The 60,948-nt window shown below is 32.4% G+C and overlaps 1 protein-coding gene across 2 annotated transcripts; it reads left to right on the top strand.

Annotated features, from left to right (window-relative positions):
• The first annotated feature begins 8,237 nt into the window (after positions 1-8,237).
• Positions 8,238-31,801, top strand: LOC106638966 (putative sodium/potassium/calcium exchanger CG1090). Of its 2 annotated transcripts, none has more exons than XM_014352378.2 (7): positions 8,238-8,681; positions 25,773-26,096; positions 28,713-28,947; positions 29,024-29,312; positions 29,391-30,136; positions 30,225-30,458; positions 30,940-31,801. In XM_014352378.2, the coding sequence occupies exons 1-7, from the start codon at positions 8,655-8,657 to the stop codon at positions 31,137-31,139; spliced, it is 2,055 nt and encodes a 684-aa protein (XP_014207864.2). In that variant the 5' UTR covers positions 8,238-8,654; the 3' UTR covers positions 31,140-31,801. The 2 variants fall into 2 exon arrangements, with proteins under 2 accessions (XP_014207864.2, XP_014207865.2); XM_014352379.2 differs by having other exon boundaries at positions 8,238-8,889.
• The last annotated feature ends 29,147 nt before the right edge of the window (positions 31,802-60,948 follow it).

Here is a 60,948-nt window from a genome sequence, read left to right as displayed (position 1 = left end):
AATAAAATAATAATAATAAATAAATAAAAAAAAAAATTAAAAGTTCATCAGTTCATCCCACTTAAATAAAACTGGATGCAGTATTGTAAAAAATTGTCCCAATTTTAGGGATCTATTTTCTTCTGCATCTAGCTCTGGATTTACTAAATTAAATCCAAAACCATAATTTATTCATAGACAGGAAAATTCGTGCATCTCCAAGTATTTAGCAGTCCCTGTCACTCCGATGAAATTCATCCTCCAAAACAACTAGATTCAGACTTTTAGTATAAAGTAAAAGTTAATAACGACATTGAAAGCCTACGTAAAGAAAAAAACATGAGAATTTGCAGCTGCCATGGCAGAGATTCATCAGTTAATAGTTAAAAATAATAATACTAAATTTAACTGAAGATGAGTTTAGAAGTTTTCATAATTCTTCGCCAGGTACTAATCAGTCACTCCGATGAAACTGATCCTCCAAATGAACTTCATCCAGACTGTTAGTATAAACTTGAAGTCATCAACCCGTATTTGAAGCCTACGTAACCAAAAAAACCATGAGCATTTTTAGTTGTTGTAGCAGAGATGAATCGGGCGATTATTGAAAAAACTGTCTAAAATTAAAAAAGGCCTAAAGATTGATCCAGACTGCCTGCTTATTCATGAAATCTTTAAAATTAATACTTAATGTTTAGAGTTCATTGCCAATCAATGTAAAAGTAAGTGCAATAAATGAAACAGTTTATTATTCATTGCACTTTTGCTAAAAAACCAAGTACAAGTAGCACTCCAGGAGTGCAGGCAGAAGTGAAAACTTGAACTTATGGCGCGTTGGGCACTTTTTTGGGTGAGCACTTTTAGGTGCGCTTGCGACACGAGAAATTGTACATAAAAAATCAAGTTTACCAAAGCAATGTGGGCACTTTTTTAATAGACATGGAGTATAATAACATAGAAACTATGTTCGAAGGGAGTGGTTTTATTTAAATGAGTAAACATTAGTAAATAGTAAATACAAAATTTATCAATTTTTTTAACACAATACCATAGCAGCAACACAAGTCAAATGAAATATTTTAATGAATAAATAAATTTTCCGTTTAATATTCATTTATAAAAAAAATTTAAAAAACTCTCAATCTCGTCTGTCGCGAGGGCACGAACGAATGCCCATGCAAAGACTGCGTATCAGCGTTGGTCTGAGCATCATTCTACGCTCACAATTCATGCTTGATCGCACATAGCGCCGCTGACTGGATCCCACCAAGAACTACTTCGGGTGAGAATTGGAATTCAAAATCGTATGATATTTTCAACAGACAGTAGGCGCGGAAATTCAAATTCGAAAGAATTCTTGGTATACTATTTATGTATGTAATCATATGGCGTCTCACATCTCTCGCGCTTCAGGCTCTACTCGCCAGGTGGCCAAGCCCCTGATATTCGCTCCCGTCAAGCGGCGAAATTCTCGCACGATTCATATATAAGCGCGATCGAGTCACTCAAAGCCCACACCTCTTCTGTGTCTAAGGCAGGGAGCACGTCATCAGCCTTACTGATGAGTCCTGGCGTGCTCTCGGCGCGAAACACCTTTTTTCTCTCTTATAGACGACCTCTTGATTTCTATAATCATACAACATTATCCAATATTTTTAGGCATTAATTAGCCAATACATACAAATATTTCTTTCGAATTTGAATTTCTGCGCACCTACTGTCTGCTGAAAAAATCATACGATTTTGAATTTGAATTCTCGCGCCAAGTAGTTCACGGTGAGATCCAGGCAGTGGCGCTATGTGCGATCAAGCATGAACTGTGATTGTGGAATAATGCTCAGACCAACGCTGCACTCGCTGCTGCTGCGTATGAGGCTCTTTTACCGTCAAGCTTGAATCAGATGGCGCCAGGGCACGTCGCGGCTGTCATACTTACACACCGTCAAATTTACAGTTGTGTATTGTGTCCGTGAGCCTATCTGTGTGATGAGCAAAGCAGAAGACATAACCTTTGTAAATGATTGCTGTTGTTTGCAGACAATTTTTGTTTGCATTTACGTTTAAAGATAGTAGGAAAAATAAAGTGCAGTGTAATATCCTGCGATAAGAAAGTGAAATTTAAATTTCCTTCTGATAGTGTAATAAAAAAAAATGGCTCGAAGCAATTGGGAGACCAATCATTAGTAAACAAGTACATAAATAGCTTTGTAAATATAACCTAAAATGTACACTTACCTGTCCACGAGTTCTGCTTTTCTTCCACTGACTCTTGCTCCTTTCCCTTTTAAAAGCTTCTTCAATTCTGAAACTTTAAAGCTTCCATAATATTCTTTCTTGTCTTCCTTATTCATTTCAAAATTTCAAATATTGCGCTTTACCACTACACTTTAATTCCCTGTATACATACAATACTGAAAAGTAATGTTGTGTGAGTGAGACGGCCATGACAGCCGCGACGTACCCTGGCGCCATCTGATTCAAGCTTGACTCTAAAAGAGCCTCATAGCATGCAGTGCTCTCGCATACCCTATACACTCTGAGTATACATATAGGTATGTAATCTCGTCTGTCGCGAGAGCACGAACAAATGCTCATGCAAAGAGCGCGTATAGTATACATATATTATAAGAATACACGCGGAGTATATCTGTGTAAAATCTCGTCTGTCGCGAGAACGGCTGAAAATGCTCACCCACAAAAGTGCCCAACGCGCCATAAGAAGTTTTCATTTCAAAAAAAAAAAAAAAATCAAAGTTTATCAGACTGAAAAATACTTTGATGCAAAATTGTGGAGAAAAAAGTGTCCCAAATTTATGGATAATGTTGTTTCTTCTCAATTCCTTCATAATCCATTAGGATGGCTCCGGAAGTTCTCATAGTTCTTCGCCAGGTGACATCTGGCATCTCGAGGTACTAATCAGTCACTCCGATGAAACTGATCCTCCAAATGAACTTAATCCAGGCTTTTAGTATTAACTAGAAGTCGTAAACCGTATTTGTAGCCTACATAAATGAATAAAAAGAGAATTTGTAGTGATAATAACAAAGATTCATCAGTCGTCAATTAAAAATAATAACACTGCAATTATAGATTGCTCAAAGGTGTGTCTAGCCTGTCTGGTTAAACATGAACCCTTTAAACTTTAAGCTTACTTTTAAACTTTAAAGCTTGTGTCATCTAAATATCTTATAATTCATTGCACTTTGGCTGAAAAAAAAAGATTCTCATAGTTTATCATATTAAAAAAAACTTGGTTACAGTGCTGTACAGAACAAAAATGTCACAATTTCATGGATGTTTCTTCTCCATTCAGCTTTTGATCGATTAAGACAAGTGTAGAAGCTGCAGTTGTTCTTTAACAGGTGACATTTCTCTCTTGCTTGCTTGAAATTGATCCATTGAATGAACTATTGCAAACTACATCTGAAATTTTTGTTTTCCACAAAGTAAATTAATCCTACCGCAAGGACATGATTGATCCCACAAGAGGATATTTGCTGCACAAATGAATATTTTTACTCATCTGACATTAGAGGTTAATTCATTTTAAACTTGACAAGCGTCGAGTATTCTGGGCACTAGATCTTCGACGACCGTAGGTAACTAATTAATTATATCATAAAAAGCGTAACTTCAAAGATTCGGTTTTAATACCGCAACACTTGCCGAAAAAATGTAAATAAACATAAAGCACGTTTTCCACTGCCCTACTTCAGCTGTCTGCTGGCTTGCAAGATGCTGCCAACTTTCGAGCAGCAAAATTGATGTATCATATATATAGATATATTCCAGTACTTGTTTTGTATGAGCAGGAAACCTTTAATTATAATATTAATTTATTAATAAATAAATCATACCATATACCACCATGATGATTAATAGTGATGTTATAAACTTATTACAACTCGGCAAGGTCCTAGCTTACTGAAATATTGAAAAAATATTCGTTTACCTGATGTAACATTAAATTGCCATTTATTGCTTTAATAATGTCTTAAAAATTATTTTATCACTGTAAGTATGCTTATTTGAGTTTATAACGTTTTTTTAATTGCCTTAATTAAATCTTTCTTTAATATTACTTTTTTTCACTTTTTTACCGGCTGACCATAAGGTGTGCATGTATGATGAGTGTGTGTGTGTACTTTTTACTTCTACTGTTCTGGTGTGTAACTGTGTACAAGTTTCCCTGTGCCCTGTGCGCATGTGTATAGAATATAGTAGTTAATGTTTATACTATATACACTACTTAATATTATTATATTAATAAAGTACTTTAACAAATAATTCTTGCATGTAAGGCAGGTTGATGCAGATAGCCAGAATTAATTAAACGGGTAGTTATAATGTGGTATAACCGCCAAATATTACAAAATACGTCATATCCTTAAAAGGAAGCGAGATTGAGCAAAAATAACGAGTTTTACGGCTTTTTAGAGGGAATCAAAGATCATGACGAACAAAAATAGAGGCGTTGAGTTATGAAATAGCATAACCTTAATTTTTTATGTTGAAATGAAGAGGGAAAATCATAGGAAAAGTTATATTACGTTTACTACAGAATAATAATAATAATGCAGAAATGATTTTTCATGGTCATTCATGCACATAACCTTCAACTATTAAAAGTATTTCATATTTTTAAAAGGAGGCCAGATAAAAAAAGTAACAAGTTTTATCGGTTTTCTAAAGAGGAAAAAAACATCATGGCACACAAAAAGAGAGGTGCTGAGTTATGTGAAGCCGTAATCTCAAATTTTCTTATTTTTAACATTTTTGTATAAAATTAAGGTGGAAAATTTGTGAAAAAATTATAACATATTTGCAAAATTATTAAAAATATGTTGCATTTATTTTTCATTTTTTTTCTAAACAATAACCTTAAAAATTATTTTAAACAGTTTCTGAGCCTTTCATACATGACAAATGTATAGGGAAGACATAAACATACTACCATAACCCGCAAAAAAATACATATTGAACTCACATGTATTTACGAGCCTTGCATTTTACAGTATACATGTGATTTCTACATACATGCGAGAATTTCGTTCTTACTGGGGGACTCCAAGTCCCACACTCTGGTTTTTTTTGTTCTCTATATCTATAAATTTATTTGTTGTTTTATATCAAGAATAAATAACCATTACTTCAAGTTCTTTATTTGACTGGAAACTAGAAAAATTGAATTTTGGCCAACCTTCTTGGAATCAGCCCCAGTGTGCGTTTGATGACTGATGGTTTGATGACTTCCCAAATAATCCTTCATGCTGGCTTTAAACTTTCAATTTTTTAAACTGACTCCTTTCATTACTTTCGATGCTGAAAAGAAAGAACAAGAGCTTATCTCATAACGTAGCAGATTTATAATAGAAAATCTATATGGAAATCGATAAGGGATCCTATCTTTAAAAAAAGATGGGTTACGTGATTAAGCCTGTTAATTCGTTGCGTGATTGGCTGAGACTGGTCAAGCATGGGTAGATTTAAAAATGAGATTTCAAAAAATCAGTGAAAAGTCATTTAGATGTGTAAGTTTATAATGATTATAATATTATGTGGAACAACAAAGATACAATTATTGTATTTTTCTTTAAAAATATAGAAAATAAATGTTTGATTTAATTTTGGGGATTTATGCGCAGAGCGCACAGGAGGCAGGCCCCCTAGCTTTACTCAAAAAGTAATACATCACTGACAGAGAACACACATCGTATGCATGGTATCGAACAATTTAGAAAACTAGTAAACATATTAAGATACATTTTTAGTTAGGGCCAAATCGTTGTGTTCAATTCTTTGACCTATCGCCATAAATAACGTAAAATGTATATTTCTGTATGAATCTCTTTTGATCAAATTTTGGTTAGTATCATATATATTGAAATACTATAACATACTTTAATTTTAGTCAAATTCGTCAACCTACTTTACAGGTTTTTTTAAAAGATATTAGAATTATCTATTCGTGTATTTAAATTATGTATATATCTAATAGTTGTATTTAAATTGAGAAGAAATGGTGTCACCTCTATTGAAACATGTTTTCATGTTTTTTCACTAATAGTATATGAAATTTTCAGGGAAGCAAGCCTCGTTGTAAGGGTGTATCTTTCAAAAAATTTTTATTGAAAAGTGAAGGACCAAACATAAAATTTTTTGTAAATTTAGTTATGTATAGGTCATCCTACCAAAAACGATTTATTTTATGTCCCCGTCGACTACAACATTGTGTGAGGAGATTTTGATCTGAACACTGTAAACACTGCCGCACACTATGTGGGAAAATTGATTTTTCCGTCCTCGGGTGGTTTTGGAAGGCTGGTACTTCCTCGGGCAAAAAAGCAGTTTTCCGATACTCGTTCGAAAAGTCTCCTTAACGAACCTCGTTACGGACCTCGCCTTCGGCTCGGGCCGCAAACCTCTCAGTTTGCAAACAAAGACTTTTTCAACTCGTAGGAAAACTACTATTCCACACTAATATCAGTGCGGAAAATACCTATTTTCCGCACACTATTGCGAAATAGTTATTTACGTAACAAGTGCGGAAAAGACGATTTCCCGCACAAGTCGTGATTGACTCGCACGAGTGGCTGGAGTTGACGGGAACAAGTACCAGTTGAGCACACGAGTGCGTAGCACGAGTCTATCGTAGTGCGAGTCTATCACACGAGAGCGGGAAATCGTACCGCACGAGTTGCGTACAAGTTTTTTCGCAATGTGTGAGGAAAATGAATTTCGATTACCAGTGTGTAGCAAAATTTTTTCCGGTGTGTGGCGAAACCTTTTCCGCATACTGTGCGGAAAAAACCTTTGCCGCACACTTTTTCCACACACTGTGCGACAAAAACCTTTGCCACACACCTTTGTCGCACACTATGTAGAAAAATCGATTATCCACACTAATACCAGTGCGAAAAACACCCATTTTCCGCACAATATTGCGAAATAGTAGTTTTCCTACGAGTTTGAAAAGTCTTTGTTTGCGAACTGAGAGGTTTGCGGCCCGAGCCAAAGGCGAGGTCCGTAACGAGGTTCGTAAAGAAGACTTTTCGAACGAGTATCAGAAAACTGCTTTTTTGCCCGAAGAAGTACCAGCCTTCCAAAACCACCCGAGGGTGGAAAAGTAAATTTTATTGTGTTTACTTTTATAAAACATTAGTTATTCCTTTAATTATAGATCTGCGAGAGAGAGTTATGCAAGTAGTTACTTATGTGTCGAGAAAAAAAGGTTACTTATCTCCCTTGAAATCTCCAATTTGTGTAGAAGACAAAGTTCGTGGTATAACGGTTCTGGGTATAAATACATATTAATATAGAAATAAGGTTAAGCAACTACTTATAAAATTTTTATTTTGGCTCTTAATGCCAACTTGACTAGGAAGTGATCCACACGTAATCACTTTTTAGTTGAAAAAAAATCTCCAAAAAAAATTATATTGATTTAAAACCACACGTTTCCGTCCTGTGATGTTTAAGGATAAGCTATTTATGAATTCGTAACGTCAAAAATGTCTTAACTAATAGAAAGCGTTTTGAAGTCCACGGGATGCAATTAAATTGTTTGCATCTTCAATAATTATTTTTTTAATGAAAATGGCATCAAAAAATTGTGGAATAAAAATTTAGAAAATCATTAATTTAGAATTTATGACAAATGCTGATTCAGTTCATAACAAAGTAGTGTTTTAATTTAACACGGAATCATGGGGCTCAATGCATGTTACGGGCTCGTGTTTCATTTAAAAATTTACAGTTCTGATGACGCCTGCAAGCAAAACATATTTTTCTAATTTTTCTAGCTCATAATCCTGGCACGTTTTCCATAATTTCACAAGCTCATGGTCCCATCATTCTCACCCTCTTGTAAACCACAGGTGCTTTAAGTCTCCAAGCCCTAATTAACTCCCCCAAAATAAAGAAGTTTTTAGTATACTATAGCCACAATTATTTTATACTTGTACAGCCATACACATAGAGCCACACATTCACACACATCTGAAATCCAAGCTTTGAACTTACTGTACGTTATTAGATAGAAAATGTAAGCTCGCCTCCTAACACTACTAACATTTGTCATGGACGTTGCTTGGCTCACTACTACTATAAAGCACAAAATATATATTCAAGGGAGACTTGACGCAACAGCGCAAGCTCCTCCACTGTCGTCAGCTTCAGGGGGTGGGAAGCTCGGCTCCCCTCTTACTCTCCCACGAGTAGGAGACCTTCAGTAGCTGGCCTAGCCGAGGACGGTACGTTCGCACCCTCGGCTACGGCACGCGCGATAGCCGCGTTCTCGTCCGAACGTCACTTCGTGCGTATGTGCATGGACGCGGCCTTGTGGGCGAGCAAGAAAGACCAACCGGCCACCATCTCAAGAAATACACTACCCTCTACATCTCATTGTTCTTTAATCGAAGAAATAAGAAAAGTGCACGAATGAACAATGTTCTGAGGTTTCCCGAGTCGTTTACAGGTGCATCTGGTGGACGGAAGTCGAGTTCAGCAACTCGCTTCTATTCTCCCTGTCCTCCCATCCCTCTCCATCCTTTGACCTCTTTTGTTCTTCCTGGGAAAGTCACAAAAATTTTCTGGGAACATATCCTAAAGCTCAAACCTGAAGCGTGACTCCAGTACGTCATCGGCCTATACCGTTATTCATACACATAGACGTATGACAGCATATAGTTTTTGGCACTCGGTATATATATAGTTACACACACGTGCGAATATATAGAAAAAGCGGTAGTAAGAAAGAAATAGAGAGAGTGACCAGCCAGATAGCCACGACGAACTCAAAAACGGAAGAGGAGTCAAGTAGTGCTAGTTGTAGCTGTAGTATTTGTAGCTGTAAAAAGGAGCCAGTATCAGAAGCCGAGGAGCCCTTGCCGAGTAGTAGTAGCCGCAAGGTGAGCTATTTTTGATTTTCATGTCAATGCTTTGAAGGGAGAGGGCGGGGGTGTTTGGTATTTTTTTCTTTCCTCGAGTCGATTTACGCCTGAGACGTACTCGCCTGGCGCCAACCATTATTGATTTTCTCGTCAATGAGAATTCACGTGTGCGTAGACGCATGTGCCCGGGCACGCATCCACGAGCATGTCGTAAGCTCTTTTTTTGCTCATGATGTGTTGAAGAGAATATTGACTACGGTTACGACAATGTTACTAAAAGTGCTGACAGAATCAATGAAAGCGCAATAGCTGCCTCTCGAGCGAACGTCCTCTTCTCATCGAAAGGGTAACGTGTTCCAAATGTTTAGGATAAACGTTATAATAAAAAATTAAACATTATATTAAAACATTATTATAACCAGTAACTGTTCCCTCATCGATCGAATTTTTTTGAAGTACTGTACTATCAAGTTAACGTATCTCTGCGCTGCGCAGAAATTGTTCACGATCCTCGCTATGACCAAAAATTCGTGGCCCACTCTGCAAGCAATCAAGGTGCAGTGATAGGGTCTTCACTCCTTTCCTCCCCAAAGGTCTTTTTCGCTTGTGCCCCCAAATTGTATACCTATACCGTGTGCGCACCTTCGCACTTGCGACCCCGATCTCTTCCGGACTTCCCCCTCGGTCTAAGACCCACATTCTCGTTTGCTCGATTTGATCGGGTGGAGGAGCGCACGCGCACGCGTTACTATTGCATTTTCCGTTGGTAGAGTTTGCTCCTAAATTCGTCCGTGGTGGATCGAGGTCCACGAATACACCTTTTTTCAAGTCAATATTCTTTGACGTTACGCGTTCTCAATCAACTGTTCATAACTCATTTTATCAACAAATTCCAAAATTTGGTTTGTTGGTGTAAAAAAAATTGTCTTTTTTTTATTTTTATTTCTTCGATCATTCATTACCAAACAGCAACATTGTTGTACTTTTTAATCTTCAGAAATTTTTCACGCCAAAACTAAATTTATACATCATAATTAGTTATTTGTTAAAAATGTGTCAAGAATATTATAAAAATTTTTTGAGCCAAAAAATAAGTTTTTGAATTTGCTGACAAAAATTGTTGCTAATAAATAATTGACAACGACTTACAAAAAACATTTTTATCCATTTTAATCTAGGGGTCAAAATATTTTCACTAAAAACGGACGCATACGAGCAAAACTGTACTATGCGAGCGTACCATACACCTCTTCCGTCCAGAAATTCAAGAACTAAGGCCGATTGCTAACGTTGAAGAGGGTCTTGGTTTACTTTCTTAAGTGCACTCATCTTTTTTATTTACTTGTCCTTGTATGATAAGTATACGAGATTAGATCACGACGAGAGATGCAATGTCCCGTGTGAAAAAAGTAGCAATGAAAAGTACAGTACCCAGGATAGTGAAGAAATAGGATTAGGAAAGTTAATGTAATGTGAAAAAGATCATGTATTTACTTTGATCATACCAAAGATGGGAAATATGGGTCAGGCTCGATTTTACATTGTAATTATATATACGTGGACGTTTTTTACCTCGTCTATTGGACGACATAAATGGTGAAAGATGAGAATCAATCTAATAGAAATATATGAAAGTTCAATCGTTATTGATAAAAACACACACGAGGATTGCTGACAGTATTATAGATATCTGTATATCGTTTCCGAAATTCTGTGTCTGACCAAACGCATCTTTTACTACTGACTTTCATTTGCACCTATGGCTACTACGGGGTTATTTACGGAAGTGAAGCAAAGAGCAGAAAGCTAAAGAATAGCGTTCGTCTGTATATCTGTATCACTGTAAACGTATGCTTAATCGATAAAACCAACTGCAAAGCACAAGACGCAAGCTCAAAATGACACGTCGAAAACCCACAATAAAAGGAACAATGAGTATAAGTTGCGTTCGCGTGTACAGACCTGACGGCCGAAACGAATATTTATCGTTCACCGACATTTCACGTAGTCATGCACACACATATACAAACACATACATACCCTTAACCACATACCCTCGCTAACACACCTCAACTCATTGTACGAATAAGTGTGTGAAGAGAGAAAAATAAGGTGAAGAGAGGAAAGACACCCTTCTTGTCTGGCTTACTTTCTCGCAGCCCTCATGCTACAACGGATATTTAGCACAGCAGCGTCAAGTGCAAGTCAGAGACCTACTATTAGCTGGAACGAACTTACCCCCCTTTTAGACTCTCCTTCTCAATCCCTCTTTCTCTCCATCTCTCACTTCTGTTTTCTTTCGCTGTGTGTATTGTACCTTGATGTCTCGCATTACACCATCAAGTATTTTTTGCGCACGTCAAGATAACGTGCAAGAGGAATTTTTTACAACTTAATAATCGATTGCAACCGTAAATTCTAGGAAAGTCTCGACTGCAACGAATATAATTGCCGTACCAACATGCGAGTCTGAATAGTTTAATATTCTGTGGATAGTTCATTGAAAAAGAAAATCAGTATGTTCAGTGTGTGTATGGCTGGTGTACGTGCTTAAAAAAATTCCACTGGAGCTCTGACTGTTATTACGTATATACGGAGAGTGATTGGAATTACAATAAATTTACACGCTTTCGTATAATAACTCAATTTTATCTTGTTACTATTACAAAGCTATTATTTTACGTTGGAATCAAAAAGTTGTACATTTTTTTGTATTGTCATCAATTTTCTATATACCACGTTCTTTTAAGTAAACTGACTTTTTTGTGATTTATTCACTAAATTTTTAAAAAATTTTGTTTTTTAATGAAATTATTTTCAACTTTAATAGATTGTATTCTAAATGTAGCTGAACGCAACAATAATGCTTAACTCATTGAGATAAAAAAAAGTGAGTATAGCAGAGTGACATTTTTTTAGGAAATCGTAAGTTATAGAATGAATGTTTAAAATACATGCTTTTATTTTGTAAAAAAAAAAAAGTATTTATTGTTTCATCGTCTATGGCTATAATTATGAAATAGTTTTATCAAGCATAACAAATTAATGATGAATGATAAATCCAGTGAGAAATAGGTATAGTTGTGTAAATAATACATCATAATTCTGCTTAAATTTCTTAAAAAACTTTATTTGAAGTTACAATAAATTGTTAATGAGTTTTTGAAACATTAGCGTTATCTTAATTTTCACCATTATTCACATCTAAACATCATAATAATCGTGAGCAAAGGACCAAAAATAAAAATTTCTCTTCAATTTTATGTGATGCGAGTTCAAAGCATCATGTTATGTGGGTATTTACAATTTTCAGCTCAAATTGTTCAATTAAGATTGTCCAGTGAATTATAATTCACTTTTATTGTGGAAGTAAATATGAACAAGAGCGATAAGACATTTAGAAACAAACGTGAAGTTAAAAAGTAATAAGTTTAGTGATAAGCTTAAGAATAAATAAAAAATTTTTCTTCATAGGTTGCGTGATGTTGATAGGTGTCACAAGTCGTGCAAATAATAGTATAAAGAAAAGAGTAAATTTGGTTTGTAACTGAAAATTTTTAATTGATACTTTTTTTTGCAAAAAATTTTTAGAAACAGAAACTAAATTCGGATAAGGACTTGTTTCCACTAGAGTATCTTTACTTTTAACAACGCAATTTTGATCTTTTTATTAATTGTAATTTCTATAGTACAAAAAGTGAAAATCACTAAACTTATATTGAAAGGTACTGTTTATATCAGAAATACAATTATACTTAAATTAAAAAATAATACAAAAACAGTCAAAAATCTCTCGATGACGAAAAAATCACAGGTTATCACTCTAGCACGATGATTTTTATAATTTTTTTCTGTTCGCGTGATAAGTATCCGTGAGTATTGTAAATGTTGTGTAAATGTTAAAAGAGTACGCCTACTTGCGTGTATTATGAATAAATAATATTTTCTTTCTTAACAATACTTGATAAAAAGTAAAATATCAGATAGTTTCGCCCATGCCAATGACGAATTATTAATGACATTCCATGCAAATGTATGCAGTGTAAGCACATGAGCGCGCGGTGGGTCAGTTGGCTAGGTCGTGGATTGGCACGCGGGAGACCGTGGTTCGATTCCCGGCCAGTGCGACTTTTCGGGCAAGTACCTTTGTGATTTTTCACATGTGCTTATCCACTACGCAATACACCTCGAGGAGGGTTTAGGCGACTTTCTCGCAGCAAAAATTGCCTAATTTCCCCCTATCCCACTCCTATAATAGGAGGGTCTCCCATCCCTTTCCTTGTCCCTTTCCCAAGTGCTAAGTGGTAGTCAATTCAGTGACGATCGATGCGATGTCACTAGACGAAAGCTTCCTTTTATATTATTAGTATGTTGGTAATGAAATTTGTTTAATTTTCAACTGAATCCACTTGCTATTATATATAGTTTACCATATATTCATACAGTCAGCTGTCGAATAATTTAATATTAATGATTGCCATAATTTACTGCGTTATTACCCAACAAATAAAAATTGAAAAATTATGAAAGTTTTCATGTTATTATACAAATTCAAATTTTTTTATTGCGCGCGCTCCCTAGACCAATATGGCTGGCAGTGTTTGTCACTGCACTCACCAAACGTAACTACAAACCAAAATAGTATTTTAGCTATATTATCAATTTTTTTATCGCCAACGCCTATAAAGTCATCCGGTTTTTTAAAGATAAGAGTGTCAGGGTTACGATAAGTATATTTTATTTGCTTGTACATTCCATTTTAGTAGTTTAATTGATAGTCAAAAGTTTGCCTCAGGCTTTCGGCCATAAAAGACTGTGTTAAGCGAGCTTGAAAAGTGCTGACTTTGAATTAAATTATCTCCAGACTTTGATCGCCAACCCATGAAAATAAAGATACCATTGGATTCAGCGTGATCTCAACTTCAATAATATATCTGTCAATGTTCTTGTACATTCCGTGACGGAGCCTCATTAAATACCTAGTTGTTGTGCTGTAGTTGTGTAGTTGTATGAAATGACCCTCCAAAATCACTATATAATATAGGAAGATACATAAACATCAATTAAAACATAGAGGCTCAGATTCGTTACTATGACTTTATTGCTGAGTGAACAATTATTGTAAGCTAAAAGGTAAAAAAATAATAAAATTAAACAAAGAAAATACGTATGTAGATGAATTTCAAATTTGATTCTTCAGGAAAATTACCTCGCTCTTACGTACATACACATATGATGATTAAACATGGACAGTTGTAGGATTATGTTAAAGCCTGGGGTTTTAAGAGATACATATAAATTCAGTATTTGATACTTCTATTTTATCGTAAGTCCCGTCCTTTAGCTCAACGCGATTATTTTATAACTTAACGATATTGTTTATAATTTTATTTGGAAAATACTGCATGCGATTTACTTTCAAACATACTTTCATAGGTACTATACATTTAACAAGAACAAAAATTATTGCAAATTTTCACAAAATATCTTACTATTGCTATTTGTATACCTTTACTATTAACATACTTAATACACGATGAATTTTTTTTTTTAATTTTAGTAAAATAAAGTTTTGTATAATATGTTTCTTTCATTAGTTTTTTAAAACTATTCAATTATTTTCTACTTAAACTTGAATCAAAAATCTGTCTAACTTTTTCTAAATTATTTTCTTTGCAGTACGCTCTAACTAAATAAAAAGTACCATAAGACTTTAAACATTTTTGTCTATACTTTTTACTCGCTCTTTATTATCGAAACAAAATGGAGCCTCTTTACTAATGTCTTCTTTTTGATACTTAAATAATTTTTTGGTCAAACAGCTCAAGTTAAGTAAAGTAAATGTTGTAAATGTTGCAGAAGAAATCTGTAGCTATGTCAGGATTTTTTAGAACCAAGCAACGTTTTTTAAAAATTTTATCAAAGTTTTCAAACGTATAGCAAGAAGAAGTAAACAAAGGTCCGTAATCTTTCGCAGCATTAGTTAAGTGCAATAGTAAATAAATATTACAAGTGATATGCCTGATTCCATACAAAGATTCAAATTGTTTAATGTATTCGTTAAAAGCCCACGAAGTGATGTTTATCGTTTTAGTTGAAACCAAGCTACTACTTAATAAACTAGTACCAAAAATTAATAAGAAATAGTAATTAAAATTTTTATCTAACAAACACTTTTTGAAAATTAGAATTCTGTTCAAGGAAAGAAAAACTTTCAATTCTGACACCTTTCTACAACTAAAATCATCAAGAATCTCTTGTTCAGGGAATCCTTGATACATCCTTAACAGCATGTACAGATTTCGTTAACATTGGGTAAGTATGCACACAATGAGAAATTGAAATGTGAATACTTAGCATCAAACCACAATTGAAGTAACTTTTTAAAATATTTATATGAACACAATCCATTGTATTTTTGAATATCATTTTTACATAATTTATAACAATTTTTTCAAAAAAAGTATGCCCTTGGACTCCGTAAAGGTCGTTCTTAGCTTCTTCGGCAGAGCTTAGTATACTCTATAGTCTCCTGAGTTGTTTTTACTGAGTTAGTATTTTCAACGCATGGATACACTTAAACGTTATCTATTCTTTTACCTTTAATCTTACATTTTTTACACCCATAATAACAGCTATATTTTCATGTTCAAAATAATGCATTTGCTTGTAAGTCTAGGATGCCGCATATTATAGTTGCTCCAAATTGAATTCGTGTTCCTAAATCTACAACAAAGTCCACTCCATTATACAATTTTTTTAATAAGTTTCTAAAAACGCTTAGAAACAGATCCAGATCAGATTTTTTTTTGAAACCATAAGCCAGCTAGTATATCATTTTCTTGTTTGATTCTTAATTGTATGGTTACTCGTTTATGATTAAGTAAAAAGGACAATAGATAATTTATGGGATTTAAATAACGAAATTAGTTGTTTATATGGAATTAATTATATACTTGAAAGTATTCATACTTCCGTATCATCGAAAAGTAAGTTAGTGATTCAAAATATAAAATTTTTATTCCTTTCTTGTAGTAAAAAAATAGATAAATAAATAAATACACAAAAAAATCAAGTGAATATATAGAGCAAATATTCATAGTAATATGACACATACTCATGTCTTTTACTAGCTGCTGAGTGGTATTTAAATAACTTAAGAAAATAAAAAGCAACTTAAATTATTAAATAATGAAATAAATCCTACGTATTAAATGTAAATTATTTTACATTCTCAAAATTTAATTTGCACTTATTTTTCAGATAAGATTGTACACTTGTTTTGATGTATTCATAAATATGTACAACTAAGGTAGTATATTAGAAATCAACAAAGAAAAGTTTGACGAACACAAAGGATCCATCGATGAAACTAAAAATAACCACAAAAATATAGAGCTGACACGTGATTGAATTTTACGTCTCATAAAGTTAAACAGTTTCTTAGTGTACTCTGTTAAGTTTTTTACTATTACATAGAAATGACAAATATTACATTGATAATTTTATTTTCATTTATTTATTGAGTCGACACAGAAATGTTGTGTTGAGATAAATTTCTTAACTGATAAAATATATTAAGCTGGTGATAAAAAACAGCTAATGTTAATAGTAATTGTCATATTGATTTATCAAACAACATGACTCTTAAGGACGTTCATTTAGAGGGGAAATGTAGAGAGGGCGGTGAGGGGAAGCGAGCGTGCGGCAGCATTGCCAACTGTTTTGCATGCATTTGTACACCTATATACAGGCGTCTGACACAATTTTTTTTTTTTTTTATTTAATTGCAAAAATAACTTGTCAATTTTTCTGAAAATTGAATATAATACAAATATTATGGTATCGTGCCATGCAAAATAAGTTGTACTAATTCGACCAACCATTTTTTCATGAATTCTGTTTTTATGTGACTCTTCTATGAGTGTTAAATTGAAGGTTTTCCAACATTTAGAATCTAAAAAACGGTGTTGTAAAATGGTCTTAAATTTTACATATGACTTTCTAACATCATTACAAATACCCTAATAAAAATTCAGGAAGATTCTACCCAAAATGCTATGAGTAATGAACGTCCCTAAATATAGTCCTCCAAACTTGTGATAATTTTTGTATTAGTTGCAATATTTCAGTTTTTTTTTTTTTTTTTTTTTTTGTTTTAACATAGTACTAATTTATACAAATAGACTGTTAACACACAAAATATTATAAAATACAGATCTTTAAGAATTTTTTTTAATGCCTTTAATTAAATCCATCTAAAAATAGTACATTGTCTTAATAAGATCTTTAAAAGATATTATAAATGTTTGAGTAATTGTCTTCCAAAACATCTCAAATATGTCTTGTATAGTTTCTTTTCCAAGATCTAAAACACAATTTTTTTAACATACAAAAAAGGTATTAAATCTGTCGAAGCAGGAATTGTTACGTGCAGATTTTCATGTTATTGTATTTTTATGACAAGAGCTATTTTTACTGGTTGGGTAGTGTGAGTTTTCACTAGGGTCCAACAAGAAGAGCCATTCGAACATTGTGCTATCGGCTATTTTCATGATTAAATTGCTGTAGTATAAAAAGTTTCATATCTATTTAAGGAGGTTCGGGAGTATCATTCAAAGGGACGAGGAAGGGGGAGTCCCCTCTGCCCACACAACTTGGCCCCCTTTACCGCACATCCTCTCGTGCATTCCACAAACTCAATATTTTCGTTACGTTTAACGTTTGCATTGTTTAAAATGCACTATAACATGCTCTAAATTTTGCCCACTGAATAATCAAACAATAATTAACTCGTAGGTAGATTTTTTTCAATACTTTTGCATTTTTCAAAAAGTTTTGTCCATTTAAGCGAGACAAAGAGGTTACTTTCCGCAAGAGCCTATGTTAATCACATGATTTTCGTTTGTATAATTCTTTTAAAAATGACCTATAATAAATATTGAAAAAATTCATATAAGTTCTACGTATTCTAGACTATCAAGAAAGCTCTATATTATTGTGATCTCTGCATTTTATTATTACTCCCGAACCTCCTTAAGTACTGACACGAGAATTGGCAAGTCTGGAGGGACCTCGCTTCTCTTGGAGAAATTCATATACTTAAGGTGGTTCTTCACCTAACCCATTTACTTAAACTTACAGGGAAATTTGGAGGGATTGTTATTAAAGTTATAAGGCATCTTTCTTTAAAATTTCAAGTCCCTTTATCAGGCAAATTTTTGAAAACAAGTCAGTCAAAAAATGCACTTTTAACATGTGTTCTTATGTAGGTTACTTTTCCATACTACGATATCATGTAATATCTCGTAAAGTAGACTTAAGATCGTAATAGAAAAAGTTTGTAGTGAAAGAAGAACTTTTCAGCTTTCTAATAATATAACAAAAGTTTGAGTTAATCAGGGAAATAGTGTACGATATTTAATCGTAAACGAAATGTCTGCCGTGTAAACTGCGGCAACGTCTGCTTGAGTAGGAGCGTACATGCCATTTTCAGAACCTTGCGTCAAAAAAAAATTTTTTTACAACTCTTACTCTGACTTTATTAGCTTGTTTATTTGTATGTAAATGCAATGATATTATAGTCAAGTGCCAGTACGACATATTTTATGTTGCAAATAATACGCTAATCGAAAATTAGAAAATCACAGGGTCCCGTGTCGCTTTGATACGGCACCATCGTGAAGAACCACCTTAACTGATCACGCAGAAATTTTCTGTAGTCGTGTTTTTTCAATTGTTGTTTGTTTACAATGTGCACTTTAAGATGAATCAGTTTTTAGTCAGTAAATTTTCTTAAACTACCAACATAGAAATATAAATAATAAAATATTTAAAGAATCATTTTATTTCAAATAAAATATTTCAATTATTAAAACTTGTTGAAAAGAATACTAATTATTTTTATTGAAAACATAGCATTTAAAAAATTTTATTTTAAATAAAAACATCAAATACGTTTGTATTTTAAATGCATTTGTATCTAAATACGATGCTTATTAAATACAATATTTGAATAGAAAGTAGTTCAAACACTTTATTTTAAATAAACTGTACAAAACAAATTTTTGTTTCAAATATATTGATTTAGATACAATTATATTGATAAAGTATTTAAAATAATTTGCTTAAATACATTTGTAGTTTTTTTACTTATTTCAAATACCTAGATAAAATACAATTGTAGTTCGAAATCTATTTAAAAATTGTATTTCAAATAAGTTTCGAATGTATTAAATCTTAAATCAAAGCGTTTCGGGACCGCTCCAGTATGGGTTGTTCCCGAGTGATTTTTCCACTCACAGTACATTTTCCTTACAAATGCGTAACGGCTCCCTATATAATTTCAGTAATGTACAAGCACTGAGATTGACAGATGTTTTTTAATTCAATGATAGCTTACCAGGTATGAGTGAAAAAAATTTGCAGAACACAAAATCTGAAGAACTAGAAGTAGTTACATCCGATTTTCGGCTTAAGAACGCCCTATAATGGTTTCACAACAAAAACTGAATATAAAAATCCAAAAGTATAAATATTTATCCTTATGACTTAAGCTCCAAAATTAATGTGCAGATATACATGTATGTATTTTGTTATTATATAAAAGCTAATCTTAGATGCAAGGATTATGAATATAACAAGTACAGAAAAACTGCACACGGTACATACATACAATTTATTTCTTGTAATAACTATATTCTGATCGAGGAAATCACCTTAGATTCTTTAACAAGAATAGTATATAGTTGGGTTTGGGTAATACTAATAGACTTAATATAATAGTGCTGATTTTGCTTTAAAACATTATATATAAGGTTTCAAAATGGCCATAGAATAAGACAAAAAATGAGAATTTTTATTTTTATGGTAACGCACTTTGTTATGGGCAGTTATGTATTCAATTCAAACAAGTTGAAAAATTATACTTGTACTTGACTCAATTTTTTCCATTATTTTGTCAAATACAAATGTATTTATTTAAGTTTTTAATGTAAAATATTTGGACACCAATTAATTGATTCAGTATTTCAAATAAAAAATTTTAAATACAATTGCATTTGGAGTAAATTATTTAAAGTACATTTGTAATAAATGAAATAAATGAAAATACTTTCATTAAAGACATTTGTACTTAAAATATATTATTTAACATCCATTGACCAAATATAATGTTTTTCAAGTTTTTTCTCCGTGAAACATTTTATTTGATATGTCGTGTTTGAAATAATATATTCAGATTTCATTAATTTTGTTTAATGTAATTAAAACACCATCAGTATTTTCAAAAATAATTTCAAATACAATTATTGAAAATTCAAGTAATTTTTACCTGGTTTTTAAAAAAGTTTTATTTATTTCAAAACCCAGTTATTTTTTCCAAATAAAACAGTACCTTTTTTATAAACAATAAATAAAAATATGCCAAAGTCTGACCATAGTATAGTAATTAAAAATTTATTTGTGATATTTTAATCAATTGATTAAAAAAGTTTTAGTAACAAATTTTTTTTTCTGTACTATTTAATTTACTAATAAAGGTAGCTCCGTTGCGAAAACCTACAGGATGAAATATGTTTCATTTAATAGATTTTGATCCACTGAATTGAACGGTACCCTTGTTTATACCCCAAGTGAAGCAAAATCTCGAGATATTTCAGTTTAAAGTTGAACTTTATAACACGAGATCAAATGGCAGAGCATCAAAATATCAGCTTTACAGGCATTTTCCAACTCACAATAAAAAACCTGAGCAGACAAATTATAATGTACTTATAGAAAAATGTCTGTTTTTCTTAATTCTGTCATGTAAAATGCTGGTAATGGGGCATTTTCTGAAGATATTTGCGAAGGAAGACGTGAAAATCAGCTTTATGGTTATAAATGACAGACGGTAGCAGAATACCAACACTGATGTACGTATATGTATACGTATACATACGCAAGTGAAGTTCTCCTACTTAACTAGAGCAGTAGATAAGGAAGCTACCGTAAGGAGTACGTAAAATGAGTTATATATTTACCGTATTTATTAAACAGGTCACATTTAGTTTGCACGCTCAGTTACAATATTTTCCTTTGATAAATACTTTAATAAATCATTTATTTAACTTGCATAATGTAGCAATAAGAGTTTTTAGTTAATATAATATGTAGAATGAAAAAAATAGATCGAGCGACCTTTTACAAAAAATTTTATTTCATTTTTTAGCAAAAATTTTTTATTCAAATGTGAGAGTTGCTACAAATAACTTTTTATTTTAATTACTTTTTTCAAATCTGAATAGCAATTACACTAAAAATATTGAAAATTTTATTGTCCGTTGTAGTGACAAGGTGAGTTCTAAAAAAAGTCGTTAATTCTTTTTTATCAAAAAAAAATTTTTAATGTACATCATGCAATAATCTTAAACTTACAGTTGCACTTTTTCATCATAAGTAGGAAAACTAGTTGCTTGATGTAAACTTTAAACATGTGTAAGTAACATTAAAGTTTTTGTAGCGGTTAAGGGCAGTCTGGAGATAGTCCTACCTTATTGACAAAATACAATTCGATTGTACAGATTTATAACGTTATTTATTAAACATCTATCTATATTATCGAAAAAACATGTGTAGAATCAAGTTTTTAGTCGTCAAAGAGTAAATGAAGCCACAAACTTGGCAAGATTAATTGATAATTCAAGGCGGAATGTGATCTGATTTTTCACTTTTTTTCTTTACCCCTTAATATACCTCGCCACAATAAAGCTGTATTAATTCCTTGTAGATCAAAGAATGTGCGTCTACTGTTCTTTTTTTCCAAAAATTGTATAGAGTTTACTGATGCAAATAACATCACCTAATAGAATCAGGCATAAGATATTACTTTGCATGATTGAGTTTTCTACTCTATTGGTCAACAGGTATTTTACTGATTGGGAATATTTGTTGATTTGGAATATTTATGCGTCAGAAAAACAGTACACGCACATTTCAAAAACTACAAAAAATAAATATTGCTCGATTTCGGTGCAATTTATTGTAATGTTTCGGATGGATCAAGCTTATATTTTTAAAGTGAAATATGTGAAAGTTTGTCTGTCATGCATGTGTAGTGAAGTAAGTAAAATGTGTTCGAATGAAAATGACGAACGTTCTTACGTAAAAAAGATGTTACTGATTTTGGTTAAAAAACGTTCAGTTTTGCCCCCAACTTCAATGATTCTGATCGACCCAGATCGCGACGGCAGAGATGCACTTCTCGAGCAGTAAAGGTCTGAGAGTGCTGGCGAGACGAAGCCTATCGTAAGGGAGGTTGAGATTTCCTTGGTGGAAAGCCGTATTAGTTGACCTCATGCGAGCAAAGTCTTCTCTTGTAGGTTTAGCACATCAGTTATTGATATTATCGAGATTTTCAAAATTGTCTGTTATTTGATCCTACTATTTCTAGTTGTCAATTTAGTATAGTGCAAAACAAACATTCGTTACAAGGTGTAGATTGCTTAGGACATGAGATAAATATGTGAATGCACATGAAGTTTGGATGCGTGTTTTTGCAGAATGAATGTGACACATTTAGTAGTAAGAAAAGAGCATGTTTTTATTTTTGTATCTTTGACAAATCATAGTCAGAATCTTCCAGAAGTTGCTTATTACAGCTAGTAAAAAAAAATGGTCTCTTTTTTTTGAATTTCTCAAATTTATACTTTTGTAATCACAATCTTTCAGAACTATCTCAATTCAAATGGTTATTTCAAGAGAAGTTTTCTTTCGTTTCGATAGGGTTGGCACTTGGACAGAGAGATCGAAAGTGAGATCAATCTGTGGCTTGATTGGCAGTGATGCTCACCAAGGAGTCTCTGGTTTACGATGTATTGTAGTTAGAAATACATTTTTTTTAAAGAATTGATGGCTGTTGACCTCTGAATTAAAAATTAGAAATTTTGTATTTATTTAAAAAATTGAAAAGTGTTTGCAAAGGCAGTCGTTTCAACACTCACGATTGAAAGGCGTCGTTTGTGTGAGCTGTAATGTTACGAAAACTCTGAGAGTTATCGGGAGCACATCCCTTGTTGATCCTGGGGGCACGGGGTAACAAGCATATAGATGCTTGTTGCAGACGGTTAGCTGTGAGGCGATTGTCTTTGCATATTTGTAGTAGTCAGAGAGCGCGCGGTGGCTCAGTCGTCTAGGTCGTGGAGTGGCACGCGGGAGACCGTGGTTCGATTCCCGGCCAGTGCGACTTTTTCGGGCAAGTATCTCTGTGATTCTTCACATGTGCTTTTTCACCACGCAATGCTCCTCGAGGAGGGTTTAGGTGACCTTCTCTCAGCAAAATTGCCTAATTTCCCCCTACCCCCCTCCCAGTAATGGAAGGCCTTCCCATCCCTTATCCCTTCCTTCTCCAAAGTGCTAAGTGCCCTCAGTAGTGCCCTTTATAGGAGCCGGACGTAAAGCACTATAATATAAAAAAAAAAAAAAAAAAAATTGTAGTAGTCGAATGAAAGACTTCATCTTTTGATATCAATTTGTTTTCTACGAATGAAATGAACCCACTCATCAATTGTAGACTGTTTATAATTTATCATGATTTTAAGTTTGAATTGTTCGACTCTATGAAACTACTCATACCCCTACCACATTATTCAGTTTTAATGTATGGTACAAACCTAATATTTGTACGGCGGGGGGGGGGAGGATGTTCTGGATGGATCAAGCTTATATTTTTAAATTGAAATATGTGAAAGTTTGTCTGTCATGTATGTGTAGTGAAGTAAGAAAAATGTGTTCGAATGAAAATGACGATCGTTGTCATGTAAAAAAAGACGTTTATTTTGGTTAAAAAACGTTTAGTTTTGCCACCAACTTCAATGACTCTGAGTCACATTTTGTTTGGCAGAAATAAATATCCTTAAAATTTGATAATTTCCCAAAGATGTTTCTTTCTTTGCGCGAATCTGATTTTTTCAGCTATAATGCAGAAAAAAAGGGAAATATCAGATTACACCTTATGAATCCAACATCTGATGTTTCACTTTTTGTCTTGAGTTCTCATTCAATTTTGCCAAGTTTTAGCTTGATTTATTCTTTGAAGTGTCAAGAACGTGCGTCTACTCTTATTTTTTGATAAAATAGGTAACTGCTGAGTAAATAATGTTATAAAGCTATACAACTAAAGTAACCTTATCGGTAAGGTAGAAAACTTTATATCTCTAGACTTTCCTTACTTGATCGATGATCAATATTTTTAGCTTAAGGCTGCGTATCCACGCTGCGTAAATTTACACGACGGACCTCTGGCGTCGGTACATCAGCGCAAATCTACTCTTACCAACGATTATTTCTGTTCCGCAAGGTGAAGGACCCCCCCCTTTACATGGAGCGGAAAATTCCGCGACGGAAACTTCATACACCAATCAAAGCACAGCTTTTCCGATAGATTCTTCTAAAGCTCAACGCTGATTGGATCATGAAGTTTCCATTGCGGAATTTTCCGCTCTATGCAAGCGAGGGGTCCCTTGACTTCGGAATTTTGCGCAGACATATCGTCGTCTGCATATATTTTATATTTTTATATCACGCAACTGTGAACTGAAAAAGCTAAAATGAATTAAAAAACGGTATTGCAATTGTGCATACTGAAACAAATCAAAATGTTCAAGAGACCAATGCACTCACACATTTTCACAAACTCTTTGATGTATACAATCTGAGAAATTTTGTTGAAAAGAGTCAAGTCACTGGTTGTGTGATAGTATATAAACAATTTAATATGAAGAATACACTAGTTCAGTACTTATAGGTTATGTAAGTGATAAATTCCGTAACAGAAATTACCCCAAAGGTACCAGAAAATTTGCAGAGCAGAAAAATAATCATCGGGAAGGGATTTGCTCTGATGTACCGACGCCAGATTCAATGTACCGACGACAGTTCCGTCGCGTAAATTTCCACAGCGTGTATACGCAGCCTTGGGGGCTTTAACGAGCACTGGTACCAACCCTAAAATAATAGGGTCAGTTGGTATCGCTGCTGTGAGAGCACCATAATGTGTGCACGTACATATTTATACATACACAACAACTCGATCAATACTTTACGGAATATCTCGAATTTTTCCAGGGTTACCTATATTTTGTAAGGTACCGTCTAAAAGCTGAGATTTTTTTCTATAAAACAGTTACCGTCCTAATATGTCACTTGTCGATTATAGTTAGAAATTTGCGATGTTTTTACGTTGCTCCATAAGAGGTTCTGCATATATGATGTACAAACTTTGAAAGCAAATAAGTACCTCGAAATTTCACATGCTTTAGGAGGGCAACATGTCCTAAAATTGTATTTGTTGATTCTTCGAGTCTTATTTTACTATGGATCTTAACCTGGATGCAATGGCTTGATATTCAAAAAGGTGATGAGTCTCCTTTCTACACATTTCGATTCATTTTTATGTTAGCAAAATTTTAATTATACTGCGTACCTTCATACTTCCATTATTATTTGAAATCTTTTCCAACAATTATAATGGTATAGTGTAGAAAAATATCTAATTCCAACATACAAAATAAAATATCCCAAACATTAATGCATAGGAAGATGGTGAAGCCGCATTGGTGGGCGCTATGCTGTACATTCTTAAATTATTTAAAATGCGTAAAAGTGTTTCAAAAAGACATATTCTAATACAAATAAAAGAAAATATTTAACAAATAACTTTATAGAGAGTGGGTAAGACCGCGTCAAGAGAAAATACTATTTAATATAATACTTGATATTTTACAAGACATCAATACCGTATGGAAGCCAATGAAAAAAATTTTCCTTAGAAATAACATGAGATGTTTTGTGATTTTCATAAGAAATAACTGTAAGCTTATATAGTACAAAATATGCTTGTACTAAAAAATCACAAATTACAGAAAATGCAGAGACAAAGACTAAGGCCACGGCATTCGCGGATGGAGAGGCTACCCCTGCACATCGGCCTCTTCCTCGTTTATGTTCTCTTCCAACTGGTAACCAGTGGCTTCTCATCGTCATCGACATTACCACCACAAGCATCTACTAATGCGGATAATGCTGGTGCCAAAGGCCCTACTGTTACACCTGCACCAGGTTTGACTTCTTCCAGACCACCAGGACAAAAAGAAGAGGTGCCTGGTGAGGTGACAACGGAATCGCCTAAAAGTGACAAGGGGAAGGGTGAGGCAACGACTTCTAAGGAGGGACTGGAAAAAGCAACAGTAAGTTTACTAATACATGGAAAGAGGGAGCTATGATTAAATAAATAAAAGGTTACCGTACCAAAGCATTCTTGTGTTGTATAATCCACACCTAGGGAAAGATTTTTTCATTTTTGTGAATAGTTTAAAATTGGAACAGTACTTTCATCTATATTATGAGTCAATGAATTTAAATAATACATACGTGTCACAAATATTACTTGTTATACGAGTGTTGAAGTCATATAAAAACATATAAATTCTAATTTTTTTTTTAATTTTACAAACTTTTTTTTTTTTTTTTTCATTGAAGCAATTTAAATCTCTATTTTACAAACCTTTTTCAGTAGCAGCTATTCTACGTATTTATGAGTGTTTATTTAATTAATTTTTTTATATCCGAGCATTTTTCAAATAAATAATTATTGTTCATTGAATTTTTTTTCAGTTTTTCAAAGTTTTCATCTTTTTTTATTATCGATTAATTATTACATTTTCATTGCGTCTTATGCTATCAAAATTTTTTTCATTCGTGAAAAATGTGTTTTTAAACTTACATTCCATGGTATGTAATACCGTCCTATTAAAGATAAAGTGGCACTACAGGAAACTAATTATTCTACATTAAAATCAAGGGTTTATAATTTTTACTTTAGTTATTACAAGCCAATCATGTCATTTTTAGAATATAATCTAAATTAATCTAATAACGAGGATGAAAGCCTTACAGAGTTAACGTAAAACCGTTTTTATATATGGTCATCTTTTAATTTACAATCATTAATTATGTATATATTAGCATTATATTTGTAACACATTTAATTAACGATATCATCCGCTTAAAAAAATATAAAATTAAATAAACATTTAATAAAAAATACTGCTTTTTCAATATTTTCTAAGACTTCTTTTAGACAACTATTGTGGATGTCATATACGCGATTAATTAATTATGTACTTTTCTTATGTACATAATATATTCTTTATAATTTTTTATTGTATACTATAAGAATGTTTATTGAAACCGCACCGAATTACCGTACACATACTTATTCCAACGATAATTCTACCATCTTCGTACACAATATCGTTTTACAGAAGGTATATTTATATTCATAGCAAGTTTTCGAGCAAGTAACTCTGTAAATTTTTACGTATGATTTTTACTGCTCAATCCTTCTCGGAAAGGGGATGGACAACCTTCTTGCAGCAAAATTGCCTATTTTCCCCCCTCCCCTCTCCTAGTAATGGGAGACCTCCCATCCCTTTCCTTCTCTCTTTTGAAAATGTCGAGTGCCCTGAGTAGCAGACCCTTTGTGTACCCAGACGTATGACTCTTTAATATACATAAAAAAACGTTACATTCATAATTATATTGTCTGCAATAGAATGTCATAGAAGTATAACTTTAGACTTGTTTACTTATGTAACAATATAACTATAAGTTTATTAGTATTCTCTTCAACTTCGGAAATCAGAATGAAACTTACGTATAGCCTTTTTGATAAAAAATTTGTCACTTTGATTACTAAAACAAATTTGAAAAGTTTGATCAAATATTTGGTAAATGTTTAAAGCATATTAAAAATTGAATCTTTTTGTTTATTAAATGAAAGACGAACAATACTAAACAAAGGCTTCGAATTGAAACAGTATTGTACTTGATTCAAACTACTTGTAGTTATTTCATAAGGTCCCCGAGGCCATAGAACCCCACATAACATAAGTATCGAAATTCAATCAATGTTTTATTGTTGCTTGAGCGTTCTCAATAAAGAAACAATCGTTGAAAAGATCTGTACTTGGCATACTTGTAAAAATCATGATCTAAAAATTCAAAACAAGGCTTTTGAATGAACGAAAATATTTTCATCAGTAAATCAGAGAACGCGTTGGGTCAATACATTGACAATGATTACAAACAAAAAAATAAGCAGAAATCATAAAAAATAAACATTTTTCTAAAACTATGTATGTTAGGTTCTAATTTTATGGATTTCTTTGCAGTTTTACTATTAAATTCTGAATCAGAAAGAATATTTGAGAAATTATTCACACTTGTTTGCATTAATCTTCATAAAACATTAGGTTTAAGAGAAAAAAAAAAGTTCACCCACTTTGAGACTAGAAGATTTTAGGGGTTAACTCCCTATAACTGGTACGTTTTCCGTTAGTCATATACCTTTCTATGTTATATGGTGATTCCAGTCAGTTTGACAATAAATCAAACCTTCTCAATCCCTAATATCACTCTACAATCCAGTATATATATCATCCAGAAAAATCCACAACACGTCTTGAAAATCAGATATCTGATATTTCGACATCTTGGTTACTCATCCCATCTAAGACGGTCTATATTCTCTTAAATAATTATAACTAACATTTCTCCTACGTCGTGGGTGACTCAAGGAGATTTTGGGACATTTGCTGATCCGTTGGTATAAAAACAAGTATTTACTACATGAAAGCATTCTCATTGAGACTTTCTAAAATTGTCCAGGGGATGTTACTATATCTGAATCTATGTAAATTTATTTTAGGGAAGTGAATGTTTTATACATTAACTCTTATTTTACAGAATTAAATCATCAATAACCATCTTCTAAATTATGATTTGCAAAAAATTGTTTATAGGTCAAACCCATTGATTCAACAACACCAAAGTTCGAGGAGCACCCAACATTACGTCCCTTACGAGAGAACTGTTCACCCCCAGCTATAGAACAGTTTCCCAATCCTTTGATAGGTCCATCAGCCAGGCGACACGGTGCCATTATAATCCACGTACTTCTAGCTGTTTATACATTTCTCGGACTCGCCATAGTCTGTGATGACTACTTTGTAGCTAGCCTTGACCGGATATGTGAAGGTGAGTAGGCAAAAATTATCAACCAGGATAAATAAAATGTTTTAAAATTAACTGTATTCTCTAATGTTGATTTCAGAACTAAAATTATCCCCTGACGTAGCTGGCGCTACTTTCATGGCTGCTGGTTCTTCCGCTCCAGAATTAGCAACCGTAATAATAGGCGTATTTTTTGCGAAGGACGACATTGGGGTGAGTGGTGTAATTGGCAGCGCAGTCTTCAACATAATGTTTGTAATATCTGTGTGTGGTCTCTGCACTACGACGGTGTCCAAGCTCAATTGGTGGCCACTGTGTCGCGATAGTTTTTTTTATTTTATATCCATTCTTGTTATGCTTTTCACAATTTCCAACAAATATGTTACTTGGTAAGTGTTAAATCATCAAACTTGATCTATATTTATTTATAAATTAGAATTTACTGTAGAAAATTGTTGTTCTTTCAGGGGCGAGGCACTGTTCATGCTGATAATGTATGTAGTATATTGTGTGGCTTTAACTTTCAACTCAACCTTAGAGCAAATGGCCAAGGTTTACACCAAGGACATTACTTGGCTACCCAAGTACGAAGAACAACCAGCTGAACAGAGTGCCCTTGTGACCTACAAGAATTTGCAGGAGGAACGTCAAGGCTACACAGATCCCAATACAACAGCTGTTGACAATCTCAATCCAAACGAGGGCTATTCTGAACGTAACGATGCCGGTTATAATAACTGGCAAGATCCAACCATAACTGCTGCGAACCAATGGGATCCCAACGCTGCCTGGGGTCAAGGCCAGACTGAACAGTGGGATCCCAATTCAGCATGGAGTCAGCAGCAACAGCAACAAGATCATTACGGTCAGGATTCGTACAGTCAACAGCAGAAGCATTCAGAACAGCAGCAAATCCAACAACAAGAGCAAACAGTACAAGAACAGCAACCAGTTGGTCCTCCAGCGCCAAAATACTATAAGGCCAAAGAGCCCGATCCAAACGAGGTCTCACCTCTCGTGAAGCCAATTGATGGTGGCACTTGGGGCATCTTTACCTGGGGTTTGGTTTATCCCATTCACTATATGTGCCTGAAAACTATGCCTGACTGCCGACAACAGCAGTACCGCAACTGGTATCCGTTCACTTTTTGCATCTCAATGATCTGGATAAGTTTCTACAGCTACATTATGGTTTGGATGATCACCATTATTGGTAAGATTGCCGATTTCTAACCTACAATAGTAAAAAAACATCGTTAATCACTACATGCACGTATTTTTTAATATAATAATTTCCACAGGCAGCACACTAGGTATCCCTGATACAGTAATGGGCTTGACCTTTGTGGCTGCTGGAGTAAGTGTACCTGATGCATTGTCGTCATTAGCCGTAATCAAGGATGGTTTAGGCGATATGGCCGTAAGCAATGCTGTCGGCAGCAATGTCTTCGATATTCTTGTCTGCCTTGGGCTTCCATGGTTCATCCAAACCGCTATAATTCAGCCAGGCTCGCATGTCAATGTTACAAGTAGAGGTATGGAACTGTTAATTATTGAAACATACACAAAAAAAAATTCCATGCGAAAATTAAATTAGTAAATAGTTAACGATGAGTAATAAGAACTTGTAAAAAGAAATAAGGAAGTCTAGATATGAGACTGGAAAAAGAATTTAATAACTTTCATTATTGGTTATTATTAGTTCTTTTTTTTAAATAAAATCTATTATAAATCATAGTTAGCTAAAACTTATTGTTAATCGTATGTATTATATTTGATAAGTTATTTCAAAATTTTTCACTGATAAACATTCCAACAAATTATAACTAATTAAAAAAAGATATATGTATATTTATGTAAGATAAAAATTATTATAGTCTTATTTGTTGTTACTGATTTTTTATTTTTATTCATTTTTTTTTTTTTATAAGCAAATAAATAAGTGAGATAACTTTCGCTTGGGCTCAATACTTTTACATCTAAAAAAAATATTAATTTTCTCGAAATCCTCCGCAGGTCTGACGTACTCCACAATCTCGCTATTGTCGACGGTGGTGTTTCTTGTTGTGGCAACACACTTTAATGGCTGGAAGCTAGACCGACGCTACGGAGTGGTACTGATGGTTTGGTACCTGCTCTTCATAGCCTTTGCTTCGCTTTATGAGCTGAATGTATTTGGTGTAATGAATCCACCAACTTGCCCGAGTAACTATTAATTCAGCCACGACACGGTAAAAAGTTGTCCTAGCCACATGCGTACTAGTACTATTTGTGTTTTTGTCCTTTTTACTCATAAAAATTATCACTGTGTGTTTATTTCGCAAATGTCCCACTGTTAACCAAGAAAAAAAAGTTTAACGCTATGAAATAGTTAGTTACTCGAGTTTTTTTTTTGCTTAAAGCCAAAGTTATAAGAATAGAACAAGTATAAGGAAAAGTAGAAGTAAATTTAAATTAAAACTACAATGTTAATTATCGAGTCTATAATTCAGAAAACTTAAAGAGTCAATATCTAAATAGAACGTTGAATAAACACGTTAAGTAATCGTTAGTCAACAGAAATGAAAGAGTTAAATATTAAAATGTATGGCTGGGACCATAAAGTAGGAAAAACAATGTTTAGAGATTATGTTAAGAATTGAAGTATAATAAATCGGAAGCAACAGCAAAAATTAATAACCAGTGAGAGAAAGCCAAAGATTACTTAAAAACATTTAACAGTATTAAAAACCGATTAAGTAATTATTTAATGATTTGCAACTTTATTTTATTTATTTGTTTACATACTTTGTGAGCCTTAAACTTACTGTTTTTTTTATGTGAGCTTAATTATAATTATAAGAAAATCTTCTTCTAAAATGTATTTTATTTTTTTGGCTTATTTCCGTATAGCTTTTTTTTTTCATAATAAAAAAAGTAAATTGGAGATTTGGAAAAATAAATTTTATACTTTATTTACGGCAATAATTAGTAGTACTTCTTTAATTTGGAAAGTTTTTCATAGGATTTACTATATAATTTTTTTGCTTGAAAAAAAACTTAAGCTTCAAACTTTCAAGAATATTGTGTGGCAGTAACTTAGATTAAAAAAAAAAATATTTACTAAAAATTACAACAGGAAATTATCCCTAAAGAGTGTAACGACGAGTAGCTTAACGCTATTTATATATTTATAAAAATTGTTAGTCGATTTATAAATATCAAGAATATAAGAGTAAAGGTACAACCACCTGACCATAATGTTCTTGAATTTAATTATGTTTTAAAATGTTGAATTGGTGAATACTATTTATAAAAAAGACTTTATTCCACTAAAATAAGCGTATTGATAAAAATAAAATAACATCGAAGATTATGAAAAGATTCATGCCTATATAAGCCATTCATTTAAATAAATAGATACATTGAAAAACTGAAAGACAAAATTGAAAAAATGTTATTATCTGTATAAATGTGATTCTAGCACTGTACGTGGATGTACTTTTGACTTGAAATTTGCGATTTTATTCTTACATATTGTTTATTATTGCGTTTCGGCATAGTAAGGTAATAAATAGGTGTACAAATAAAATAAAATATATAACTCAGACAAAAAAACATGTGCTCGAATGTATACAAATAAAATGCTTACAGTTTATATATCAAAAAAAAACGTACAGTAGTAGAATTTAAAAAAAAAAAAGCTCTTATACAGGAAAAGACTTATTATAATGAAGATAAAATTTTGAAAAAGTTTCGAAGAATTACAGTAGTTAGACTCATCATAAACTGATAATCAATTTTTATATTTACATCAATAAATGAATAGAACAAAGAGTTGTAAAGTGCAAAGATTTTTTGGTATAATAATAGTAACAATAGGACATTGGGGTTTGCTAAAAAAAATCTGACAACATGTTTTTACTTTAATTGTGTTCATGCACATCGTTAAAAAAATAAAAGTGAGTTGGATCTGAATTTTAATAAATCGGCACAATGGTTTTTAACTATAACAACGTGGCTCTATATTGATAAATCATATTTAGCTAAGACTTGTATAAAAGAAAAGTATCTGAAATGGTAATTTAACCTGCTAATGTGTTATGTAAATTATGAAAAGATTTTTGAAATACTGCTAATAAATACAAAATTCAGAGTAAAATATTCGAAAGGCAATATGAAAGAGACGTACAACAGATGACGTAACGAAAAATAAATATAGAAACGAACGAATTTCAAAGGCTATAAAAAATATCTGCGATACTGCGACTGCAATTTTCAAGGGTATTTGATTAAATAAAAGTGAGAAAAGGGTGAGAGACAATAATTGAAACAGCCTTAATCGATGAAAGTATCAATAAAAAAGTTTTGCGCGTTCCTTTCTTTAACGAATATGATCACAACTACTTACGTCATGGACATTAAGTAGTTAAATATTTATTTATTTAGATACTCCAAAAATATAATTTTAGCTCAAATACTTTTTTTTTATACATTCTAAAAAAGTGAAGTGTCGAGAACCATGCTTTAAAATTTTGAAGTACTTTTTAAATAGTTTAGTCAAGTTTAATTACAAATAATTATCTTAAAATGTCCTTTTTTTGTTTGAAAAACTCTTTTTTGTTTCTCTATTATGATACTTACTTTTTCTTGACGTCAAAATATTGATACGTATACAATTTTGTGGGACTAATTATTTTTCTATAAGAACTTTCGTAATGTATTAGTTTGTCTGTTAAGTAAATGGCACATAAGATCATGTTAATCGAAAGGATCGCGCATTTGTACGAAGAAAAAGATATCGGATTTTCGGAGTATATAATATTGAATTTTTATTGAAGGTTAATTCTCATGAATACCTGATGTCATATTTAAAAAAACTTCAAGTATGTTCGAATGAATATTTTTTTGTATTACGTCATCATGCAAATGAAATATCTAATGTATTGTAATTAACAAAAAAAGCCTTTAGTTAATTATCCTTCGTCTTCGTTCCATTTTTTTACGAATTAATTATTTATTGGTTTTTTGATTTAAGTCCATCCTACGAGACTAACTCAGTCATCTCGGGAATGAACATAATGAATTTCAGATTGCGCGAAATCTAGCTTGAATAACATACACATGAAATAATTGAAAAAATCAGTTAACGTAGATTTACACTTGAAAAATAGATATAAAATATATCGTTCGAAAATCACCAATTTCGCTTCCTCTTTGCCAACCTGTAATCTGATACACACACTTCCCATGTTACTATAGTAGTTAATAAACAATACTGTGTTACTTCACGAAAGGGTACATCATTTACGAACCACATAGACTTTAAGCTATAAATAAATGCTTTAGCTGTATATTAAAAAACTAAAAATACTCTATGCATACCTTTGTAGATACAAAAGTAATTTTGTTGCTGTAAGTCATCTTTTCCTAAAATTCATGCTTGAATTACAAACAAGATTTATTTTACTATTTAAAAAGATTGCTAGTGTCATAGTCAAAACAGGCACTTGACTTAAAATAATATTTGATCACTTTTCGACAAATTGTTTTCAAGAACTATGCAGTATTTTTTTTGCCATTAAAAAAATTTTTGTTTTCTCGTTAAAACGTACAACATGAAATCGTGGTTTCTTTTTTTCCCTGCAGTGATATTTGTTGAGAGTATACTTCAAAAATAAACGTACATTTGGAATAGAATTTCCAAAATTTGTTACTCATAATTTTTCAACAACTAAACTGATCAAATTCAAACAGTTAATGTATGACCAAAATTTGTATACTATACAATTACCTCCCAAATTTATAATTTACAATCAGATCAAGATGAAAAAAGTTATTGTCACAAATCAATTAAGCTTCCTTCAGTAAGAGTTGCCAACTCCATATATTGACTATGATATTGCTGGTATCCATACAAAAATTAAGGGCTTCAAAAGAACCTACAACAAATCATAAATTTTCAGAATACAAAGCGTTCCTTTTCTAGTTTCCCGCGATTGACTTCTTGATCCAATATTAACGATTCGTAGCGTGTAGATTAAAATTTTTTGGATGTGACTAATATAACGCTTTCTAAATTCAAAACACTACTGCTGAATTTTATGTCACACTTATAGAGGAAGATAGAGTTTAGAATTTATTGTATCCATAGTTTTTTTTTAATCATATCAATAATTTATTTTGTTGCTTGTATTAATTAAAATCAATAACTGAAATTCTTACATGTAAAAAAAGAACTGAAAAAAGATATAAAAATGGATGATGTTGTTGCATTATCATACATATGTATTTTTTTTTATTTTTTTTTTAATGTTATAAAAGAGTCACATACCGAAATCATAAAAATAGCCACATGTTTATTTAAAAACAAAATGTAAAAAAAAAAGAGTAATAAGAATATCTAAAATGTCTTCAGTTAAATACACGTATACATAAAACAAATGATAAAAATATATAAATGTATATAATAATATACTTATAACACATGCAATAAGCATCTCGTATTGATGTATACCCTATTACACCCATTAAACAAACATGTTATATACGAATAGCAGCTTATTTTGTTTTACATGTATTATGATGTCACGTATGATGCTACCATAACTTTTTACTATAAAAATCATAACATGACTTTTTCTCTCTTACTAGGCTGCTTTCAATTTAATTAGGTACTTACCCATTCAAATCGCTTAAAAAAAGTAAAAAGAAACTAAGGCACAAGCCACTTGACCAGAGAAATGGGTGAGTCGATCATTATATACAACAAATTAATGAATATATAAATGTTATCTGGGTGTATAATTCTATTAATAATCCCTGAATTAAAATCTTAAAAATTCGCGTTAACCGATTTTATGTATTTCCGTTGACTACATAACTGTAATATAGTCAGCATAATTAATCAGACCGATTCATGTCAATCTAATTGTAAAGTCAATATTATCGCATATTATCTTGAAACTCAATCGTTGTACATATATATACCATAATATAGGATTTACTGACTATTTTTCTCTTTTTTTATGTATCATCAATGGATTTGAAGGTGTGAACATATATTATTGACTGCAACTACACACATCTTGAGTGGAACCGTCATCGACTTTCGTGTACTAAATTTGCTAGTATAAAAGTATTGTGTCTTATGAAAACAGCGAGATTTTTTACTGTCGTCAATTACCCATCCTAATATATATGGTTGAGAATCAGTATTCTTAGTTAGTTATGCTAGTGACGGAAAAATTTTGACGTCTTAAAAATAATACCCATTCATGCGTTACTTTAAGATCGTCCGATTTTGGTCTCTACATTAATACTTACATAAATGATTAAAAATACTAATTCTTAATAGAGGTTTGGAGTTAATAGTTTACAGCAATTTCAATGTCACTGTTTTCATACGGCACCTTGTACTAAATTTGCCAACATAAAGCTTTCCGTTAGCTAATTTATTACATGATTACAGCACTGGCGGTGCCACTCAAGATATGCTTGTAATATCGAATATACATACGACGCGAGGAAAGGTCGTTCCCGCCTAGTCAATTTTCAAAGTCATTTATACTTATCATATATTATTTTTTAGTGAAATATCCAGTATGATAAAACAATATCAGAAACAATTCAAAGTGTGTACATTCCAACAAAAATTGTCCAATTTTTTAAAAGTTTACAGTTGACTTTAGACTATTGAAAAAAAAATTATTGAATTTGTTATTGAGTGAAAAATAACACTGGTTTATAATGTTGAAAGTCTTTATACTAAAGCAAAGAATGTAAGATTCACGCATGAAAAACCAATAAATAGATATATTTTTGCGAAACATCGAATGTAAGTGTATTAAAAAAAAAAATCTCATCACAGCTTCCAAATCAAACTTTTCTTGATTGAAATACGCACTGTTAACAGAAAATTTTTTTTAAATTAAAAATTACAGTGTAAATGAAAAATGACCACTAGAAGGAGGAGGGGATGCGATGAGCTTGCCTTCGTAGTTGAGAATAAAGTTTAAACGACCTTATATCACCAAAAAACAATCGCTTGCAAATTACTGTGAATGTATCATACACGTCAGTATGTTTTTACAACTGATACCAATAAAATCGAAAATAAACTTAAAACTTTATTTAAGTAGTTAAACGGTCGTTGGCTCGATGGTAAACCTTTAATCTAACATTGATCTTGGAGTCGTGGTTTTGATTCTGCATTACAAAATTTATGTAGTTTTCACTATTGCTGTGTATACATTTTCTACGTCTTATATTTTATTTTATTGGAAATGTATTTCATGTTTGTACGTAAATTTGTGTTAGTACTAAAAATAGCTAACTTGTCAATGTTTTAAATTGTATACGATAAATATATTTAGTGTGAGACAAGACTATTAGAGACAGGAGTCAGAAAGAAAAAGAGTAAACCTTAGATTACCAAGACTGGAAAGAAACTTTGATAGTCGATTGCATTTTCTCAAAGCTTACGAAGTAAAACATTTAATTGTATTTCATAATTAGGCATAGTCTTACATTTTCTCATTCTCGAATAAGTGCGAAATTTCTCAAAATAAATATTCATTCATAGAACAAGCGCAAACTTTGTCACTGCAAATATGCGAATAATCACAGCGAGTAAATACTGAATGCAATCGTTTGAATATTATCATTTGTTATTTTTACTAGTTTTGGAATAATACTCTAATGATTAAAAAAAGTAAAGAAATTTTTGTTGAATCATATTAAAATAGTAAATATGTATTCCATAGATGAGTGATATATAAAAGAGAAAAATCAATTATTTCCTAGCGCGTCAATATATTTGTAATTGTAGCTTCAAAAATATATGTAAATAATCGTTGTAATACTATAAGATTATAATACGTTGTGCAAAAGAAGACAAATTATGTATATACATATTTATATTTGTTTGAAAATGCAAACAATATAAATATTGACAAAAGGAAAAAAAGAAGATAATTATCTTACATGTGACAAGAAACAGATTCACATAAAAAAATGTCTAGGTATGAAAACTTGAAAAAATCGACAGCATAATAAAACAAAAAGGAAACAAAGTACTTACATGTTATAACGTATCCAAATTAAATTATACGCATACTCCATATTAAAAATACTGTTAATTTTTTGAAATACTAATCAAAAATTAAGTAAAAAAAGCTAAGCCACAATAACGAAACAAGAAAAAATTTAACAGGTGCATTTCATCTGCTAATATTCGCTCCGAGAATGACTGCAGCATCATTGACTTGTGGTCAATACTGGCATTTTGAAGGATGCACACGTTAACATTTTTGTATGATAGTGAATAAAAATAAGTACAATTTATAAAAATTCCCAAAAAATAACAATGTTTGGATTTTCAACTTTATTATACTGTTTAAGGTAGTGAGTATATACTTTAAATATTTAATGTATAAAATCATAGAATTTCAAGTCAGAAATTTGCACAGAAATATTCTAGAACTCCGATTAACTGACTGCCGTGCATGTTCGTCTGCCATAGTACGTATTCGCTCCGAGAATGAAATTGGAGAAGAGAACGGTGCCACTAAGCATTTTAACATGTAGTCTAATAAAAATGTACCTTTTAGGGAAACCTGCCACCGAACTAATTCTTTCTCCATAAGAATTTACATCATTATCATCATAGGGTACCGTTAAATAAAGGTGCTATGGTCATTCTCGGAGTTAATAATGCGTGCAGAGCAGACAAGGTAACTGCTTCGGTACTTATATTCCTACCGTGAGAGATTGAAAGTGACATTACTTAAAAGCCTTTCTATTCTTTATGTGATTGAAAAACACATGGTTCATAGCGACCTAAAAACTATACAGTTCAAATGTTAATTTGAAAATAATGGTAAGCAAAACTTTGTGTTACTAACTATCAACCACAAGTGATTATATAAATTATGTTATAACATTGATTGCGTGAAATGCGTTGAAATAACTTGTATCTGTAAATTAATTATTGCTGACAAAATCTCATTATAAGACCCACTAGTATTGATAAATTTTAACCTTTATAATTACGACAAAACTGTTGCCCATATAATTTTTCAAGTACTCGGTAAAAACAATATTTGACGTTCATTTTGGTTCAGTGACGCACCTTTAGATCGCACCCTTTCTCCACCATCAGGGCTAGCATGGATTTTTTTATCTTTTCAACTTCATTCTCGGACCGAATAGCAAGCATACGTATGATGTCACGTAGTAATAAATTGTTAAATACATTATAAAAGTTTAACTCAGGGAAGTTTGTTAGACTACGTCCAACCTTAATAGTAATTATGAAAGTGCAAAAAAATCATGTAAATGACACATGAGAGCTTTGGCAACTTGATTTGACGATGGTTTAAAAATATGTTGTGTTCAAAAATGAATAAAAAAATTAATTTTCATTATTATTTTAACTCTATAACATGTATATGACAACTTTCTCAAACGATGTTATTTGTTAATATACGAAAAATAAAAGTTAAGAAATAATAAGACGTTATAAAGATAAGTAACGAAGAATGTTTGAATATATATTACACACACGCATAGTTAGAACGTGTACTTACACAAGACGTAGAGAGTTGAGATGAGGAACAAAAAGTTGATCTTCATAGAAATCAGCAGAAAAGGGAAGGACAGTAGGTGTTGTGTATAACTAAGATGTATATCTAAACTGTTTAACAACAAATAAAAATTATTACGAGATAAGACGTTATTTTACTGTTTGAAACCCTTCTTTAACTATTTTATTGCATACACATAAAAATATAAGTTATTTTACCCATTAAATTTTTTTCAGAGCTTCTGATTCTTAATTCTTTTCTGTATGCTTAACCAAAAATTTTGTCCCCAAAACCCTTATCTTATAACTCACTTTTGTTTCCAATACATTCCTCACCAAAACCTTTAATTTTTCACTAATCACGCAATTAAGTTCTATTTTTTTAACAATTTTTTTGACTCATAGACTGCAAAAGATTACTCTGTACTGTTATTTCAACGTTATGCATTACTTGATGTTAAGACAAACAGTAAATGTTCTCGTACTTTTTCTACATTTCATATAAATACTTAACCCAAAAAAAACATTTTCTTATTTTTGTTTCAAATTAATAGTAACATACAACGTATGTACATCATTTGAAAGCAACAACATTTCCTGGTTGTTATAAAAATACTACTATCCCGTAAATGTTGTAAAATAAATTGGAAAAAAAAGAATAACTTTTTTAACTTTCATCAAAGGCCGCGTGTAATTTGCGCTGCATGTATAGGTTAATTTTCAAACTTCATGGGGCACAGTTCAAAACTTTGTTTTTATAGAGCACATGAAGGGGATTAAGGCTAAAAACATTTTTTTTTTTTTTTTTTTTTTTTTTTTTTCTTAAGTAACAAACCCCGTGACCAATGGTCGATTTTTTAACACTTCCATAAGTTAAGTGAAAAAAGTGAGACATCAATTTTCCATGAACATGTCGAGACGAGATAAAGCGAATCACCAATGCAAAAAACAGCAAAAGTGTGTGTGCGAGCAATTATCTGAGCTGTCGAAAATGTACGAGGAGCTTTGCTGTCTTCGCAAGCAGGCAACGGCCAGACAACATAAGCAGGATTTCAAAATGAATTTGAAATTTAGGTTGAGCGAAGAGGATGCCACTAATGTTGAATCATTGATTTGCACATCCAGTCAGGACAGTCTTCGTCGACAGAGGGACAAAGTCAGTGAACTCGTGATGGCAATTAGAAAAGTCAATGAACGTGTGGCCAGTCAAGAGAAGGAGTCTTGTCAGGTGGAGGAGGAAGTAAGATTTACTATTGTATCATTTTATATTGAGAAAAGAAAATAAGCATACATCAGAATTTTTAAATCACATCATGGTTGTGTATTAATAAGGTTTTAATGAATTACTGAAACTACTCATAAATATTTGTATCTCAAAGTGTTAGTCAGTATTATTCAAGCAGTAATAACACTATCGATAAGAAATTTTGCATTGAAAGTACAAACCACCACTAATATCAATCTAAAATAAAGTAAGTATTTTTTTACAATAAAATTAAACAACATTGTTCGTGTACTCAATTGTAAAAGTTATATGAAACAGTATACTATACACATTCATATTGTTCGCGGTATGTTGCATTTCTAATATTTGCGCTAGTTCGTCTGTTGAGGCAAAAAATTTAATACAATTGTCAAGATTATCTACACATGATACTTACACAGAATCGTACCCTAAAATTTTGATAAAAATTTTATTCGTTGAAGGTGGAGCCCATATCTACTCAGATTTTGACCAATCATTTAATTTGAAGGAGGTTAATGCGGGTAAAACTGTTTAAGTCACCGAAGTCCAAGTAGACGCACTTACGTGGAAAATGCTTTACATAAAACATAAAATTTTACTTAATATACTATTAAAGTAATAACTAATATGAATTCAAGCAGGTGTTGTTTCTTGGGCCCAGGCATAGACCTAGTACGGATGATAAGTATGACAAAGACTATTTCTTATTTTTAAAACGCAGTGTATCATAGCAAATTCTGCAAGGAAATAAACTAGCAAAAATGAAGAGAGTTGGTGTCCGAACAGATATGTAGAGTTCCTTAAATAAGCAATTATTGCATAATTTCTTATATAAATTATCAATGATGAGCAGCCCCCCCCTCCCCGTCTCTTTATTTTTCGCCCGAGACTCACTAAATGGAACACCGTAGTGTGTTGACATGTAATGTGAAACGTTTCGAGTTAAAAATTTTATATCTATTCCTGACACTTATCAGAACAAAGATCTTCTTATGATAAACATATTCATTCGAAATACGTATACTTTATTTGGTCAAATGATAAGCTGCAAAAGGTAAAAAAATAGAATTATGCTGAGAAGTACCGTCAAAGGTACCGTGCATACCTTACGCCATAAAATAATCGTTAGCCCTAAAGGGCGGTTGATTTGCAGTTTCTTCCGTTTGATCTACGAAAAGGAATATTTTTTAAAGCTGTAAAGATTTAAAATTTACAAAAAACGTATGACTGAAAAATTTTTTTCTCTTATCTCACAACTTCATTACCAGAGCAACAAAGTCCTGAAGCTTAATCTCTACATTTTTTATCACTACAAAAATGCAAACACATTTTCTACCTACTTAAAAATTTGGAAGATTGAAGGTGGTCTCTTCATGAAATGATTATGAACAAAATGTTATGAAATCTTGACAAATCATTTATCAAGTTACAATATACTACCCCTCAAAATTCCAGAGTAGGCTGACGAATACAAACGCAAGAAAATGATAAATGAAAATTAAATTCTAAATATGTGCTCTTGTGGCAACCAAGCCTTTTTTACTGAAAGTTGTAGTCTAGTTATTTATTTACTGAACATAATTAAGTAAAAAAACTGACACAATAACGCTTATGCAATTCGAAATATACTGTCATTTCAAAATATATATATCTTCACGGACTTAATCAAAAGATATTAAAAGAAACACAGGCATTGAATATCGTTTCCCATGTTGAAAACATAGGTAAGCATCCACTGCTGGTATTTTGAGGTTAAGATGGTTCATGTGAAAATCAAAAACTGGGCTATTAAAGTAAAACTTGGAGAGGTTGTTTATGAATTTATAATATACCTCTCTACAAAATTTCAGATAGGCTTAGGGAATAAAATCACGAGAACGAGACGTTTGAAAATTGTCATTGAGCACTTGTATAACACGGGTTCTTACGGACGTACACAATTTTGTCACCGTAAGTCATGCAATAACTTTTCGTAAAACTGGGACGGAATGACCAAAAACTAGAGTAATGAACTAAAAGTCATTCCATTTGTAATACTTCGTTGAAAACTTTACGTTATAGGACAAAATCGAAAGATATTGATTGAAACGCAATCATGCATTGCCATTTACTATATTAAAAGCATAGGTGAGAGTCAACTGCCAATTTTTTGAAATTAATTGCAATAACACAGATAAATTTTTTAGAATCTTTAATATTGGATATTGTGATCTATAATATGGCGGTGCCTCATTTTATTCAATGAAGAATATTTAATAACAAATTTATATAAATTGATAGCTTCAACAAAAATTATCTATTTAGTGGCACATTTGAGTTGGGAGTTGTGCATGAACCACCTTAAGCGCGGATTTTAGATAATCATTCCTACGAACTTTAATATCGTATATTATGGTCTAAAATTTTAAATCAGTACTTAATTTACCTCAATAAACAATATTAACAAATAATCATTAAAAATTTAAGCAGTATTAATAAATATCAACTTGACAGTCGCACCTTTGACTCGAGAGTCATGAAAGAACCACCTTAAGAGATTACTGTGATGCTTATAATAAAAAGCTGATATCTTACTTTAAAAATTCTTTATTTTTCGATTATGATGCTGCTCCTTCAATTTCGATAAATTTTCTGTGATGTAGTAAGTTTATTAATTCAATTGTTTATTTATAAATTAGTGGTACCCACTTTTTCAAAATATACAACCTTTCCTTTATTTTTTCCGTAACAAGACAGGTCATGCTCATTTACGTTACGAGTACGTGCAGACGTGCTTATGTACGGTCAAACAAGTCCAAACCATACCTTTGTTACGTCTCTGTTATGGTACATGTTGTAATCAATAAAAATTTCCTAAATATTTTGATGAAGAAAAAAAATTTTTTTGTCGTATGTGGTAACGATATCAGGATAGATCATTGTAATTATAGAAAATACTCATCGTTGGACGTGTTTATCGTTGATTTTAAATCCTCACTGCTGATTCGTTCTCGTTGCAATTTTTATATTCTACCTTAACTTAGAAGTCATCTTAGTTAATACAAAGGTTTTTATTATAATCAGGTAGGTATGGTGATCACAGATAATTCGGGTATGTTGCAGACATTTTTGATAGAATAAAAGTTATACACGTTAATTAAATGCAACGTTAAAAAATTGAGGATTGAAGTTTGATGTGCAAAGTACATACCATTGAACCGCGTTGAAATTTAATAATTTTTTACTGTATATGTGCTGAAAACGTAATTAGTGTTGGTTTCAGAATATTTTGTTTTTTTTTCAATTCAAATTCTGTCATATTTTTTAGCCTATAGGCATATATGCATGTATGTACACATTTTAAATTTGAACCGTAGAGTTTGCGACCATTTATTGACAATCAATAACTAAAAAGTTCAAGAGTGCAGTCAAAATACTCTAAGGTAATAATACGTTTTTTTTTTAAGTTGCAACCTTCTACTTAAAAATTGTCAAACGTTATTTATAGATGCAGTTAAAACACAAGCAGTATTTTTGTGTGAAATCCAATGCAAGACCTATAAAATCATTGGGCTTAATTGATAATATTCAATAGCTGCACAATAAATTGAACTGTATCGGTTTTAATTACAAATACGGTGATGAATAACCCAACATCAAAAGTTATACGGTTGACTAGTGGCCCCCCGTCTCGGCTTCGCCCGAGACTTACTAAATGGAACACCGTAGTGTGTTGACATGTAATGTGAAACGTTTTCAGTTAGAAATTTTACATTTATTCCTGACACTTCTCAGAACAAAAATCTTCTTATTAAAAACATATTTATTCGCAATCCATACAGTTTATTTGGTCTAATAATAAGCTGTCAAAATTAAAAAAAACATAATCGTGCTGAAAAGTACCGTGCGTTCCTTATGCCATAAAATAATCGTTGGCCATAAGGAGCGGTTAATTTGCAGTTTCTCCCGTATCATTTTCGAAAAGGGCTATTTTTTAAAGCTGATAAGATTTTAAACTTCCAAAAAATATATTACAAATATGTAGGTTTCAAGCCTTATTTTTAGGCTGGAACTTCGGGTAATTAGGAAGTCGGCTAAATAACTCAGAATCAGACACAAGTTGATGCAAAATAACTGTAATTTTAGTAATAACAATAATTGTAACTAACAATATACAATATTTGAATGAAAATAACGTTTGGTTGTTGATTACCTGAATCAACAATTATATCAGGTTTTCGTATTCAATATCTATAACATATCTAGTGTTAACATTTTGAGCGCTTGTCGCTAACTGACTCGAGTTCGCAGACAAAGCGAGGTAATAGTAGTGATGACGGTTAATAGTGTCGGCTCTCGTAATGACTCGTAGGAGTTATGAGTCAAGCGAGCGATTAAGTTTGTGTGTATTAAATACAACTTACATCCCCCTCCTTCAAGAACGGTAGACAGGAGAAGGAAAATAAGGTATCATTTTACTCTTATGAAAATTATTCAAGTTTTTCTTTTTCTCACCAATATCTATTTTGTAAATGCAATCAGAAACTTTTTCTATTATTTTTAACGGACCTGTCCGAATTAAGTCTAATTTTTTTGTGTTAGTTTTATTACCATTATGAATATAAACCAAATCCTTTTCTTTGTATTCTATGTTTGTTGTATGTTTATCATAATATCGTTTATTTGTGTTATGGGATCTATTAGCATTTTTCAATGCTACCGATCTATTAAAGTTAAGATCTCTATTCAAATGTTTATTTAAATTTTTTGGGACCATTGAGTTAATCTCCCCCGTAAACAAATAATTCGGCGAGAAACCTGTTGAGCTGCGTATGGTATGATTATATTCTTGAATACTTTGTTCTGCAATGGTAGACCATAGTTTATTTTTATTTTCATATATTTTACAACGGACTCTATTTGCCAAAGTTTGATTTGTTCTCTCATTCTGTCCGTTGGAAAATGCACAATCTACTGCTGTGAAAATCAATTGAATATTTTTCTGCTTTAAATAATTTTTAAATTCTACGGAATTTATTTCCGGATATTGATCTGTTAAAACTATCTTAATATTTCCTTTAATTTCAACCGTTTTTACAAGATTAATAAAATCCCGAGCTACTTGCGTTTTTGACGTTAAAATGAATGCGTACCGAGTTAATTGATCCACCATTAAGTGTAAATATTTCTTTGGGGATCTGTTTCCACTGAAATCTCCTAATGTATCCAATGATAGTATTTCTAACGGATGTGATGCTGGACCTAATTGCGACAATGGTGCTTTAAAGTAACCTAATTTCGTTTTATTTTTTATGCACGTTTCACAAGTCCTGCAAATAATTTTAATATGCTTATGCATATTCTTGAAGTAAATGACCGGTGTGATCGTTAATGACATTTGTTTTACACCAATATGTCCTTGTGAATCATGCAGTTTTTTTAATACTGTTAAACCAAATTTTTCTATTAAATATATTTTCTCTGTTTTATTTAGGATCTTATAAGTAACGTTATATTTTATTTTGCAATATTTATCACGAATCAATTCTTTTTGATCATCCAAGATATTCTCTAAAGTTAAAAAATTTACTATTTTTATTTTTGATGTATTATCGTTGCTGTCATCAGATAAAACTGGATTTCTTGAAAGACAATCAGCCTCTGAATTTTTTTTACCCGGATTATATTGAATATCAAATTCGAATTGTGAGGTATAATTTAAGATGTGTAAGAATTCTGTGTCTTTGCAGTTTTTTATATTAAAATTTTTTAAGGGCTTGTGATCTGTATACTCTTTAACATGTTGGCCTATTAAATAATACTGCTAATATAAGATAGCCTCTTTTATTGCTAAATATTCAATGTAAATTGCTCTCTTTGTTTTTTGCGATGGATTTAATTTTCGTGAAAAATAAAATACTGGTTTAATAAATCCGTCTTCCTGAGGTTGTTTAAAAATTGCTCCAACTCCTTCTAAACTAGCATCAGTGTAAATATATATTGGTTTAATTGGATCGAATATTGCTAAAATTGGTGATGTACACAGATAATCTTTTATTTTTGTAAAGTTTTCTTTACATTTGTTTGACCATATGAAATTAACATCTTTTCTCCAAAGGTTATGTAATGGTTCCAGTATAATTGCCGATTAAGGAATGTATTTTTCCGCCTTCTAACCTCAAAATAGCACCTTCACCGCTTGATTTTGGGTTCTCAGGCGGAAAAATAGTATACGAAACTCGTTCGAAAAGGCTTCTTTACGAACCTCGTTACAGCCCTCGCCTTCGGCTCGTGCCGTAAACCTCTCGGTTCGTAAATCGAAGCCTTTGCAAACTCGTACGCAACATACTATTAAATAGAAATTTACTTTACCCAAAAAGTGTCTGATATGCTTTTTGGTTTTCGGCGTGGGGAAATTTTTTATCGCAGTTATATTGTCATTAATTGGCTTTATGTTATTGTTTGATATTATGTTTCCTAAATATGTCACTTATTTTTGTGCAAAACATCATTTATATTGCTTCAATTCAAAACCATGTTCTTGTAAAACTTGCAATGTTCTTTGAATATGTTTCAAATGATCCGAATAGTTTTTTGAAAAAATCAGAATGTCATCTATATAATTTATGGCAAAGGAATTTAAACAATTATTTCTTATTACATTCGAAAGAATCCGTTGAAATATAGCTGGAGCTGATTTCAACCCAAAAGGTAAACAATTCCACTGCCAATGACCATGGTGAGTCACGAAAGCTGTCTTGTGTTTATCTTTAGCTCGTAAAGGAATAGATCAGAAGGCCGAATTGATATCTAGTTTTGAAAAGTAAATACACTTTCCTACACGTACAACGAGATCATCAATTCTAGGGAAAGGTTGGCCTTCAGGAATAATTATTTTATTTAATTCACGATAGTCAATACACAATCGCAATTTTTTTCCTTCATCTTTTTTATAAGTCAAAGTGACTGGCGCGGCATATGGACTATATGACTCTTCCACGAGTCTTACTTTTAACAAGTTTTTTATTTGTGTTTCTATTTCTATTTTATCCGGAATAGAGCATTTATATGGTTTCTTCGAAATATATTTAGATTCAGTTAACTTGACCGTTGCCTCGAAATTTTTTACTGTACTTATATCGAATTTTTCCTTAGCAAATATTGTTGCATGTTTTTTTAAGAGATTATGTAAATTTTTTTTGTTACTTTCATTTTTGAGCATGACGTTTAAACTTTGATAGTCTGTGACATTTACATTTTCGGAAATGGAATCTAAGCTCTGAATAATTTTTAAATTCCCATTCTGATACAAATTTAGCATCTTGATGCAATCCAAACCTATCAATAAATAATCCTTAAAAAAGTTGTTGTAAATAATAATAAACGAAAATTTTTTCTCTGTATTAAAAATCTTTCAATTTACTGTGATTGTTCCATTGACATCTATTAAACCATTAAATGTTTTTATTGTTTTGATCCCACTTATTTCATTTTTTAACTGTAATTTCTTATAAAAATCGTAATTCATCAATGACACATTGGCTCCAGAATCATACAGCGCAATGGCCTTAGTATCATTAATGAGTACATTTAATTTTATAAGTGGGATCGAACTTAGTTCTTTGTTTCCGCTGATTTTATCATTGGATTTGTTTTATTTATACATACGTTTTCCGGGTGAAATATATTCACGTGTTTTGTTTATGTATTTCCGACTCAGGCTTTCTCTTACCTGCGTCTGTGTTTATAGTTGGCTCGAGTGTACGCAATGTAGACATTAGGTTTTCAATCGTTATTAGGTCTTTCTTATTTAAATGCGTTCTAACGGATTTTGGTAAAGCCAGAACGATAAAATTAATTTGAGAATTTATACTGAGATCTGAATCGACGTTAATTAAAAGATTTCTCATTTTTAACGCAAAATCTAAGAAAGACCCACCCAGCCTACGGAAAGAATAAGCTTTTTTAACTTCGCACCAAGATATCTCACCAAATGTATCCAGAAAAGACGTTGCCCAATAATTACAAGATTTTATCAAAGCACCAGTTTTAAATGAAATTGAAAACCAATCTAAGGCAGGCCCCTCCAAACATATTTTTAATGCCTCTGGAAATTGTGATTACGGGAAAAGTAGGAGGAATCGTCTTTTTTATACGTAAAAATATTTACTATGTAGACCTTAAATATGTCAGTAAGCATTGATGATTAAAAACTTAACAGTTTTTTAGTGTTATTGAATAAAATATGCTCTTAAGTAAGCAAGCATCAGAGATTAGAGACCAAATAGTTATTCAGTGTATTAATAAATAAAATATTCTTTTAGATAAGCAAGCATCAGCGATTAGAAACCCGTCAGTTTTTTAGTATTACTTATTAATAAAATGTACTCTTGCACGAGCAAGCATTGGTAATTAGAAGCCCAACTGTGTTTTAGTATTATTTGTTAATAAAATATACTCTTAGGCGAGCAGGCATCGGCGATGAAAAACCCAAAAGGTTTAGTGCTATTGATAAAGAAAATGTAATCTTAGGCAAGCAAGCATTAGCGATTAGAAAAACAACTTTTATTGAGCATTATAAATAAATAAAATGTGCTCTTGGGTAAGCAAGCATGAGTGATTAGAAACCTGGCAGTTTTTAAGTGATATTGATAAATAAAATGTATCCTTAGGCAAGCAAGTTTATTATAAGTAAAATACGTTTATTCTAAATAAGTAAAATGTGCTCTTAGATGGGCAAGCACCAGCGATTAGAGACCGAACAGGATTTTGGTGTATTTATAAATGAAATAATTTCTTAGACAAGCAATTATCGGTGATTAGAAACCCATCAATTTTTTAGTATTATGAATAAATAAAATGTGCTCTTAGACAAGAAAGCATCAGTGATTAGAAGCCCAACTGTGTTTGGGTATTATTTATGAATATAACCTGCCTTTAGTCGAGCAAGCATCAGTGATTAAGAACCTAACAGTTTTTTAGTGTATTTATTAATAATACTAAATATATTAATAATAACTGGTCGGAACCATCAGAGAGAGAGTGTGTGTGTGTATGTGTGTTACGTAAAGTCCACATAGTAAATTATGTTTATCAGGAAATGCCCAGAGTTTTCGTGAAAAGTTAATTAAATAAATACTCAAATACGGGTGTATTGCTGTTATTTATATACAGATATATATATATATAAGCTCAACCTTTGAAGACCTACACAACTGTATTATTATAAGTATGAAGATAATATATATTATGGATTCAGAACATTTGTGGTGTATAGGTTTTAAAACTTTTAATCAAAATACATTTGTAAATCGTTTATTATAATATACTAGCATTAATTTTAGACTTACCCACACTATTTAAATAACAACGTCATTCGTACCACAGTCTGCATACCATTTCCACTGCAAATTCTAGGAATTTTGTCACATCGTCCAGTTATGAAAAAATATTTAATCACTAAACGTGTTTATCGCATGGGATAACCCCCTAAAAAAAAGTTGGTTTACTAATTACCGTTGCTTGTACGAGCGTGTGTACATTTTATTAGATAATAATACCGAGAAAAGTTGCATTGCTAGTCACCGATGTTTGCTTGCCTAGAAGCCAATTGATTTATAAATTATACTAAAAAATAGTTGGGGTACTAATCGCCGATGCTTGCTTGCATAAAGCTACATTTTATCAACTATCAAACTACCATGACAAATATTTTGATTGCTAATCACCAATGCTTGCTTGCCTAAGGGGAAGTTCATCTATAAATTATCTCTAAATAAGCGTTAGGTCGCTAATCGCTGCTACTTGACTGACCGAAAGTATTTTTCATTCTTGAACAACACAAAAAAACAGTTGGCTTTTTGATTGCTAATGCTTACTGACTTAAGAACAAACTTTTGTAATAAATAATAACAAAAAACAGTAAAGTCGCTATTAGATAAAGCTTACTTACCTGAGGGTATATTTTATTAACCAAGTTTAAAAAAACGGACTGCCAATTACCAATACTTCCTTGCCTCAAAGCCTACTTTATTAATTCATAATATTAAAATATAGTTAAGTGGCCAACTTTCAATGCTTACACGCCCAAAAATATATTCCTTTGAATTATTATACATTAAGAGAAGAAACAATCAAAATTTAAAGAAATATTTCAGCAAAATTTACGATTCTGTACAGTAATCAAATGCAAAGTGGCAAAAAAGTAAGAAATTACTATTTTTAACAGTAACATTTACAGTTTTAACAGTTATAATTATGGTTTCAAAAGTAAAAATTATGGTTAGAACAGTAACAATTTCTTTGCAGGAGAGTACAATTTAGTAACCGATTGTTTAAAGCTTACTGTTGGAGCGTAGTAGTAATTACTGGTGTAACCATAATTCTAACCATTTAAACTATAATTTTTACTGTCAAAACAAAAATTTTTATGATAAAAAATAATGATTTTTTTTTTGCTGGCTTGCATCCGATTTATTGTTCGGAATAGTAATTTTTACTGAAATTTCTCTATAATTTTTATTGTTTTTTTCTTTCGGTGTACTAAAAAACAGGTTGCTATCTGCTGTTACTTATTCGCCTGAGGATATGTTTTGTTACTATTTATACTAAAAATAGTTGGATTCCTCATGGACAAAACTTGTTCGCCTTAGAGCACATTTTAACAATCAAAAGTACTAAAAAATAGTTGTGTCACTAATTGCCAATGCTTACTCGCCAATGGGTACATTTTGTTAACAACCTATGTGGTAAACAGTTAAACTGATAATCACCGATGCTTGCTCACCTAGAGGCACGTTTTAGTAATAAAAATGTTAAAAAACGGTTGGGTTTTCAACCGCTGATGCTTGCTCACCTAAGAGCACATTTTATTTATCAATAATTCTAAAAACTGTTCGGTTTTTAATCGCTGATGCCTGCTCGCCTGGAAATGTATATTTTGTTAACGCACTGCGTTATGTATAAGAAAAAAACTTAAATTGAAAGTCCCATTAATTCTATTATGATTATTTAATAATTAAAACGTATGTAAAGTAGAAATTCGAATTTTTTTAAGGTACAAATAATATAATTGCTTAGTAAATCTAGTTATCAATATAATTTACATGCTTATTTGAAAACTTACTGTTTTGAGGAAAATTTTTAATTCAAGTGATGTCCACAATAGAATCAAATATTCTAAAACATACTTTATATGTTAGGACCAGAGAAAATTGGAAGTGCAAGAGTGAAGTTGAGAGTTTTATAGAGAAGCTGTGGGAATAGAGAAAAAGTACAGAGAGAACTGTGCCTGCGGCGAAAGACACAACCCGAACAGAAATTGAGTTCAGGCACTGAACAGGTCCTGGACAGGTGCCTGAGCTGCCTGCGTAGGACCTGCTCAGGCATTAATGGAATTTTATCCAACGATGTGCACAGGACCTGATCAAGCTCCTGCACAGGCAGCCTCAGCTCAGGCAACCTGGACAAATATAATCTAGTCCTGAACTGACTTTTACACAATTAAATAGTAAGGTTATGTTACATAACAAAATGTTTTTAAACAGAGAAAACGATGAATACTAAAAAAATGACTAGTAGATCATGTGTGAAATCATTTATTAACACTATTTAGTTGAGTTTATAAAAACTATTTTGTCACAGTAAAAAAAGAAAAACTCTATGTTATTAAATTAATCCTCATGTCTTTCCTTTGACGGCTCTGACTCACTTAAACTTTTCTTCATCCTCCTTATCCGATTGCCACCCCAGTCACGAGCATTGTTCATCAATGAACTTAAATTTTCTCTGAGGTTATCAGCATTGTCAACGACATCTTTAATTGTTATCGATGTCAGAGAATATAAGAAATGAAATAATTTATTAGAACACATGTAATTGTTAATACGAGATTTATAAAAATGATAATGGAGTAAGTTTAGCTTTTTTTCATTATTTCCGTTAAATCCGTTTGGTTTTCTTTTTTCCGAAATTTTTCTTTTACGAATAATTTGCATTCTATATTTATTTCGCGTCTTTCGTCGAGAATAATGGTTTTGCTCCATTTTAGATTAATTGAAAAAAAGGTTAAGACTTTACTGTAGTAGCAGACAGTTGATGTCAGTTCAGGCAAGAGCACCGGACCTGTACAGAAACTGTGCACAGCCTGAACTCACATATGCAGAAAATGCCTATCTTGCCTGTGCAGGACTTGCACAGGCAGTCAGGCAAGCTACGGCACATTTCTATTCGGGAAGCTACAGTTTCTGTTTTCCCCCACCATTAAACCATATTTTCTCGAATACTCGCTCTACTACCGCTAACTCGCCTTGCTCTTGCTCTGCTTGCGACTTCTCTCTGCTATTCTTGTTTCAATTATATGTTCTCCATTTTTTTCTTATACTATTAGTTTCACTATCACTATCAATGATCCTTTTTGTAAATGTGGAAGATCAGTTGAAAATATGAACTACGCACTCTGGCAGTTTAAACTCTATGAAGAACACAGAAATGAACTTATTAAAAAACTCAATAAGTAGAATATAGGTCTACCGTGTACAGTTGAGATCATTATCAACCGACCAAACATACCTGCATGCATCAACATGTATCATTTTTAACAAAACTGTAATCGACAAATATAGTCTCAGACTATAATGTAATAATGTAATTGCAAAGCTGCATGGGTCAAATAGGCTCCCAATGCTTTTTAAGGGACTTGTCCTAACTAAATGAAAAAAAAGGGTGTAATATGAAATGTATTTGTTGTACTACAGATTATACGCAACTATCAGCTGAAATTTATTTACTGCTGAGTGGGCATGCCGTTATGGATCGATGCATGACATGAGAGTCTTTAAGTATTCAGGTGTCCAAGACAAGTGCACTGACAATTTTTTTTTCAAATAACTGTCGTGTACTGGGTGATGCAGCTTACACGATACAAAGACATGTAATGGTTTCATTTAAAGAAAATGGACATCTAAGTGTAGAAGAGACATATTTTAATACTTAACTCTCAAGAACACGAATGATGGTGCAAAGATCTATTGCCTTCTTAAAGAATAGATGGCGATATTTTTTAAATAAAACTATCAATGTGTTGCGTGGAGACACAGTTGATCTAACATGGATTGCCTGGTCCAAATTCAAAACAATTAATAAAAAAAAAAACGTAAGAAGACTTCTAAATAAGAAGTTTAATATGAATTTAAAAAATAAAATGAGACAGAAGATCAAGATAACGGAAACTCTACTAAACAAAAAAAAAGGGGGAAACACTAAGTAGATAAATAAATAAAATAATTAATTATAATAATTTTAATTGTTTAATGAATGAAATGAACAAAGTAAGGGTAAAGGTTTATACAATTAAGTACAACCTAATTAATGGGAAAAAACCGGTGGCATAAAAAACCCAGATTTATTAAAAGCGAATCGGAGTGAATACAATTGAAGAACAAATTAAGCTTATTATACTATTAAAAATTGGAACGGTAGTAAGCGTGTATTGTGTTGGTACGTAAATGTGTGAGGGTATGCGGGAAGACCTGGTGGTAATGACTCCCGGTATGTATGAATTCAAGGCGAGTGAGGGAGGAGTGATCTCCTCTGCGAACCAGTAGGCCCTACACGGTTGCACGAGTCTGCGCAAGGCTGGTGAAATAAAAGCGGGCCGACGCCTGAAAGTCAAAATTAGCCACCACCTGAGGCAGCTCAGCAATGATAGTTGTTGTAAGTGGCAGATTCGGGTGGTGACCCTGATTCCGGAACAAGAAACGAAATAGAGCGGGCGAACTATACTGATGATGGCGAGATGACCATATGCACTGAGTAGGGTGTAATAGACGTGTGATGGGTATGATATGTGGTGATGTGATTGAATGCAGATGTACGGAGAGAATCTAACCCAAGATGATGGTAGATATATGTAGACGGAGATGCAAGGTGAATGATGATGATAAGTGTTCGTGGAACGAGTGACGTATGGATGATGAGATGTTCGTGGACGTGAGGTGAATGCGTTGAAATTTACGTGAGGATAAGCGAGGGGGAGAGAGATGTGTATTGAGCAAGGTGCAGATGGTAAAGATGTGACGTGCAGAGGGGTGAAAGGAATAAAATAAGAAATAAGGTCCTGGATCGATGACAGTGGCAAAGATCTCCTGCAGATGGTCCAACCTGTAAGCGGCAAACTTTAAGCACTAAGCGAGAGGTATCACGACGCTTCTAATTCGGCGTATCAGGCAAGAGAGAAAGTGCAAACGAAAAAAACGAACTGTCAAGCCCTAAAGCATCTATTAAAACGCACAAGAAGAAATTTCAGAAATTCAAAATCAAGAAATTTATCAAATAAAACTAATTGCTTAAATTAAATAGACAAATAATGCTGTTGTCTCAAAGTACAATAGCGAAGTTGAGCTTGCTTTCTTCTTCATCAAGTTTTTATTAAGCAAGCTGTTTATAACAAAAAATGAATAATGGCATGGCAACGTATTTGAATCCAAACATTTGAACGTCTCACGATTTCCGTCCGTGAGAGGGATGATCTCCCTCTCACCCCGTAAGTTCTCCTCAATCTTTGTACAGACGAGAGACAAGCGGCCTCGAACGATACCTCCTTCACTAATCGTCGAGCTCGAACAATCTACTCAGTGATTTTAAATATCACCAAGCTTGAGACGCTCTTACCTCCTTACTCAAAATATAAGAAGGAAGCAAGTTTACATTTTCATTTATAATTCATTGATTTAATCGGGAACATCCTCCCCCTTGTACAAAACGTCCGAGTTTTGTACGCTTGCAAACCGTATTAGCTTTCTAGTTGGCCTTAGGTATAAACCATGTGCTGTTCGAACTTCCACTACTCTCACCTGTACGTCTTTGCCCGGTAAAACACAAGTAATTACGTCTTTTCGCCATTGATTTCGCTCAAGATTATTATCAATAACTAAAACAATATCACCTTCTTTCATCGCTTTGTCATTTTCAAACCACTTTTTTCGAGGAATTAGAGTAGGTAAATACTCGCACATCCATCTTTTCCAAAATTTATCGGCTAATTGTTGTGCTATACACCATTGTTTTCTAGTACATAACTTTTGTTTTTCATACGCACCGAACCTGATTTCTCCTGATGAAGAGCCAATAAGAAAGTGATTAGGCGTGAGCACTTCGTGATCTTGTGGATCTACAGAAACATGAACTAACGGTCGTGAATTTAAACAATGCTCAACTTCAGCCAGAGCTGTGGCTAAACTTCCTTCTTTTATAACATGACCCCTAAAAATTGTATTAAGCGCAGATCTTACTGAACGAATTAATCGCTCCCATGCACCACCCATATGAGATGCGCTCGGAGGGTTAAAGTGCCAAGAGATTTCTTCTTTTATAGCAAAAACATTTACTTTCTTAAAATCTGCTTCTTTTATTAGTAGACTTAGTTCGTTACTCATTCCGCGAAAGTTAGTTCCGTTATCACAGTAAATATTTTCTGGACGTCCTCTACGCGCAATAAACCTTTTTAAACACATGATAGCCGAGTCAGTAGATAAAGCCTTAGGACATTTCAAGATGAGCCGCCCGAGTCGACATACAGGTAAACATAACGCCGTACCTTTTCTCTCGCCGTCTTCCGATCATTACCTCAATCAGACCAAAGTAATCAAGGCCGCAATGAGTAAATGGTTGGAGTCTGTATCCTAATCTTGCTGACGGGAGATCTGCCATTTTTGGGTTTGCAGGCTTTGCACGATTTAAACGACATATTGTACAATTATTTGCTACCCGACGCAAATATTGTCTTAGACCAATTATCCAATATTTTTGCCTCATTTCATTAATTACGCTTTCGTGATTTGCATGATAGAACTTTTCATGGTAATGTTTTACTAATAATCGAGTTAAGTAGTATTTGCGTTTAAAATAATTAATTTAGTTAAATGATTACTTTCGGAAAAATTTTGTAAACGCCCTTGGGCTCGTAAAATACCGGACTTATCTATGTAGTGACTTAGATTTAAGATGTGACTTTTTTTTAGGATATTTTTGACCTCTTTTAAAGCACCTATTTCTTCTAAAAAATAATTATTCTGACTTATCTTGATACAATACATTTTTGCTCTTTTATACAGCTCTGAGGGCGTATTATTTAACTTTTTTAAATGATTTATAAAACTAAAAACGTGCGTCACTGTCAAGATAAGTTTATTCCAAGAAGAAAATCTTAAGAAATCGACAACTGGCTTAAAACTTGTAGTAAACGCAACAACTTTTCTAATTTCGGACGTGTTAATTTCGTTATTTTCAAAATTACAATTGATAACTGTCTTTGGCCATTGCGATTCGCTTTTGCGTAAAAATTCTGGCCCCACATACCACTGACTTTTATTTTCCAAAGCATCAAAAGAATGCCTGGTCCCATCATCAGCCGGGTTTTCTTTAGAAGGAACCCATCGCCATTCAGATTTTTTTAAATATTTATTTATTTCCCCCAATCGATCTGCCACTAATACTTTGAATTCATACGCCTCTTTGTGAATCCAATGTAAAACTATCTCCGAATCAGTCCAAAATACACGACGGGTTACTATGAAATTATGCTCTTCACAAATTACTTTTGCCATCCTAGTTGCTAAAACTGCTCCTTGTAATTCGAGCCGTGGAATAGTTTGCTGTTTAATGGGGGCTACTCTTCTTTTTGCTAAATTAATCGCAATCTTAAATTTACCTTTCGGCATTGAAAATCTCCAATACGCGACCATTGCGTAAGCTTTGGAACTAGCGTCAGAAAATATATGGAGCTCAGCCGTATCTTGTTGAAAATCTTTAAATTGATAACCGCGATCGATTCTTACTGATTTTATTTTTACTAAGTCTTGCAGCCATTTTTTCCAAAGAACAAACTCAGTTTCGCGTAACTCTTCGTCCCAACCGATATTACTTTTCCACACTTCTTGTAATAAAATCCGGGAATGAATTGTGAAATGCGTGAGAAAACCTAGCGGATTAAAGATTGACATAATTACCCTTAAAAATTGACGCTTTGTAGGAATTGTCTTACCTTTAATTATTTCAGAAAAAATTTTGTTATTGTTAATTTTAAAAGTCAATTTGTCTTATAGATTTAACCACTGAAGCCCTAAAATCTTTTCAATTGCGTTTTTTTTCCAAATTGATCAATTTTGTCGGAGTTTCCATTGAGAGAATTTTAGTCAAAACCTCAGGATAGTTGCTCACCATACCTTGAGTCTCCCAATTCGCGTATGCATTTATTTCTTTTACCTGCAAAACTCTATTTACTGAAGCGCGCGCAAGGCTCCAGGGGAAATAAGAGTGTGTTCAACTTTGAATAACATGCGGTTTCGCTCCAATTCCGTCTCTCGACGGAACACAATGCGAAGAACAGATTTTGTACGTTTGTATGTATTAGGAGTTTGTGTTTTGCATAATATAAGTCTAAAGAGAAAAAATACTTTTACGTATCCTATTATGATAACGAATAATGTATATGCTTTTCCTGAACCCTTTAAAGTCAACCATCAACAAAAACCAGAAGGAACAGTTAACAGGACGTTTCACCCACATATGACGCAGGACAATTTTTACAATAAAACTTATATACTACATTTGTCTGTTTATGTTTATTCGTTGTATCTTATCCTAAGCGGATGATATGCTGCAGTTTATTGTTAATAAGAGGGTAAGTGCGAATATTGTAGGGTTTTTAACATGGTTGAAATTTTTTGAAAATTATTGTCAATATATGGTATGCCAATTTTGCAGAGAGGGTAGGTGTTTGTAGTGCTTCTGTTATGATTACTATATTTGTGTCTTTTTAATCTGACCTTTATGTTTTTATTAATAAAGTTAAAAGGGTAATTATTTTTTATCAACAGGTTTTTCACCCTAGCAATATTCACACCGTGAAAACGTGTACTGGCAAGTAAGATCGCCCTATCAACCAAATTAAAAACAATGTTTCTCTTATAGCTAACTGGATAAACAGACAAATAATTTAAGATTCGTCCGGAAGAAGTAGGTTTTTCAAACCAGTCAAAATTAAAATAATTAGAATTTCTTATTATCGTCAAGTCTAAAAAGTTGAGTTTCTTGTCAATCTCCATTTCATATGTAAATTGTAGTAGGCTATTGATAAGAGAGACGATAGGACGTAAAGGGGCATCGACCTTGTGAATTTTCGGCAAGCCATAACATTTAGCTTAAGTTGTATCTGTGAGCGACAAAGCGTTGGGATGGTATGTTTTAGAAAGGAAGCCGTTAGAGTTGAGATTCTTTAAATATTTTTAATTTATATCATCCCAAACTACAATTTACATATGAAATGGAGATTGACAAGAAACTCAACTTTTTAGACTTGACGATAATAAGAAATTCTAATTATTTTAATTTTGACTGGTTTGAAAAACCTACTTCTTCCGGACGAATCTTTAATTATTTGTCTGTTTATCCAGTTAGCTATAAGAGAAATATTGTTTTTAATTTGGTTGATAGGGCGATCTTACTTGCCAGTACACGTTTTCACGGTGTGAATATTACTAGGGTGAAAAACCTGTTGATAAAAAATAATTACCCTTTTAACTTTATTAATGAAAACATAAAGGTCAGATTAAAAAGACACAAAAATAGTAATCATAACAGAAGCACTACAAACACCTACCCTCTCTGCAAAATTGGCATACCATATATTGACAATAATTTTGAAAAAATTTCAACCATGTTAAAAACCCTACAATATTCGCACTTACCCTCTTATTAACAATAAACTGCAGCATATCGTCCGCTTAGGATAAGATACAACGAATAAACATAAACAGACAAATGTAGTATATAAGTTTTATTGTAAAAATTGTCCTGCGTCATATGTGGGTGAAACAAAGTTAGCGGCGGAGGTCTGCATTAGTGAACATATGAAAAGTAAAAACTCCGATTCCGTTGTTTGTGCACACCAAATCAATTTTGATCATGAATTCGATTGGGATAACTTTAAAATCCTTAACAAAGAATCCAATTACAAAAAAAGAATTATTTCCGAAATGCTTTATATAAAACTCGACAAACACAACATCAATAGAAAAGAGGATGTGCTTTCCTTTAATAGAGCATACCTTCCTTTACTACGAAAGTTTAAATGTCCCGGTCGAGTTCATCGCCCTTTACCGTCTACCTTTGCGGCTCCGCCTATATAAGCACTGGCTTGTTGTTGTAATTTATTGTCAGTCGATAGCACGACAGGTGACAAGTAAGTCAACCAAACTTACGAATTCTCGCGTACCTGCGGTAACAATTTACATAAAAATTTATTGTATTTTTGTGTTTGAGCCTTCCAGATCACTCATTGTGTGTTTTTAATTTTAATTTTGTATCCTGATGAGCCTGACGCATATTGTCAGCGAAACGTTGCGCATTAATAAATCAACGCAAGAAAATTTACACACACTTTACTTGTATTTATTTATTTTCTCACATTTCGCCCCCCACGGATCACTGATCACTTTGAATTTCCAAATTCACCGGAGGGCACTGATATATACTAACAAATCATATATTGCTTATGTTTCAAAGAAATGTAAATGCTTAGAAATTATTGTGCTCGTCACAGTTTTGAACATAAAACAAGTATTCTTTCTGCATTCATTTCTTCGTATGTACATGCATCACTTCTAAAAAAAAATTTAATTACTGGAAATGAAATACTGTTGTAAATATGTATCAGTTTTTAGTACACAAATACAAACAATTTTATTTAATTGCCATTTTTCATATTATTAAAACATTTTGGTACAGGATTTAAAAAAAATTAACAAATGAAGAGTTGTTTTTTTTTCACGTACAAGAATACTGCTCACTAATAATATATACAGCTGTAGGTATCGCTCAAAAATTTTCTATTCAAGACTAGTACTAGACTTAAACTGGCCCTTATTTTCCTTCCACGTTCAAATTTTATGTAGAAGCTGGTGAAGCATAACTTGTGTCTAGTTAAAAATTGTTAGTATTAGATGGATTGTGCTAGCAGTTTCTATAGCGGTTAATTATGAGGTATTTATCGAAGTTATGTTCAAAGATAGAATGATCAAAAATTTCGGGGGTGGATTTTATGCTAGTAAATACAGAACTTCTGTAACGTAATGGTTTGTAATTTGTGTAGTACAGTTTTAGATTTTTTTACAGAAATTTAAAAGTCAAGAAAGTTTTAGAAGTTAGCGTTTTTATACATGTTCATTAATACTTTCTT

Source organism: Copidosoma floridanum, unplaced genomic scaffold (assembly GCF_036245765.1).
Source record: "Copidosoma floridanum isolate Cflo_tuat_1 unplaced genomic scaffold, Cflo_Japanese_pri ptg000021l, whole genome shotgun sequence".
NCBI lineage: Eukaryota > Metazoa > Arthropoda > Insecta > Hymenoptera > Encyrtidae > Copidosoma > Copidosoma floridanum.
Note: the sequence above shows the minus strand (reverse complement) of the source record. Positions and strands in the feature narration are given on the sequence as shown.

Bases quoted from the DNA above. Each gene is read 5' to 3' on its own strand.
- LOC106638966 (XM_014352378.2), top strand. From the start codon at position 8,655: ATGACAGCATATAGTTTTTGGCACTCG. The intron at 28,948-29,023 runs GTGAGTAGGCAA...TGTTGATTTCAG, and splicing joins CCTTGACCGGATATGTGAAG to AACTAAAATTATCCCCTGAC. The intron at 30,459-30,939 runs GTATGGAACTGT...AATCCTCCGCAG, and splicing joins TGTCAATGTTACAAGTAGAG to GTCTGACGTACTCCACAATC.